This window comes from Schistocerca gregaria, chromosome 8 (genome assembly GCF_023897955.1).
Source record: "Schistocerca gregaria isolate iqSchGreg1 chromosome 8, iqSchGreg1.2, whole genome shotgun sequence".
Classification (NCBI taxonomy): Eukaryota; Metazoa; Arthropoda; class Insecta; order Orthoptera; family Acrididae; genus Schistocerca; species Schistocerca gregaria.
In genome coordinates this window covers 300,345,092-300,417,180 of record NC_064927.1, presented here as the reverse complement: position 1 = coordinate 300,417,180, position 72,089 = coordinate 300,345,092, and positions in this window count along the sequence as shown.

The following is a 72,089-nucleotide window of genomic DNA, read 5'->3' as shown; positions in this document are numbered from 1 at the left end:
TGGTCCCGGCGGAGGTTCGAGTCCTCCCTCGGGCATGGGTGTGTGTGTGTTTGTCCTTAGGATACTTTAGCTTAAGTAGTGTGCAAGATTAGGGACTTAGGGACTTAGCAGTTAAGCCCCAAAAGATTTCATACACATTTGAACTAGAATTCCACGAACTCCATGTTCATAGGGGACAACATAAGTATTCTGATGTTGCTGTCATCGGTAAAGTCTGGAGGTCGTAGTAGACGACCTTAAAGGCACGTGGACGTCAAGGTCGCTTTTTTAACTACTGTTTTGAAATTCAATAGCTCAAAAACCTTTATGGATTACGAAGTGCCGTCTGTTTTTCTGTGTTTGACAGCATAAGGTAGTCTGATGGTAAACTAGTGGTCCTAATTTGTTTCTCTGGTTGAAAATCGGCAAAAAATGACAGTAATATCCTTAATCTCTTATTTCTGTTGTTCCAATAACGCATTCACTGCTGCCGGTGTAGTACACCGTAAGTGCAATGGCCACACTGTGGTTAATTGAAATAGGACGAATTTCTGCGCTAAAAAAAGGACACAATTTCTTTAACCCGTCGCAACGGGAAGATGCAGCACAGTATGTTCTTACGGAGATAAACACATTGTTTAGCCGTACCTCATATATTTCTTAATCTATTTCCCGATAAATCTGAAAAACACGTGGTGGTCTGGAAGTGAAAGATTGGATTCACACCTTTGGATTTATTAACACTTTTACATGAAGAAAATTTGAACTGCGGAATGACCAGTTTCCTTAAATGCTGGTGTCCCTTTTGGAATGCCTATGTGACATAACGATCTGCACGAGGGGTGTCTCTACGGGAACTAGGGAATAAATTTCATAAACTTGTACATGATCTAACATGATCAACAGAGATAATCCTTAGCTGAAGGCAAAGAAAGAGGGAATGTTGCTATTACTCTTTCACAGCGATTCGCGGGGCTGACAGATTTATAATTTCGTTAACCATTCATCACAGGGTAAAAGCAGAGCAAATGGACTGATGAAGCTGAAACAGAGCGGTGTAAAGAAATTGCCTTACGACACATATGGCAAAATGTAAGCAATTCGAAATGTTTTGGCACAGATAATTGTGACTATGAACAAGCTGTGATCTCGACCTAATCAGCAATACGCCAGCATGCCGTTGTATTGCGTCTCGCGATCATTGTCTCGCGGAGCAGGCGAACAGGTGTAACCTCCCCACAAAATAAAATAATATGAATAATACTCTCATTTAGCGTAACTACCCAACAGTGAAAATATAATACAAAGTGACAAACCTATAACCTTTCAATAATTGACAGTCAAGTTAACCTGGTAAATTTTGGACGTCAGCAATGCTGCGTCATGGCCCTGATACATTATTCTGAATAAGCTGAAAAATCTTACCTTAACTAGGTCGCCGGATAACGCGTATATATCTGCTCCTATAAGAAATTTTTCCTGGCGCAGCTAAGTGCAATGCTGGCCGGTAGATTTGTCTTATAAAAAAGGAAAGAACTGACTTTTCTTTTCAATAATCGGGATTGCCAAGGATTGGAGAAATTAGTGATTTCTTTAAACTGCGATAAATGTCAAAAGTTACTTTTTATGAGAAAGATTATTATTAACAGATTTTTTTAAAAAAAACATTTACATGGGACTTGATGTAACAATACTACATATGCTCGAGGCTGCTTTTACCTTATCCTATAACGCTCAGGCTCTGCCATCGCTGCACACGACCGGCCCAGCAAATACGATACACCAGACCAGACTGCTCGCTACCAACAACTAACTGCTACTGCTACACAGTTCCTACTGCAGTCAATACTGCTCTTTGGTCTCAGATTCTCTTCTAGCTTACATATCGCAGGCAGCGCGTGAGCAATACATCGAAATTACATCAGCTCGAGTGCGCTAGCAACAGGTTCTCTAATTTTTGACCTCTTACATAACCCTCCACTGGGGGGCAAAAATTTGGCAGCGATGGTTAGTCAATTGGACTTGCCATGAGCAACAAATTTTTCTATAATCTATTTAGTTTACTAAGGCTACAATCACAGAGTATATACCTCATTGATAAGTGCAGAACATATTAAGAAATTAAATAGAGTTCACATGCACTGAGTACATAACTTATGATTTTACAAGAATTTAAATGTTCTGTATAAGCCTTTACTATTTTACAGGAACTAGGAAAGGAATGGGAGGGATTGCATCATGGTTGTAGCACAGTAGGTTGCACGTAGCTGCACTGGAAGTCCATATCTTTCTACAGAAGCACAACACCAAGTGAGACAATCTGAAGTTCTCTTCCCTGAAGTATTTATCAGTGTAGCCAAGACACTGAAATGTTGTATTAATATTCAATGTTATCATTTTGGTAGTACATTAGGTACACCAAACAGTAGGACCATAATAACATCTCCATCGTTCAAGGTGCTGGACATCTCGATATGTCAACACCATATTCTTGTAGAATCTATACTCTTACAGCAACGCAGAATTAGTGCAAAAACCAATATAGTGCTCCATGATCATGAGGATGGACAGGATAAACGGATATTGCAGTAATTAGGTCAGAAGGCGAAGGACATTAACTCTTATGCTAGTCATCATAGAATTACACTAGTGTATCAACCGGTATTAACAATTGAGTGTTACGAAACACTATTCATAACTCATCTGACTGAATCAGTGGCATTTATTGGCCAGTTACAAAGTATTCATATAGTGTTACAAAAAAATATTCAGTGTTATTCACAAGTCATCATTTAAAACAGGAGCTAATGAGTTACTGACATTCATTGGCTAGTTACAAAGTATTCATATAGTGCTACAAAACACTATTCAGTGTTATTCACTAGTCATCATTTAAAACAGGAGCTATTGAGTTACTGACATTCATTGGCTAGTTACAAAGTATTCATATAGTGTTACAAAACACTATTCAGTGTTATTCACAATTCATCATTTAAAACAGGAGTTATTGAGTAGCATCAAGTTACTGGTGTTTATATACGATATCATGTAAGTGACATAAGACATATTTAAAATGTAAGGCATTGGAACTATTACTCAAGGTCGGTAGTCCAATAATACATAGACATAATGGAATCAATACACAGAAAATTTGCATTATCTTTAGGACTAAAAATATATCTTAACCTGGTAGCACTATTTAGTTGTATACTGGTAATAGTTGCGACTCGTAATATTTTTTTGTAGCAATGCATTGTACTGGGATCGATAATTAATTGCTGGGGCATGAAAATATTTGCTTTTGACTTATTGCTGGAAATAAGGATTATTAACGTCATTCGTCATGAGTCAGCTGTAGCAAGGTTATGAAGCAAGTACAGTATATGTGATCACATTCATAAATGATAGACACAACTGCATAAAAAAATGCAAGTACTAGAACAGGTTTAATAAGTAACAGGTTTAGTAAGTATCATGAAAAGCTTCTCCTGAAAAAAATACAAAGTGGATTATTGAGCTGAAAGAAGAAATGCATGTTATGCTGAAAAGTAGTGAACTTCAAATTAACAGGTAATTAAACGTGTACTTAATATGTATGTACTCTAGCTGCCTTTCCCAAAACATTCAGTCATTATACTATGCGACATAAGACATACTGTCAAACGGAACTGCAACAAATACTTAAATAACTACACAGCATTTTTTAACTAACAGCAAATATTATCATCATCTGTAAAGAAAAACTTCATTATTCATATTACCATATTCTTCATATAACTATTCATCATCATTTATTACCATCTGCAAAAAATTAGACACTTCATTATGCGTATTTATATTACCATTTATTTATTACCATATTCTTCATATAACTATTCATCATCATTTATCATCATCACTAAAATTAACATCTGTAGTTCGGTCTGCCAGTCTGATCCAATCGCCTTGTATTCTGAAAGAAAAATAATTAGTCAAGACTGCTGTCATACGATGTGTATAGTATATTCTGGTTAATGCTTGTTAATTCTGATCCATTTACTCTTCATGACATAGTATTTCATTTTCTTTCGTTCATTTCCATTTCATAGTAATCCACTGTGGTTGTTTAATTCATTTCTTTTACACGGTATTGCTCTCTGAAAAATGATGAATATGGATTAATATCTTGCATTTAATTCATATACCCATTAAATAAAAACTTGTTTCTAGTAATATAATTAAGCATACAGCATAGAATGACAGAAAACGTATTAGGTCAAAAACATAGTCAGTTGCCAAGTGCAAAAAAATGTACACACAGTATCATAATGTAGTAGCAAAAATTTTGAAAACAAATAGGTTTCGGAAAATAATTCACTCTTTCCAAGGTTGTTTACTGATTTAGGTACGTTGATAATTTGTTGTGCCTATGGACAGGAGCTACCAGACATCTTCAAAAATTCCTTAAGCTACTAAATTCTAGATACAACTCCATAAAATTCACGAAGGAGTTTGGGGGGTAACTGTATAAATTATTTACATCTTATTATAGACATTGACGACATATTAATACTTTCAAGATTTGGAGAAAACTTACCATCACAGATGTAATACATGGCAAGCCTCGACATGCAGTGACCAACAATCATGCTGTCTTTCATTCAATGCTACATTGCCTAATATCCATCCCCATGAGTGAAGTGAACTTCAAAAGTGAGTTAAGTGCACTCGGATAAATACACTCCTGGAAATTGAAATAAGAACACCGTGAATTCATTGTCCCAGTAAGAGGAAACATTATTGACACATTCCTGGGGTCAGATACATCACATGATCACACTGACCGAACCACAGGCACATAGACACAGGCAACAGAGCATGCACAATGTCGGCACTAGTACAGTGTATATCCACCTTTCGCAGCAATGCAGGCTGCTATTCTCCCATGGAGACGATCGTAGAGATAGTGGATGTAGTCCTGTGGAACGGCTTGCCATGCCATTTCCACCTGGCGCCTCAGTTGGACCAGCGTTCGTGCTGGACGTGCAGACCGCGTGAGACGACGCTTCATCCAGTCCCAAACATGCTCAATGGGGGACAGATCCGGAGATCTTGCTGGCCAGGGTAGTTGACTTACACCTTCTAGAGCACGTTGGCTGACACGGGATAGATGCGGACGTGCATTGTCCTGTTGGAACAGCAAGTTCCCTTGCCCGTCTAGGAATGGTAGAACGATGGGTTTGGATGTACCGTGCACTATCCAGTGTCCCCCCGACGATCACCAAAGGTGTACGGCCAGTGTAGGAGATCGCTCCCCACACCATGATGTCGGGTGTTGGCCCTGTGTGCCTCGGTCGTATGCAGTCCTGATTGTGGCGCTCACCTGCACGGCGCCAAACACGCATACGACCATCATTGGCACCAAGACAGAAACGACACTCATCGCTGAAGACGACAAGTCTCCATTCGTCCCTCCATCAAGCCTGTCGCGACACCACTGGAGGGGGGCTGCACGATGTTGGGGCGTGAGCGTAAGACGGCCTAACGGTGTGCGGGACCGTAGCCCAGCTTCATGGAGACGGTTGCGAATGGTCCTCGCCGATACCCCAGGAGCAAAAGTGTCCCTAATTTGCTGGGAAGTGGCGGTGCGGTCCCCTACGGCACTGCGTAGGATCCTACGGTCTTGGCGTGCATCCGTGCGTCGCTGCGGTCAGGTCCCAGGTCGACGGGCACGTGCACCTTCCGCCGATCACTGGCGACAACATCGATGTACTGTGGAGACCTCACGCCCCACGTGTTGAGCAATTCGGCGGTACGTCCACCCGGCCTCCCGGATGCCCACTTTACGCCCTCGCTCAAAGTCCGTCAACTGCACATACGGTTCACGTCCACGTTGTCGCGGCATGCTGCCAGTGTTAAAGACTGCGATGGAGCTCCGTATGCCACGGCAAACTGGCTGACACTGACGGCGGCGGTGCACAAATGCTGCGCAGCTAGCACCATTCGACGGCCAACACCGCGGTTCCTGGTGTGTCCGCTGTGCCGTGCGTGTGATCATTGCTTGTATAGCCCTCTCGCAGTGTCCGGAGCAAGTATGATGGGTCTGACACACCGGTGTCAATGTGTTCTTTTTTCATTTTTCAGGAGTGTAGCATCAAACGATGGCTGACTTCCTACCTTGGTGGATTCAATATTGCACAAAAATCAGAAACAACTGGAGTACCCTCTTCTTTACTCGGTTCTCAACCCGCCATCTGACGAACGGAATAAATGGTGCCCAATTCCATATTAATGGAACTCTCACTGTGTGTAAGAAGAACGTTTAAATCCGTTATGTGCGCAACACCGTGGACACTTTGTGTGCGAAACTGAAAAGAATGCAGCATATATAATTACTTGTATCTATGCAATTTATGTATTGATCAAACTGACACGGCAATATGCACCCACTTGAGATAACAACACACAAGCTGGAAACTAAGAAATGGAGTCTACTTTTGTAGACCATCTGTTGAAATCTGTTACAAAGGTAAACATAAATGGAGGAAAAAGAAATTATGGAAATTAATAAACATACACTGTATGATCAAAAGTATCCAGGAATCTGGCTGAAAATGACTTACAAGTCCGTGGCGTCCTCCATCGTTAATGCTGGAATTCAGTATGGTGTTGTCCCACAGTTAGCCCTGATGGCAGCTTCCACTCTCACAGACATACGTTTAATCAGATGCTGGGAGGTTTCTTGGGAATGGCAGCCATTTCTTCGCGGATTGCTGCACTGAGGAGAGGTATCGATGGCGGTCGGTGAAGCCAGGCAAGACGTCGGCGTTCCATAACGTTCCAGACATGTTCTGTAAGATGCTGGCCAGGACTCTGTGCAGTGCAGTCCATTACAGGGATATTATTGTCGTGTAACCAGTCGCCACAGGCCGTTTATTATGAACAGGTGCTCGATACACTAGAAAGATGCAATCGCCAGCCCCAAATTTCTCTTTAATAGTGGGAAGCAAGAAGGTGCTTAAAACATCAGTGTAGGCCTGCGGTGTGGTAGTACCACGCAACACAACAAGGGATGCAAGCCACAGTTATAAAAACACGGCCACACCATAACACCACCACCTCCGAATTTTACTGTTGACACTACACACTCTGGAAGATGACGTCCACCGGACATTCGCTATAACCATACCCTGCCATCGGATGGCCACATTGTGTACCGTGATTCGCCACTCGACACAACGTTTTTCTACTGATCAGTCATCCAATGTTTACGCTCCTTACATCAAGTGAGGCGTCGTTTGGCATTTACCGGCATAATGTGTGGCTTATGAGCAGCCGCTCCATCCTAAAATCCAAGTTTTCTCACATCCCGCGTAACTGTCATAGTACTTGCAGTGGATCCTGATGCAGTGTGGAATTCATGTGTGACGGTCTGGACAGATGTCTGCCTATTACACATTAGGACCCTCTTCAACTGTCGGCGGTTTCTGTCAGTCAATAGACGAGTTCGGCCTCTACGGTTTTGTGCTGTACGTGTCGCTTCATGTTTCCACTTCACTATCTCATCAGAAACAGTGTATATAGGGATATTTAGGAGTGTGTAAATCTCGCGTACAGACGTATGACACAAGTGACACTCAATCACCTGACCACGTTCGAAGGCCGTGAGTTCCGCGAAGCACCCCATTCTTCTCTCTCACAAAGTCTAATAACTACTGAGGTCGCTGATAAAGAGTACCTGGCAGTAGGTGGCAGCGCAATGTACCTAATATTAAAACGTATGTTCTTTGGGGTTGTCCGGATACTTTTGACCACATAGTGTATGTCCATCAGACCAAGCTTAGTACTGAATGACCAGACACAATTCTCTTATCTGCCACTTCTAACTGCGGATTCCACTTATAATCCCATCAAAGGCTACCTTGTAAATTACCCCTCTTACAGTACTCACAAGCCTCATTTTCCTTTACTTCAGTTACTAGAATTTCTGTCGTTGTATTAAAAATTTTAGGTTGTGTAGTCACAGCTCCTTCACTTACCAGCTTAACCTCAGCAGTCTTTCTTATCTGCTTATAATTTAGGACTTATTATGAGAAGATAATTTTGTTCAGGCGCACCTTTGGAACATTTTATCAAAATTTATTTTTTTCTCCTATGGACTACTTTGTAATTTGTATATGATTCATTAGTTAATTCGACACATATCTGATGTTAAATAAATAATCTTACATAGTATTTAAACTGAACTATTCACTCCTGTTTTATTCCTAAATCTAACATTAACATTTTCCATCTCTGATAATGGATACTCTATGTAGAGGCACTAGTTTAAAATCTTTGCTTATCAATAAAGTCTGTGTTTTTGTCGTGCTAAGCGTTAATCTGTCCTGTGTGCACTTTATGGCGTTACTTCAAGCATTGCTTTGTTCCGTTTCTGACTATTTCTTGTCCAAAACAGTAAAGTGTGGCACTGAAACAATGGGAAACACATAGAGCAAGTGTTACCTTGAGGAAGTGAATTATCATAGACTATCAATTACCATAGACCATATTTATTGTTTAATAGTTATTGTGCTTGGAGTAGTCTACATGGTTCACTCTAGTGGAAGTTTAAAAGGGAAATTATTAATATATTACTGCATCACATTGATCATACAGTACAAAAAAGCAATGATAAATGCATTAACTGTCCTAATAGGACATGCGGCCGTTTTCAAGACTATCGGAAATTAAGTAAACAATACGTTTGCTGTGAATTAAGTCACAGTGTACTAGTACCCTTTAGTAGCTATATGGTATTACATCTTCAAAAACCATTGAATGTGAGATCGTATCGCTATCTAACTGATTCTTTGTCACTGATTCAGTAATACAATTGTATTCAATTTTTTTGCTGTCCAAAATGAAGGAAATACGCGCATGTTCCTAAATAACTTTATATTTTATAGAATCGATAAATATAGTCATAAAACTATACATTACCATCACACATCAGGCTCTCTTTCCCGCTATAGTTTTCGTACAAAATCTTCACCGATAGACGTAATAGAAAGAGGCACTTATTATAAGAGAGTACCGCATACTGACTGAGGCTCTCTTAGCCATGCGTCTACAGTTTGACTAATAGAGCATTCATAGGTTGTCATTTCTTACCAAGTATCACTTTATCTCTCACTTCTAATATTGTAACTCAGAAACATAATCCTTCTAAATAGAGTGATCGCTTGTAAATAAATGAAACCCAAATTTTATTCCATATGTGGTATCTAATTCTTTTGTATGGATGAGATTCAGATGTTCCACATAGTCTCCACATCCCCCCCCCCCCCCCGCCACACGCACACACACACACACACACACACACACACACACACACACACACACACATAATTAAGTCGCACACAGCGTCCATACACCCATGAGAACATACCAGAAACGTTCTTCTTCGGGATTTTGTTCAAGCCATGCATCACGTTCGCAACTTCTTTACCCTTCTTTATCCTTAGCAAACCATCATAAACCCATTCTCCACATTATCGTTTTGTAATAGATTCATACTGCTAACACCAAATCTCGTCACCAGCAATTATTTTTCCACCCGTGGCAGGTGTCGGCAAGTCGTTTTCTTTTTTCCTTTGTTCGCGAGTCAAGATGTGCTTTACGGGGAAAACTTGGCACTCACTATTCTCTTGTGCACATCATTTTGGAGAATTTCATGAAAACCTGGTTTAGAGAAGTTCAGTTCGTTTGTTCATTGCGATATTTGACACAACACTAACACCCTACGTCCGCATGTCCGCTACTAAACACTGCCTGCTATCAACTGAGTGTCTGAATGCACTTCTGTTGTTTACGATTAGTGTTTCAAGATTCCACTGCGCTGAGGTCACTTTTTTTGCCAGGAATGAAATGAGTGTCGGAACACGGGGATGGAAGTTGTAGACAGTACGTCATTCTCCTTTTCACTTACTACGTCCTCTATCTGCCATATCTTCTATTAGTCTTTATGATTTTGCCACAACTAGGCTACAATATTAATCATTCATTCCTTCTCAAATTAAAAAGCAAAGAAATAAATTAATAAAATCTGCATGCATACAAAAACTTTTCACCACCTTCATAAATAGTATAACAGTAACTACCTCTGAAGTTAACATTCCACTCAGCCTTAAATTGTGCTTCTCTACCGGCCAATAGGAAATCATTCCTTATCTCAAAAGTATCTCTCTTCATTAAAGATCACAGACTAAGTATTTTCCCCTAAGACCTTGTCATCCCTCCCAGTTACCTCAGCACCGTTTAATTTTTTGCGATTTCTTTATAAACTGGTATTGAGATTTGAACCATTACTTGTTACCATATAGAGGCAACAACAAGAAAGAGCTAAACTGTACTTTCCCCACTCCAATGTAACAAATTTTGTAGATGTTTAGTTTTTCAAAACAACCAAAATCCTATACATCTGTGTCAAATGATGACATCGTAAAGTTCCATCACACTCTTGCAGCGAACATTCCATTGATGTCACCTCTGTTTCGGCATCTCATACTTCTAAAATGGTTATCGCCAATGATTTAAGTTCACAACAATTAGAGAGCGAAAGCACTGCGTCTGGTGCACTTCATTAAATTAAAAAACACAGAAGAAAAACCAAGCCTCGCTGTCTACATTCCAATTTTAAGTAATAAACATCACATTTGTGACCTACACGATTAATACATCTGCCCAGGGCATTGTAAAAATAAGCAAAATAACAGCAAACTAAATTACCAAATAGTCTCCAAATGCCGGTCCTATGCGAAAAAGAAACACACTTCACAACCGCTGCAGTTAGGGATGAATGATGAGTGATTCATGAATGTTACATTAACTGACGTGTCTTTCTGACATATGATGTATGCTATGTAGTTAAGCAACTTGCGAAGTTAAAAGGAAGAATGGAAAAAAGATTATGTTTTACCGTCCAGTCGTCGATGAGGCTGAAACAGGGCGCTTACTAATGTTGGAGGAGGATGGGCACGATAATCGTACAGGCCCTATCAAACAAACCATTCTTCCGTGCGGCGTATGCGCTGTGGGAAATATTGGGAACTATCTGGGTGGAGGGAAGGCATTTTACAACTCCTCCACCTTGCAAAAATCTGCCAGTAACTGTTTCTTATGGCGATACAATACGCAAATTTTTTACACCCCCCTCTTTCATACCAAGAATAGTGTCTGACTGGATTGAGAAAGGAAGTAATACATACGTGGACAGGTGCCAATCCGCATAGAACTGTTAATGGTCAAGAGTTATCTTGCAGGAGTCTCAATAAAATATTTACTGCTGGAATGCATTGACAAAGCCATCGCCCAAGAAATGTTTGTATGTTTTTGAAAATGACTTGACAGTAGAAACCGGTATAGTCACTTGAGCACTGACTGAAAAAAAAACTTCATACTGAAAAGTAACTAACTCACTAATTCTCCCAGCCAATAACATGGAATTTGGGAAATAGTCAAGAATGATTTGGATTCAACGCCTTAAGTATTGTTATCCATGATCAATGGAATAGTGAAAGCACATTCCCTATTTATTGGATGAGCGTTTTGTTTGACTTCATTGATGAACACGCTGCATATAGTACTGGTAAATATGCCTGTAGCTGTACGTTGTCTTATTTCGTTTGATTCCAGTTTGTGTGTGGCTGCATCACGTTGGAATTGCGGCTGCTCGAGGAGTCTGCTAACCATATATCTCCAGAGACGAATGCTTAGTTTACTTCCACGACAAGAGCGCTGTAGCCTGTAACAGAATACTTGCACTGTCAGAGGTCAAATTTACACCAGTACCAGGAAGAAGTCTCTATGAAGCACACTCCAGTGCTGCCAAACTTGAAGCTTTTGTTCCACCGACTAAACACCTCATGAAAACGATGACTGAGTTGGGAAAAGTTGAGGCATGTGATTGATCCCGCCATGGTAACAGTTCGAAAGCAGCAGAACGCACCGATTGGAAGGATCATTTTCATCCCAAAGTATGACAGCCGACATGCAGTTATATGAGGCAGATATGGTGCCCACCACGTGCTCACACGAGATTCAGCAGCAGGAAACAAAAAGACATTCAGCTGGGTGACTGTTGACACACCTACGTCAGAGTGCACTCTGATCTTTCGATAGTTGTTGATAATGCAACAACTACAATGCGCAACAGAATTGAACTATCACTTTTTCGAAAACTGTAATTATCACTCACTGAGACGCTTGAGTTCGAAATTTGGCTGAAAGCTGTGTACACTTGTTCTCTATAATACTACAAAAGCGTGGCGCCCTCCGACGGCACCCTCGGGCACGACGGCTATTCAGACAGCATAGTGTCGACACATGCGGGAAAAAGGCTACAGCTCAGAAGGTGATGTACCGTATAAGGTTAGTTAATGACGCCACTTCACACCAAATTTCACAACAATAATGCCCAACATCAGCGTGAACATGTCATAGGATGTGAAGGTCGTCACAACCCCCCTCATTCACATTTACTCACTCCTTTTGATGTCCAGTACTGAAATCACACAGTCTTCTTATGAGTGTCCGAGAAAATATTCCAGACGCATCCCCGCTCGGAATCGGCAGGAAAAGGAAGCAGGGATGGCATAAATGGAGTGTATGAAACCACACCTCTCTCTGGGGGTAGATTCCCACACGTTTCGCTATCGAAAACGGCAGTTCGCAGTGCGATGAGCAACAGGAAGACGTTCTTCACGACCTCTTACACTGTCGACACTTTTGGGCGTTACAACCCTTCTCTACAGTCATCATGGGGCAACATCCCCATCGAACGTGGTCATATCCGTTTGGAGCGCAGAGGCATTGCAATTTTTGCTCTCCTATAGAGAGTGGAATCACTAAGGACCATTCACAGCCATTCGAGGTGATCTGAACGTATCCAAAGCAGCGAAGGGTGCTTGTGCTTTTTCAGCACTCCTGCTTTGTGATCTGAAAAGGCGTGATCAAGGGGAATGAAAGACTAAAACATTCTTGAATAAAACACCAAAAGATCGCTCTGAGACCCCCCGCCCAGTTCTCCAAAACGCTCGGTGGCACTCGCCCACATTTATTGAGAATTTTACACAGTACCTGTACAGACAGAATCCGTTACGATGCCCAAGGCTCTTTCAGACCGGCAATCCCTTCAGCACTCACCGAAGCCGGATTGCCGACTATCAGGCGCAAGTGCAAGCAGTGTAGCGGCGAAAGAGCAGCAGGTAGTCTGCCTGCAGGCGCCTGTCTGCACAGCTACATTTTTAAGGTGCTCAACAAAGGCGGGTGCGTCGCACCGAGGGATGAAAAAGTATAAAAAAACCTATGCTGCTTGAAATCACTTTTCAAATTTCGGTGAATGGCACTGAACAGACCCGACTGGTTCCAAATTGTACACGATATGAAAAACCGCAGTCCCAATGTGCTCCAAAGGGGTTATATCACATTTAATGGGGACGCAGCCTCACAGTATCGGTAGTGAAGAGCTGAAACATCCGAGGGTGTCATCACTCTCAAAAGATGTCAAGAATGTCTTCCTGCCGATTATCGGACTGCTAACTATCGTTTCCGACCAAGAAACGTGTGGGAATGAACGCCCCAGAAAAATACGGTGGTCTGATTAAAGTGCATTGTGCCATCCCCTGAGGCCTTCCCATGCCGATTCTAGGCAGCGGTGTGTCTGCCACTGATAAGGAAACCATGTGTTTTCAATGCTTTGCGTCGTGGTTCTGACCATGGCAGAGACTTTAAAAGAAGGGGTGAAATGTGGGTAAGAGAGGGTGTAACGACCTCTATCGTGTGACAAGTCAACGTTGGCGTTGGACAGTATTGTGGTGAAATTTGGTATTAATATGACGTGATTAACCCATCTAACAACTCACGTACAGATCTGAGCTCTGGTCTGTTTCTTCGCATGTGTCGACATTCTGCTTTTTAAAACGTCGCCGAGCCCGAGGGCGATGTCACAAGATCCCATGTTTTTGCACCATGAAAGAGGAAGGTTGTAGCCACCTTTGAGCCTAATTTGAAACTTAAGTGTGACAGTAGGTGAGAATTCCACTGTATCGAAAAAGTGCTGCCTTAATTCTGTTGCGTTGTATATAAGAAACGCCTTACTAGTTGACGTGTCGTCTTAGATGTCAACAGGAGAAGAACATTGTTAAAAGTGAAGAATATAATTTAGAATGATGAGTCTACAAATCAGTAAATTACCGAACGCTTCTCAAATTAGTAGCTTTTAGGGTGAATTTCAGTCAGTTAAATTAAAGATCTCAGGGGATCTCATCGTACCACAGTCCAATAAATTTGAATACAATATCCTTTCACCTGAAGAAAGTTAAATACTTTGACCCATTTAATGAAACAAACCTCAAGCATATGAATGTAAAGCAACGTAAATGTAATCTCGAACTGTCTGTTGTTATATTTCCCGTAGTCGTAACGGACAAGGCTTGATTTATCACTGTCAGCTATACGAAGGACCGAGTCGCCAGTGGCAACACAATAAACACCGTAACTCTCTCTCTCTCTCTCTCTCTCTCTCTCTCCCTCTCTCTCTCTTCTCCTGTAACATTTTGCCCTTTTATGTTTTAATCAACTTTTGTCTTGACCCATATCCTTTGCCATTTAGAACTGAACGGTAATATTTTATGACATTTAACACAAGGGACTTCAAAGGTTCACATCAACAAAACAAGGCGAAGACAACTATTCATCTTTGTCAAAGATATTATTCTTGCATCTATTTTTTCTTTTTTTCTTTTTTTTAATGTTCCTTCTGTAAATATCATTGTAACTTTTCTTTCTTTTACGAATAAATGTCAGATTAGTAGACACTTTTGATCTTTACATACCTTCGACGTTGTTACTTAATAAGTAACAACTACAAATTCAAAATATTTTTTATTCACTGATTGCTTTCCTGTTCACCGTCCATGTACCTTAACAGATACATGGGATAACTTCACAAAAACATAGAGTCTCAGTACTCTTCAAGAAGTGTTACAGAAATGAACATATTTTATTTACAACATTATTTCGTTTCGGTATAATAATGTTCATAGAAATTCTTGACAATACGGCTCCGGACCTCTCACCGAATGAGGTTCCGCAGAGGTTAACACACTGGACTCGCACTGGAGAGGACGCTGGTTCAAACTCACGTACGGCCTTCCTGAGTTAAGTTTTCCGTAATTTCCCGCAGTCGCTTCAGGAAAATGAAGGGATCGTGCCTGTGAAAGGGCACAGCCTATTTCCTTCCCCAACCTTCCCTAATCCGAGGTTGTGCTCCGCACTAATGATCTAGTTGTCGACGGGACGTTAAACACTAATGTCCTCCTCCCCTTCCTCCTCTTCCTCCTCCTCCTGTTCCTTCTCCTCCCCACCTCTCCTAAGCCCTGGCTCTTTCCCTCCAGCGACCTGCACTGCTGCACGATGCATCGATGGACGACCAAAGGAACACGTAGTCACGAACCGTGCGCTGGACATGTAACATGCACAAAATACACACTTCTATCATACATCTGTAAACGCTTCAGAGTATCTCGTACATTAAAATGAAACATTGCTGTTTCCTTGAAGTCGCTCAAGCGGGAAAAAAAACGGCTATATTTCACATAATACACTGTAAGATGTATCCATTACAAGTACTGGTAAGTGTACACATTAATTGTTTCATACATTTTTGTTAGGCTACTTATAAATTTTAGTGATCAAGAGGAGAAAAATTCTTGTCATTCAGGTTTGTTTCATGCTACATTAATACTAATTAAACTAGCGAAATGAGGAGAAATTTTCTGAAAGACAGAAGGGTCATAACACCCGTAAATGTACGCTGAAGCGCCAAAGGAACTGGTATAGGCAAGCGTATTGTAATACAGAGGTATGTAAACAGGCAGAATACGGCGCTGCGGTCGACAACGCCTATTTCAGACAACAAGTGACCGGCGAAGTTTTTACATCGGTTACTGCTGCCACAACGGTAGGTTACCACTATTTAAATGAGTCTGAACGTGGTGAACGAGCGATGCGATACAGCATCTTCGAGGTAGCGATGAGTGGGGATCTTCCCATACGACCATTTCACGAGTGTACCGTGAATATCAGGAATCCGGTAAAACATCAAATCACCGACATCGCTGCGGTCGGAAAAGGATCCTTCAAGAACGGGACCAACGACGACTGACGAGAATCGTTCAAAGTGACAGAAGTGCAATCTTTCCACAAACTGCTACAGATTTGAATGCTGAGCCATCAACAAGAGCCAGCATGCGAACCACTTAAAGAAATATAATCGATATGGGCTTTCGGATCCGGAGGCCCACTCCTGTACCCTTGATGAATGCACGATACAAAACCTTATGTATCGTCTGGGCCCGTCAAAACTGACGGTTGATGACTAGAAACATGTTGCCTGGTCGAACGAGTCCCGTTTCAAATTGTATCGAGCGGATACACGTGCACGGGTACTGAGACAACTACACAAATCCATCGAACCTGCATGTCAGCAAGGGACTGTTCAAGCTGGCTGAGACTCTGTAATGGAGTGCGGCGATTGCAGTTGGAGTGATATGGTACCCTTGATACGCCTAGATACGACCCAGACAGGTGACATGTACGTAAGCATCCTGTTTGATCAACTGTATACATTCATGTCCATTGTGCATTTAAAACGGACTTGGGCAATTCCAGCAGGACAATGCGACACCCCATGAATCCAGAATTGCTGCAGAGTGGCTCCTGGAAAACCCTCCTGAGTTTACATTCTTCCGCTGGCCACCAAAGTCCCTAGACATGAACATTACTGAGTATATCTTGGATGCCTTGCAAGACATCTCCATACCCTCGTACTCTTACGGACTTACGGACAGCGCTGCATGATTCATGGTGACAATTCCCTACAGCATTACTTCATACGTTAGTCGAGTCCATGCCACGTCGTGTTGCGGCACTTTTGTGTGCTGGCAGGGACCCTACACGATATTAGGCAGGTGTGCTAATTTCTTTTGCTCTTCAGTGTGTATCTAATAGATCTCTTAAGTAATTTGAGATAATAAAGCAATCGTTCCAATCGTTACCTTAAGATTGTTTATGGATAATTATGTTATTTGCTGTCATATTAATTGCAGGAAAAATTCCCTTCTTATGGTTTAGAATTTTGTGTATTTTTATTATCACACACAACCATGCCCGAGGCAAAATTCGAACCTGCGACCGTAGCGGTCGCGATATTCCACACTGTAGAGCCTAGATCCACTCGCCCACTTCAGCCGGCTCTTCGTATCACCGTGGCTAAATAAGAGGTTGGCTACAGCATTCCCCTGAGATGGCAGACCACCAAGCTAGGCACAACCTAGGTGGGCGGGAGGGGGGGAGGGGTGGGGGAGGGCACCATGAAACCGTGAGCAGTGTGAAAACACAGTAGTGTACTGCAACAGTCAGCACAATGCATAGACAGTTGTAATGTGGGCGTTGTCAGGGTTGGATAGCGAAAAGTATCTTCTTTCCAGTGTCTAGGAGATGACAGCAGATAGTAGGCAGTGCGGAGGAAAGTCACGAAGCTTGTTATGGCAAGACAGAGCAGAACCCAAAGTGATGTGTGCTTTGTAGGTCATATTTACTACTGACGAGCGGAAGTAATTGTTAGAGTGTCGTCGGGTAGATTACAGTGCAGTAGTGTTCACCGGGATACGTGAATTCTACTAGTTCAGCTTGTTGCTGTAGGCCATGAGGATTATGATTATCCGAAAGATATGACGCTGTCAAGTGGCTATGGCTGAGTAAGTTGTAACATTATATTTTCTTTAATTTTTAGATGTGGTGAACTCAATGGTTGTTAACAAACTAACAGCAATAAGCTGTTGTGTCTTTCACTTGCCTGTTGTTTCTGTTATTGTGTCTCTTGTTTGTCTACAATTTTTTTGTCGATATACATAGAGCTGAAAAAACTCATGGAGTACCTCTTAATATAGTGTCTGACCTTCTCCTCTTCAGTATAGTGCATTAACTCGACATGACATGGACTCCCCTGCAGAAATACTGAGCCACGCTGCCTCTTTAGCCTTCCATAACTACGAAAGTGTTACCAGTGTAGCGTTTTGTTCATGACTGACCTCTCCATTATGTAGTGTAAATATTCTATACGACTCACGTCGGGGGATCAGGAAGGCCGGATCATTCGTTCGAACTGTCCAGAATGTTCCTCAAACCAACTGCGACCAGTTGTTGCCCGCTGACAATTCCATCGTTGTTGGGGAACATTAAGTCACTGAATGCCTGCAAATAGCCTCCTAGTAGCCAAACATAACCATGTCCAGTCAATGATCCATTCAGTTGGCCAGAGAACACAGTCCATCCAATGGAAACATAGGCCACACCATTTAAGGAGCCACCATCAGCTTACGCACTCCCTTGTTGACAGCTTGTGTCCGTCGCTTGGTGGGGTCTGGGCCACACTTGAAGCCCATAGTTAGCTCATACCAACAGAAAGCTGGACTTGTCCGTCTACATCAGTAAACTGGACTTGTCCGTCTACATCAAGGGTTTCTCAGTCGTCGAAGGTCCAGCCGACGTGATCACCAGACCAGGAGATGTCGTGTCGCTAGCAAAGGCACTCGTATCGGTAATCTGCTGTCATATCCCATTAACGCCATATGTTGCCGCACTGTCCTAACGGACGCGTTCATCGTACGTCCCACGCTGATTTCTACGGCTATTCCAAACAATGTTGCTTCTGTGTTAGCACTGACAAATATGCAAATACCGCTACACTCGGTCGTTAAGGGAGGGCTATCTGCCACTGCATTCTCTGTGGTGAAAGGTAATGCCTGAAATTTTGTATTCTCGTCATACTCTCGACACTATGAGTCTTGGAATATTAAATTTCCTAACGATATTCGAAATGGAATGTCCCATGTGTCCACCTGTTACAACAATTCCACGCCCAAAGTCGGTCAATTCCCGTCGTGCGACTATAATTACGTCGCAAACCATTTCACATGAATCACCTCTGTAGAAATGACGGCTCCGCCAATGCATTGCCCTTTCTTACTTTTTGTAGGTAATGCTACCACCATCTGATGCTACCGTCATCTGATTAAGTGCATATCTTTGTCCCATAACTTTTATCACCTCATTTTATTACTTCTTGTTGTGGGGATGTATTTTATATAGGGTCCAGGAGTTGGTGGTTGTAGTAGGTTGTAGATAACTATAGCGAGTCAGCTGCGTGTTCAGGTTTACTTTAATGTAACCTTGTAAAGTTATTAACGAGTAGAAGCTAGTTTATTTTTCGTTTAGTGACCGCTTATAAAGTAGTTATTTTATTGGAGCCTGCATGTAGACTCATTCTGATGCATTGCAATATTTTTTCTATTTATATAATTTATAAATGTTTTTTAACATAAGTTCGTTGTATGTTATTCGTGCTCATTATTAGCTAAGAATCTTGTATTTTTGTTGGTATTGCACATTATTTTTCTTTTGTATCATAAAATAACTTATTTCACTTGAAAGTGAAACTGATTGCAAACGTTTATAATTTGCATGCACTCTGGTGTCGTAATACACAGTTTAGTAAAAGAAATATGAGCTATAAGTCCATGCTTCCACAACCACCAGCCAGACTCCATTCCTACCAAATCCTGTGCTCCAGTTGTATATCTTCCATACTTCACTTTTTGTTCACTGAATGATGTGGAATACTTCGCTGCTAGTGAAGAACGACTTGATGTGCTAAGGGAAGGTGCGAACGACTTTTGTCTTAACAATAATTACTATTCTGCGTTGACGACTTTTGTCTTAACGCTATTTACTTGGCATCTGTTAACTTCTTTGTTAATAGAGACAGTGAAAACTTTTGGTCTCGTTGCGGCATGAGTTTCAGGTAGGCCTTTTCAACCAACTAAGGAATGTGCGGTCAGCTGTCGGCGTAGATCTGCATGTGGGAGATGTCCGTGCACACCACTGGGTCGTCACCCGATGCCTACTAGGCTCTGATGGCTCGTGGACTGCTGAAATCGAAGTAGTGTACAGAAACCATCAAGCATAAGAATAATGGCCCTGCTGAGTAAGCATTCCTGACTCATATATAATATCTTCCAAGAGGTTATACAAATTTTCTATGTTTTCATTGCTGAACATAATAGCATTTCTGTGCATGCTCCTGTCTTTCTTACTGACAGGATTTGTGGCCCTCTAGAAAAAAGAAAGCCAGTTCTTCCCAGCTGTTCTGTCTCATAAATAGTGTTCAGTGTTATTTGACTCGGCCAACTGTGTGGACATTCTTCACAAGTCATTACATGTAGGTCCCAAGAAAGAAGTTTCCTTTGAAAGATAACAGTAAACGAAGTCTTCTTCAAGACCTTTATCCACAATTGTATACCAGCCTCCTTTTATGATTTGTGCTTCTTCAGGTGTACTGTGCATCATTTCGTACAAACTCATAAGTGTTTTTCCCAGAACATTGAACTGCCTACTGGCCTTCTTCTAAACGTATTCTTTTTCTGAACTGCAGGAATAATTTTAGTCACTTAAAATGGAATCCGTTATCTTTGATTAAGCATCCCCAGTGGAATCTGCAGAAGAATTTCGGCAGAATAAAAATGTGTACTAATGCAGGCACAATTTGAACACGGAAATGTAGGGGTTCCTGTTTACACAACTGAAGGGGTTCCACTATACATGACTATAATTTATATTTTTAACCAAACATGTGAATTAAAACGTGTAATCATTAACGTTAACTATAAAACTTTCTATTCAAGAAAATCTATGGATTGAAAGGCTTACCTACTAATAGGTACGATAAATAACGAAAAATGTAGCGCTATGTAAAACTTTTTCCATCTTCATAACATTATGTATGGCGAACTGATAAGCAACAACTAATGCAACGACTTAAGCACTCCGCTACAGTGTGCTAAAGCCTAAGCTACTATTTGCACTTCAGAAAAATGCAGAGCCTAGAGACCAGCGAGTTCACATCAGGGCACTTTTCTCTCTATTACTCTCAAAAAACAAAGGTATACTAGTCCAGATATAAAACCACTTAAGTTGCTTTATATATACTAGATGAAACGCTTCTAGAGGTGAAAGAAATATCATTTTGCAACAAGAAATTGGCATTTAATGTGCAAAACGAATATTTATGTTGGGTGATCCGACTGTTCCTATCTGTGGGTTTTATCAACCCACTCCTTCAGATATCAAACTGGGATTACCATGTTCTCTCGCTTGCTACGTGCAAACATGATTACGTATTATTTTATCTACCTTCTACGCAGAGAACTGATAAATATTTTTATTTATTTTATAATTAATTACTTTGTTAGCATTTTAGATGTAAGCCTCAAAATTTATGTCTCCTGGGTGGCAATACAGGCGTGACATGCTAAACACCCTCTCGGAATGCTGAAAGTCGTATGCCTCACTGTATGATTTATCTGTTGTAAGAAGAACATGTGTCCTTCCACGACGTTCGATACGCTGGGAACTAGAATAAAGAGCGTTCCTTACACCTTCAGCTAATCAGTAGAGAGTATAAAAAACAAATAGTTCGAAACATAAAGAAGTATAATTTTAGAAAATGTAAAATCTCAAGTTTGTAGAAGAAAGAATTTCACTCTTTAAAGAGGGAAGAATTTAATCTAGAAGACGGAGGAGATTTAGCTTATTAAAACAAAAGTAGGAGTTTACTCTTCTAGAAATAAAATATTAGGTCTTCATCATGGAAGTATTTATGGTTTTGAAGAGGAAAGCAAATTTTGAAAATCGTAGTTTGGACACAATAGATCTGTGGCTATTATCTACTGTATTCTTCATGTGGTCCAGCTTAATAATGAACTGACATGTTAGGTTACGATAGCATGCTTGATAGTAATGATGGATTGACATATATACCTAACGATGGTCTGTTTATCATTGAAATTGATGGTATAATAAAGTGACAATGCAGGTTTCCATCTAGAAGCTGTAAATCATCGCCTCCTCAGGGTAAGAGAAAATTAGTTTTGCAACAGTGTAAAATCAAGATAAAGGAAAATAAATAATACAGAGAAGACTGTTTCCTGGATTCCTGAAGTTTTGGATGAAGAGTGGCAAAAATTATTTCCCGAGAAAAAATGGTTTTCAGGATTAAAAAGTAATATTCTGTGGTTCGATTTCCAGTGATTGCTAGGATTTATTTTGTCACTAATCGCTTCTTTCTTCTCTGTAAATTATTTGTTAATGTGACAAATACCAAGTTGCAACGTGGTTCAAAGTCGACGCTAGAACGTAGCTCTCCTTTTGACTGAAGCAGTCAGTCAGCACAGTTATAGGGCGAATGATAGGGGTATACCACTTCCTGTACGCCCATATCTTGGAAAAGGCCTGTGGTAATATGACCAACTTTCGTGTTGTTGACTTAATAATTGCTTTATTACAATATGTGCTCTGTTTCCCTAATAGTTTTTAACAGGATATTCCGCCGTGTGCTCGACGACTCACTTATTTCTGTTATGACTCTGTCATGCTTTACTTTATGTAGCAGTCGATAGGCGAGGCGGTTACATCCCCATCTGCTGCAGGGTATCCCCGGTGTTGCGGCCCGCGGCGCCCGCCCAGGACGTCAGCACATGCAGAGGCGACCGGCTCGCTGATTGCATTACGCAGCCTCGCTCGCTGATTGGTCGTTGCGGAGGCGGTCGTCCGGCTAACGGCCTCAGCTTCCGAGCGCCAACCTGCGCTGCGTGCATCCAGCTCATCATCGCCGGAGACGGCCATCTCCATGGGTCAGTGGCGAGCAGACAGCCCCATAAGTGTCGTGGTGAAATGTGAGTGAGAGTAACGTACAAAGATTTCCTTCATAGACGAGTATATAGGGTAATTCAGCTGCCCCCCACCGATGAGTGTTATGTAACCCGTAGCACCTTCAAATATCACGCACAAGTGTTTCATATTCTCTCACTCGCAACTTGCTTACTATTAGTCCCCCCAAAAAGTGAGAAGGACCTTTTTGTAGGAAATTTAAGAAAGTTTCAATTTTGTACTGGGGTATGTTTCCGCTTAGAGGTTGTATTTTTCGAATTATTCAAATAAGTCACCATCAGTTCAGCGCTTCATGAATAACACAAAAACAGTGCCCTTCATCGAAACATTATCTTGGAAGGGTCGGAAGTTGCATGCGGCTTTTCGCGGATGATGCTGCAGTATACAGAGAAGTTACAATATTAGAAAATTGCAGCGACATGCAGCAAGACCTGCTGCGGATAGGCACTTGGTGCAGGTAGTGGCAACTGACCCTTCACGTAGACAAATGTAATGTATTGAAAATACATTGAAGGAAGTGGATTGATCATATAAAATTAATTGTTGTTAAGGCTGGTGCCAGGTTGAGATACATTGGGAGAGTCCTTAGAAAATGTATTCCATCAACATTGGAGGTGGCTTACAAAACACTCGTTCTACCTATACTTGAGTATTGCTCACCAGTGTGGGATCCATACCAGGTCGAGTTAACGGAGGAGATATAGAAGATCCAAAGAAGAGCTGTGCGTTTCGTCACAGGGTTATTTGGTAAGCGTGATAGCGTTACGGAGATGTTTAGCAAATTCAAGTGGATGAGTGTGCAAGAGAGGCGCTCTGTATCGCGGTGAAGCTTGCCGTCCACGTTTCGAAAGGGTGCGTTTCTGGATGAGGTACCTACTATATTGCTTCCCCTAGTTATAACTCCCGAGGAGATCACGAGTGTAGAATTAGAGAGATTCGAGCGTGCAAGGAGGCTTTCCGGCAGTCGTTCTTCCAGAGAACCATAAGCGACTGGAACAGGAAAGGGAGGTAATGACAGTGGCAGGTAAAGTGCCCACCGCCACACACCGATGCGTGGCATGCGGAGTATAAATGTAGATCTCAGTGCGTCATTTCTATTGATACTTGTAGTTAAAAGTATTTCACAGGGCTTTAATACTAGCACTGACTGACAAATCAATTGCCATCAGAATCAAAGATTTCTACTTCAGGGACCAATGCTGAACTTTCTTTCTTTCGTTATTAAAAGTATTCAGGACTGCACAGTGTTGTCTCACTGGTGGGTATGAAGAAAAATGTGGCACATCTGTATTGGCTGCTATTAATAAAACTCTAATAAAATTTAATGGTAGCCACTCAAAGCTGTTATGGTTTTCTACTGGGAACAATCATCAGTTTGGGTTTAGAATATCGGTAAATTAAGTAGTATGTGACGGGGCATCAATTTTTTTTCTAGTCCAAATCCATATTAAAACTTCGTCTATCAGTGATTGCAAAGCGGACTTGTTGCATAATTTATCATACATCTCTATTCTTGAACGGAGGTGGTTTCTGAAGTGGTAAGGAGCAGATGGGGAGAGTAATAATGTCCTGGGGCAGTGAAATCTTGATTATGTTCAACAATCTTTATTTACAAAAACCTAAAAGCAACTTGTAAGTAGGCTGTTTAGGTTTTTTTAATGGTAACACCACGTAGCGCTCAGTATGAAAATCACTGGCTGTGCTGTGTGCAGTCTGTGGCTGGTTTGCATTGTTGTCTGCTATTGTAGTGTTGGGCAGCGGGAGCTGAATGTGAACAGCGCGTAGCGTTGCGCAGTTGGAGGTGAGCCGCCTGCGGTGGTGGATGTGGGGAGAGAGATGGCGGAGTTTTGAAATTTGTAAGACTGGATGTCATGATCTGCTATATATATTATGACTTTTGATGACTATTAAGGTAAATACATTGTTTGTTCTCTAGGAAAAATCTTTCATTTGCTAACTATGCCTATCAGTAGTTAGTGCCTTCCGTAGTTTGAATCTTTTATTTATCTGGCAGTAGTGGTACTCGCTCTATTGCAGTACTTCAAGTAACCAAGATTTTTGTGAGGTAAGTGATTTGTGAAACGTATGGGTTAATTTTAGTCAGGACCATTCTTTTGTAGGGATTATTAAAAGTCAGATTGCGTTGCGCTAAAAAATACTGTGTGTCAGTTTAAGCACAGTCTTGTATAGTTTTTTCTAAGGGGACGTTTCAAACTTTACACAAGGCATCATACCAAAATGTTGCGGAAGCTTTTACCAAAATGAAAGTGCAATTTAATCGACCAAAACTCTGGCCAAATAGACGTTACCAGATATAGACAATTGTTTGAATCAATGCATAATGTGTTACAACAGTTAACTGCCAACACAGACATTTTAAGGGGGTCATTAAAAAAAGATTTTAAATGATCACATAAAATTTTCAAGTGAATGAAATTAATTAAATTTTTTTTAATAATTCACGAATTTAAATTTTGAGGCAGACCGCAAGCAGCTAACTTGGAATATCTTGAAACGCCCCCTTAGAAATATTATACATGATTATGTTTAAACTGACACACAGTATTTTTAGCGCACCGCAATCTGACTTTCAAAAATCCGTACAAAAGAACGACCCAGACTAATATTAACCTATACCTTTCACAAATCACTTCACTCACAAAAATCTTCGTTACTCAAACTACAGCAATACAGCGAGCGCCACTACTGTCAGCTAAATAAAAGATTCAAACTACCGAAGGCACTAACTACTGATATGCATAGTTAGCAAATGAAAGATATTAATAGAGAACAAACAATGTATTTACCTTAATATTCATAATATATATAGCGGTTCACGACATCCATTCTCACAAATGTACTCTTTCTGATGGACAAACCTCCAGATCATCTGCTCTCAAAAATCCGCCATCTCACTTCCCCACATCCACCACTGCTGGCGGCTCGCCTCCAACTGCGCAACGCTACGCGCTGTTAACATCCAGCTGCCCAACACTACAGTAGCAACTATTGCAACAATGCCGACCAGCCTCAGACTGCACACAGCACAGTCAATGATTTTCATATAGAGCGCTACGTGGCGTTACCAATAAAAAAAACCTAAACAGCCTACTTACATAGCCCCCATGCTCCCCACAAAAAATTTTACAAATTGTTTTGGGCAGTGGCTAATACAGATTTGAAAAAAAAATTTTCTTAGTCACAATAACAAACATATCAAATGCACACACTTATCGATACAATGTTGGTCAAAAGCTAAAGTTTTCTCATAGTCCATAAAGTCAGTCCTGATCATTCATCACAGTATTAATTACAATTTTATGCACAAAGTCTGAGCAGCAAAAGAAAATGCACATGGAAGTGGTGGATTTCCATGCAGTCTTGATGAAGTAGTGTTGTCCTTCTAACAGAAAGATCGTTCTGACTCTTGACATGCAGACAGGTAATGGTCCACAACAGAGCAAATCCACCACAGAGTCAGTCGAAGTTTTGAAGAATATTAGTAGGTAGGTCTTCACAGAGTGGACCCACTGTAGTGCTAGTAGAGAGCATGGTATTGGTGAGCCACCAGAGGTGCAGTCACACTGTAGTCCTTGTGGAAATAATGGTAATCGTGGGCCATCAAAGATGCAGACCCACTGTAGTCCTTGTAAAGACGGCCAGCAGCCATTTGTTGCAACTGTGCAGGTGCACAATCACCATCGAAGAGTCTTGCGGAGAATATAGCAAGTCTATAAACCACCACTTGTACACCCACAAAAATTTCTTTTTAAATGTCCTTAGAACCAGCAATGCTGTTATCCAGTCCCTTGCTGAATTCTTAACACACGTGCAAAGAACTAACAGTCCCTACTTCTCACATATTGTCCATATACTATGACCAACAGAAACGTGTGCATTGAAATGTAACTTACAAGGTATTTAATTTGGTGATCTGGTGTCAATTACAATTTTATAACATAAGAATAAGATAACAAAGGCACGAAATACATCATTAAAGAGCATAACAATATAGATAACATTTTTAGTGAGACAGGCTTTACAAAAGAAAAGAAATAAACATATACATCAGTGTTACAGGAATTATTACACATCGTCGTCGTAATAATATCATAACATCTCAATCAATTTTCAAAATCGTCGTAGCTTCCTCGAATAATTTCAAATCCTAAAAAAATTCTCTGCTCGTTTCAATAGTGTCATCTACCTTAAACGTACTTTAAAATCATAATCTCATACCAAATACATCATTCATAGATCTCATAGTATCACAATGCTTCCCAAAAAAATATGAACATTTCACAAAGTACAGACAAAATACAATTTCATAAGTGTGAAGTTATCCAACTATGTAATTGCGTAAACATGTGTCACTGATGTAGTAAAACAAAATTTTGGTTTCTCTGTTAAATAATCAGATAACTGTGTAATTCTGTGTTAGAGAAATATGGTATCGATATGTAAAGTTGTATAAACAAATACCATATTACCTAGGGCTCCTTGTGTTTGCCAGACACATAGTACACAATGCTGGCGTGTACCCCTTGAAGATTAATGTAATTATACCCTCAGGTGTTACAGATTACAGCAATGGAATGAAATGTATCACGGAAAACCTTTGTATCATTTTACTTCAAATATATTTAACAATAAATAATTTAAGTACAAAATTAATCACTCAAATACTTGTACTGTAGCGCTAAACTGTGCGTCTTGTTGTAAAATAATCTCTGTGGAAGTGTCGTAGTTATCGTCCTCCGAAAGCTAAGTCCTGCAGAAGTCAATGTACTTACCTCATGATAAACAAAAGTGAAATGCTTTGAGTATATATATCTTAGTTATTACGCTTATTGCCATGATGAAGAAAGTAGTGTGCTGTAACTTATTGCTCTGCTACGGAAAAGGCTGTCTCATTGTAGCTATACCACAGAAGTTACTACTAAAACATGTTTTACTTTCCAGAATAATTCAGAAAAACTGTGCAGATATAAAACAGAAACACCGCAAAAGCAACATTGTAAATTGTCACTCATTAGTAGCGTCGTGATAAAATCGTGTAGCTGTCACATAAACTAACCACTGTGTTATCTGGTATCTCACAGAAAGTACTTTAAATCCAGACTGTATTTTCAAGTAAACCAAAATTTTACATTAAAATCTCATTAGCAGTACTGGTAAATGTTCTAATTATGTGAGCCTTATAGTCGTTAAGTAATCGTGCAACTAACAAGCAATAATGTACACACACAATAACACTGTGTCGTCTGTTCACAATAACAATGCATTCGTAATTTCTGTTTAAATAAGTTCTCTTGGTGCTTGACTGGATATTTAACTTCCAACATTATTGTTTGTTAACAGATTTTAGGTCTGACAAAGCATACTAGTAATGAAAGTGAAAAGTTATATGGCAAAGAGAAAGTTAAAAATAAATAAACGGTTTTACACTTGAAATGTGGTGTAATCCTCTACTCTTCCTAGTACGCAGAGTTTCAACTTCAACGCAATTATCATGTGGTAGTTGTTGTTGTGGTCTTCAGTCCTGAGACCGGTTTAATGCAGCTCTCCATGCTACTCTATCCTGTGCAAGCTTCTATCATGTGGTATACGTCGGATTCTGTAAGGTCCATTGTAAACTAAAAAGAATTTGTGACTCAAGTATTTCTTCTTATGTGACAATGAATGAGCTTTAATGAGAACTTTCTGACCAAAATATAATTTCTTTGCAATTGCTTTACCGTATAGTTTTCTCCTTTCTTCTGCTGCAGACTTTATATTTTTAATAGCCAAATCAATTATGATTTTGTGTCGAAGTTTACGTGTATTCGGAAAAGGTACAAGCTCTCTGATTCTGTTCGGTGGTTCTTCATTCTTCAGTACAAGAATAGGTGGTAAAGCAGTGGAGTCATGAGGCATTTCATTCAGCACGTTTTGAAATAAGTGTAAATATCTGTCCCAATGCTGATGCTTTCTGTGACAATAAAGTCTGCAAAGCTTATTGATTTCTTTCATAATCCATTCAGACGGGTTACAATGTGGTGAGTAAAATGAAATAAAAACAGATTTGATTTTATAGTTCCGATGCATGCGTGACCAAACAGCAGATCTGAATTGTGGTCCGTTATCTGAAATGACTTTCCTAACGTGTCCAACTTCACGTAAGAAATTTTTAGCAAAGGCGTTGGATACAGACCGTCCAGTGGTTTTACGTAACGGAGTGAAAGAAACAAATTTTGGAGTAAGTTCTACAGCGACTAGAACGTACGAAAATCCATTAGATGTTCAGACAAGCGGTCCCAAGAGATCAACAGCAGCAAATTCTTTTAATTTAGAAGGAATGATAGGAAACAACGGAGCACGCTGTGAGATAGTAGATGGTTTCGCCTTTTGACAAAGTTTACAAATAGACAAGACTCTTCGAATTCTCTTTTCCATTTTGTTAAAATAACAAGTCGTTCGAAGAATATGATAACATTTTCGTGGACCAAAATGCGCGTAGCTGAAATGAATGTACCAAATGAGCTAATTAACTAAATTGTCTGGAATGCAAAGTACCCATATCTTGTCATCAACAGTGCACCGTTTGAAGAGTATGTTATTTCTAACCAGATAATAATGCCGAAACTGAGTATGCGCCTTTTCATGTCATTTGCTTTTGATGTCATTCCAAATCGGATCTTTATCTTGCTCATGAGCAATGTTCTTTATAGATGTGGTGATGAAGTTTTCAAAGGCGACTTTCTGAACGTAAAGAAACTGAAATTTTTCTCGAGGTAGCCAGTGCGCGTGACAGTGCGTCCGCAACAATGTTCTCTTTGCAGGGAATGTAGAGTGTTGTGAAGTGGAATTCTTGCAGAAACAATGCCCAACGTTTTAGCATGTCATGATTTAATTTTGAAGACATAAGAAACTGTAATGCACGATGTTCACTGTATACTTTTACGTGCTTACCAGAAAGAAATAAACGGAATTTGTTAAATGCCCAAACGATAGCTAAAGCTTCTAATTAAGTAACGGAATATTTTTTTCAGATTTTGTTAGCACTCGGCTAGCAAAAGCAATGGTTTTCTAAACAGTAGTGTCATTTTCTGTGGCTTCTTGAAATAAATTGGCACCAAGACCGGCTTTAGAAGAATCCGTGCTAAGGCAGAAATCTTGTGACAGATCTGGATGAGCTAGTATTGGCGCGTTAAGTAGCGATTCTTTCAAAGATTTGAATTCCAACTGTGCTTGTTCGTCTCATTTCCAAATAGTATTTTTTCTAGTGAGAGAACAAAGTTTGGGTGTATCTATAATTTGCATATTCAGAAAACGACGGTAAAAATTTACGAGACCTAGAAAACTGCGGACTTGTCTTTTTGTGGATGGAACTGGAATGGCTCTGATTGCTTCTAACTTTTCATGACCCGGCTGAATGTCTTCAGAAGAAATAATATGTCACAAAAACTTCACCTTTGTCCTACCGAATTCAGACTTTTCCAAGTTAACTGTAATTCCAGATTCTGCAAAAATATGTAACACGCTGTTGAGGATGCGATTGTGTTGTTCCCATGAGGCTTCTGTTACCAGAATATCGTCCACATATAAGGTGATGTGACGTTTTAAGAACTCAGGCAATATGGAATTTAGCCCGCGAATGAATGCTGCTGCAGAAATGTTCAAACCAAAAGGAAGTTTCCTAAACTGATAACAAACGCCGAAACAAAGGGAAGCTGTGTATTTTCTACATTCTAGATGAAGTTCGATCTGATAAAAGCTGGATCAATAGAATACAACTGTTTTACATGATTAAAATTTTGAAGAAGTTCTTAGTTCTTCTAACGTTTGCGGCCAGTCTGTTTCAGGAATAATTATAGTATTGATTTGTCTCGAATCTAAGACAAGCCTGATCGATCCATTTTTCTTCTCAACAACATGTAATGGATTGTTGTATGAGCTTACTGCAGGCTCAATAATGCCGTCGTCATGCATAGATTGTATTTCTAACAGGGTCCCTATAATGCGCCGGAATTACGTATGGTCTAACACAAAATTTAGTATGCTCACGAACACGAAATTGGTATTGAAATCCCTTGATTGTTCCTGTTTTGTGAGTAAAAACTGTGGAATGTGCTTGTAAAGTCTCAAAAAGATCTTGCCTATTAGTGTGATTACAATTCTCAATTGTTTGAATTTTATTCTGAATTAACTCGTTCGTATCAAATGTGCCGTCGATATTATCCCTGTCAGTACTTGCAGAGTGATTGTTAGTGTCAAGTTCTGTCGAAAATTCCGATCTGTTGTCTAACAGAAGGTAAAGCCGATTAATTTCTTCGTCACGGTTTGAGAGCCAATCTTCAAATTTCAAAGCTATTGACTTACCTTCCTTATGTAAACTTATTTCAGCATCGTGAAAGTTCTAGATACCTTTGTATACATTCAAAAAGCTTACTCCCAATATAATTTCCGTCGACAGTAATGGAACAATAAGAAAGCTCATAGGGAAACTGTGGCTTAGACAAAAGAATTCTGGGGTAATTCATCGTTGAGTAGAAAAGTATTCATTGCACAAAAACGTGTAATCAGAATAATTGCTGGAGCCTACCCACGGTCATCCTGCAGACATCTATTTAAGGATCTAGGGATCCTCACAGTAACCTCACAGTATATATATTCCCTTATGAAATTTGTTGATAATAATCCAACCCAATTCAAAAGTAATAGCAGTGTGCATACCTATAACACCAGGAGAAAGGATGATCTTCACTATGCAGGGTTAAATCTGACTTTGGCACAGAAAGGGGTAAATTATGCTGCCACAAAAGTCTTTGGGCACCTACCAAACAGCATCAAAAGCCTGACAGATAGCCAACTAACATTTAAAAATAAATTAAAAGAATTTCTAGATGACAACTCCTTCTACTCATTGGCTGAATTTTTAGATATAAAGTAAGTAAAAAAAAAAACTTAATCATTAGTGTCATGCAATATTTTGTGTAATGTAATTTCTTGTACAGACATCTTTTATTAACCTGACACGTTCCACATCATTACGAAGTGTCGTATTCATGATCTATGGAACAAGTATTAATCTAATCTAATCTAATCTAAGTTGGTTTGTTGCCGCACATCTACACTTTTTCCAAAGATTGCACCTTGTAATTTAATCTTACGTAACGGAAGTGTGGGTCAATCGTTCGATTTGTTGCATTTGCTAAAGGCTGTTTCAATAATTACTGAAATAGGGCTGCCAGAGTCAAGTACTGCCGTCAATTTTACGTCATTTACAGTAATGTGAATCACAGGATATGCAATGTTGTTATGTTTTACGTCGTGCTCCAGGAGTAAGATGTCCCTAATGTCTTCCATTTTTACGTAATTACTAGCTACGGCAGCTGCGTCGTCAGTTTCATAAGTAAATTTTGTGGCTTCCAGCGGTATGAGTCATTGTCTATTGTGTCTTTGTTGTCGCACGTCGTTTTGGGGATTTGGAGACCTTACTTCTACAAATTCACTTTGTCCAGAGGGCCGTGCCCTGTTTGAATCCCGCCAGTTCTGATGCAATTCAGGTCTGTCGTTACGATCATATCGACTGTCGTCATGTCGGTAGATTCCATAGTTTCTTTCTTGTCGGTCATGTGGTGGAGACTTTCTTCCTGAATCGTAACTGCGCGATGGACCGTTGTGTCTAAAGATATTCTGTCTCCCTTGATAATAATTATTTTGGTCCCCATATTGTCTGTTTCTGTGATTATCTCTGTGATAGTCACTAAGGTGGAGAGGTGATCTTTCCCTGTAATTATTACTACTCTGCCAACGGTTATCATACGGGTGATGTCTGTTTTGGTCACGATTTGTGTTGTGAGTTGTCTGTTTCTGTGATTGTCTCTGTGATAGTCACTAAGGTGGAGAGGTGATCTTTCCCTGTAATTATTACTACTCTGCCAACGGTTATCATACGGGTGATGTCTGTTTTGGTCATGATTTGTGTTGTGAGAATAGCCTTGTCGTGTCCATTTATTATTTCTTTCATCCCGGAATTAAGACGGATGTGACCTGTAATTGTTGGTTTCCTGTTTTCGCTTTCCGCGATTGTTACTGTCAATTTCCAATTCTTGTAATAGTCCCTGAAAAGCTTCAATGTCGTCTTTGCAACGTCCTGCCAAAATAATATGTCGTAAATGTTCAGGTAATTTGATTTAGCAAATGCGGATGAGTTTTGAGGGGCTGTATTGGTTTGACAGGTACTGATTCTTGTGCAACACGTCTTCAAAATATTTCACAAGACTGGAAAATTCAGATTGTTCGAAATGTTTCATCACTATGATGCTATGTTTTACTCGGTCTTGTGTAGCTTGAGACCAACATGCTGAGAGGAAGGATGGTAAAATTCTCCTTCACTGTGACAATTGTGAATGACCGATCACATTCTTACAGCTGGTTCATTCTCTAAATAGCACACATAAATTCTAATGTGTGATCTGATGACCAGTTGAGAGGAAAACAATGAGAGAATTGATGAAGCCACGCTTGTGGATGAATGTCGTTGCCAGAATTCTTAAATGTTTTGAATTTACATGTAGTAATGAACAGCTTATAGACAAAATCATCATGTCGGCGAGTCGCACATCGGTCATTGTTACGTCGTTTCGGCGGTTCCATTTCAAAATTCGGTGCACCTTGCCAATTTCTTTCATAATTTCTGAAATGTGCTGTGTTATTTTTTTGTGGCTGTTCCGTATTTCCATGTCCCTCTTCCCATATTGGGGCGCGAGTGTCGTCTGAAATACGTAATTCTTGTATTACCTGTGTCAGCTGATCTTGTACTTCCCGGATTTCTCTTTGGTGTTGCGTATTAATTTGTTTTGATTTTGTTTGAATATACTAATTTGTTCGCACTCTTCTGTGTCATTAAAGACTACCGGTGTTGTGTCATTCACATTATCATCTACCTTCATAGATAAATTATTTAGCTGATCCGAAAGTTCAACTACTCTCTCTGATAATGAACTAATTTCCTCCATGAGTCTTTCTGAACCAATTTTCAGAGTACCTACTGTCTCCCATAAGTTTTTGAAAGTTGCGTAACTGAATAGGTAGATGCAACTGAGTCAACTTTAGCTTGCAAGGTCTCATGATTTTCATGCACAATAGTTTGCAGTTCTGTTATGGCTGCTTCGTGATTCTGTAATGCATTTTCATGCTTCGAAAAAATAGGTTGAAAATGCTCACAAATTTCTGTTTTTACATCATTACAGACTTTTTGACATTTCGATTCAATGTTATGTAACTCAGTAGTTAAATCTTCACGTGTTTGTTCAAGCGTGGTGTCCAACTTCCGAAGATTTTGTTCCATTGTGTCTAAACTTTGAAGCTTTTGCTGTGATTGTCTCAGATTTTGTTCCATCGTCTCTAATGTTTGAAGATTCTGTTCCATTGTGTCTAACTTTCGAAGATTTTGTTCCATTGTGTCTAACTCTTGAAGCTTTTGCCGTGTTTGTCCCATTTGCTGTATTAATTGTAATAACAATGCACTGGTGTCTGAAACATGTTCGTCAGTGCTTTTCGGCATTGAATTTGCACCGGCAACATTTACATTTTAACTAGCAGAAAATGTGTCTTGACTTATTCGAGAAAACGGTGAGAACCCAAATCTGAATCTGCAGTATTTGCAAGATTATGTCCTGTCATTCCCGATTCCCGAGGCAAGCTGTTTCCGACCGATCGATCGATAATGCTTCCCTGTTCACTAATTGTTCACTGCCTACACCATTATATGCAGCCCGCCCCATTTCCCTATGCACAATTACCAAATTACTACTTTGAACATTAGTTAATTCATTGCTCGGCGGCGCTAACACACTGCTTTCGTCTTCACTGTCATTTCTCAGTTTACTTTGGAGACTAGTATTACGTTTTTCACACGCCATTATTGTCAGAATATTTCACACGACAACACAGAAAAACACAATTTGAAGAGCAAAATAAAAAAAAACATATTAACATAGCACTGAAAATAATATCTCGTTAATTGCAAGCGCAGCTGCGAAATACTTGGTGCAAATCCACATGCATGACACAACTGTTTTGCTATACAAGAATGAAAAACTACAACTACAAAGGAAATTAACTCTACAATTACGCGCTAGAAATAAACAAAGGCTGCACTAATTGCACAAACTATAACAAAAATCAGAAGATTCCAGCAAGGTATCCTCGGCTAAGGGTCGACAATTGAACCGTCCCCTTAGAATATTATACATGACTGTGTTTAAACTGACACACAATATTTTTAGCGCAACGAAATCTGACTTTCAAAGATCCCTACAAAAGAATGGCCCTGACTAACATTAACCTATACCTTTCACAAATCACTTACCTCACAAAAATCTTCTTTACTCAAACTACTGCAATACAGCGAGCGCCACTACTGGCAGCTAAATAAAAGATTCAAACTCCTGAAGGCACTAACTACTGATAGGCATAGCAAATGGAAGATTTTAATAGAGAACAAACAATGTATTTACCTTAATATTCATAATATATATATATAGCAGTTCACGACATCCATTCATACAAATGTACTCTTTCTGATCAGCGCCCGTTGAAAGTCCCAATCTTCATGCAGTCCAATCTACGTACATTCACGAATGATGATGAAATGATGAGAACAACGCAATCACCCAGTCCGACGGCAGAGAAAATCCCCAACTCTGCCGGGAATCGAACCCGGGACACCGCGATCCAGAGGCAGCAAACCCTAGCCACTAGACCACGAGCTGCGCAAAAAAAATCTGACAAACAAAATTTTAGCAATACCCAAATATTAGGAAATGATGAAATTAGCCCTTTAAAATAAATAGTGACACTCTTATTTCTTTTCACTGCGTTAAGGCTAAGGTATAGTTAATGATGGAAGTACTGACACGAGAAAAAAAAATTCTCTAGTGAAAGTGGTATTAATCCCAACAGTTGCACAATATTACTCGGCCTTAAACAAGAACATTTACGTGAGAACACAAACCCCAGGCTGTTAACCGCTTTAGAGAATACACAAACCAGTATTGTAAGTCCAAACTGTACTGTCACATACGTCAATATTCACAGAAACCTTGCATAACAGTACAAGAAGCAACTAATACTTATGCTTCTTGACCAAAAGACAGATATGATAATATCTCAGTTTTAGCAAAAGTAGCTAAAGGAATGACCGGTTAGTAAGGACGCCTCAGTTAGAATGAACTGCAATAGATGGCACGAATCGATCGTTAACTAAAAGCTCTTAGTCCATTAACATCTGAACACAAACTGATAAACATAGGGTGAGAAAGATTCACAGAAGACATTTTCTTAATTGAGACAAGTAATATACAAAACAATTAATTGATCTCAATGGGACTCATGTATAACTCTGATGGTAAACCAATACTATAAAGCAGTGGCACCCTCAAGCTTACTAATCAACCGTGAAGACGAGAATTTTAAGGCTTATAGGTCCAACGGTTACACGCACACGCCTGTTGTATGTTATCAACGAAGGCCACATTTAATTCCACTTTCCTTCACACAACTGGAATGAGCTTAGTGATGGTTTGAAATTCACAGTGTGTAATTAGATGATTTGTACATGAAGTAACATTTACGTGCTGGTAATAAAATGCATCAGTACAAAATTTCAAATAAAAGAAGGCACGATATGTAATGCAAGGAAACAGGTGATTCACACGCGAAAATAAATAAATTTTTGGCCGCTTTTCAGTTAACATAGAATGGAACAATGAATAACATATACTGACATCTGTAATAAGCCAGGCGCACTATACAGTTGCTAATATAGTCACTGTGTCACAGTTCGGCACTAAGTAACCTGAGTGATGAGTTACTACCGACACAGATGCTTTAAGTTGAACAGGAGAGTTGCTCACTGTTAATTTCAAGCGCTCACACTTGACTAAGTGTTCAGACCCTTTCATATACGAGTAGTAACTGCAGTAATGACACAAGTTGGCGTTGGTCGCAATTCCGTTAAGTTAAGCCATGGTCCAAAATAAACGCATCCAATACAGTCATGGACACCACTTCTTACATCAGGTAGCACACTCCATTTGATGTGGAGCCGTAATTGGCTCCCATATGGCTCATGCGTACCTCTATATTCGTGTTCCAAGCTGCATTACTGCCACAAGACAACGTCTCCTCGAGTTGCCAAGTGACCTGCCACAAATGTTCCTGCCAAAGGGACACTATCGATAGCGAAGCAAGTCATAAAATCAGTCTATGCATGGTGCGGTTTCCCTTACCATTCAGGCACACTCCCCTAGCTGCAGTACAACTTGCAACCCTGTTCTACACTTACACAACTACAATCTCTGGCAAGCTGATTTGCCACTACATTAGAGCAAAGGAAAGAAAGAATCATATGAAATTATTGGCTGGGAAGTCGTGATGGTATTTTCAGAAACCTAATCAAAATGCCATTTCCTCTACCCACACAGCACGTATTTTTAGAGAGAAACTGGGTGCCAACACGTAGGCTACTCCTAACGAATACCACAAAGGAGTCTGTTGGAATAACTACTGGACGCATCATAATCGACAGTTTAACATGTCTTCACTCCATGAGACACTGCAGGGAGATTTCAAATTTAATTCAGGGCACCGCTGTTACTTGTGGCGATCCAATTCTCTTCCCTCCACTGGCAGTGAAATATTCTCCGCCACCAAATTTAGAACAGGTTACCGCCGAGGTAGGCGTCACAGTACAGGCATGAGTTGCGACTACTGCAAATAAAAGTTGGTAATACTGCAGTAATGGACCTGCCATTAATGGAAACAGCGCTAGTGGTACGTCAGCGCAACAGTTTCCTATCCTGACTCATGACGTAATAGAAGAAGAACTTGCTCACTTGTACAAGAAGCCTTCGATCACCATTCACCTAATTGATCAAGTGGATGTTGCGAAAACTGCTGAATTGAAAGTGATCTAGGAACAGTACTGCCATCCGGATGTTCGCATAAAATGCAAATTTTAACTTCAGCTGCCACAAAAAATTGGTACTACATCACAGTATAGTCAAACCTCACTTTTCTGGGTATATATGTTTCTCGCTGAAGCACATTCCCCCACATCTCCTTCCTGTCAGCCTAATTGCACTAATGTACACTGTCTTACTCCTCAAGCTGTGGGAAAGTACCCTTCATCAGCTTCTTGCTCGTATGTGGTTCCTGCATTGGTGTGCGTGTCAACTTCACACACCTAGGCTACTTGTAGACTTTATTTCTTCTTGTGGGACCATGACGAATGTTTTGTGGACGAGACGCTAGTCGAAGTGAAGAGAAACCCCAAGCAAGAATTCTTGCAGCCTGTGACTGTTGCATCAAGGCCTGGTATGTTAAAACGGCACAATTTATCTTTGTATGATGATATCATCGGTATATTTCATCTGGGGGACACACCTTTCAACAACTGTCGTAAATGTTCAAATGGTAAGGCTAAATTAAATTTTTATTTTTATTTAGTTTAGTTTTCATGGGTTTATATCAGTGTCAGTAGATCAACGATAATTTAGAAATTTTCTCATTTCCAGTTATAACTTGCCAGCCAGGTGTTTCCGGAAAATGGTTAGCTATCTCAAACTGCCCTTTCCCTCACGGTAACGTATTTTGTAAGTCAACAAACTTTTGCAAAATTTCACTCGGATGTGGTATGAGCGTTTCATACCACAGTCCACCACCTAGGTTGGGATTAACTGCTTTTTTTATTTTCCTAAGTCGTTATGAAAATTGACTGGCTGGTTCTTCGGCAGAAGGCAAGGTCCATTCTAGTCTACAACAATCACAGGTCCCCTCTTGTGCTGCAATATTAAAGTCATCAATGTTACGTAAAACACAATAGAATTTACTTTACTACAGTAGTCTCGCTTGGCTTACTTTCGATTCTCGTAATGATGTGTGCTCTGCTCGAGGATTTGAGGATTTGTTCTATGAGCGATGATGCCATCTTCATTATTTTGTTATTGTCGTTTAGTCCCTTCTTGCAGTGTCTCTCCTGGCAAGACTGGTTCATTCTTGTATTTTTCTGTGGCTTTAAAATTTGCGTTAATAAACGGGTAACCGAGAGTAACTTGAACTTGGTGATGAGAGTTTTTGAGATTTCATATAGGTGTTCTCCACTTCCATCGTGGTTACAGCCATTTAGTAACTGACAGATGACACCAACAATCGATAGATGCTGAATGGTACGCAACAGAGGTGCAGCTGGCAGTCTGTACATCAGGATGTCAAAATTTATATCGTCGAACTAAAGAAAATCATAGTTTCAATTCTGGCAGCCTTGCAGACATGAGACAGTTGTCGTTTATTAGGAGCGGCAGACAGTAATTTAATTGACCATGTTAATAATTTTAGAAAATTTTCATGAAATAATATTTATATTTTCTGCATTCTGAACATATTCTGAAACCGTTTCCGTTACTAAGGATACTTACATTCGTCAAAGGTATATCAGTTCAAATGGCTCTGAGCACTAAGGGACTCAACTGCTGAGGTCATAAGTCCCCTAGAACTTAGAACTACTTAAACCTAACTAACCTAAGGACAACACACACATCCATGCCCAAGGCAGGATTCGAACCTGCGACCGTAGCGGTCGCGCGGTTCCAGACTGTAGCGCCAGAACAGCTCGGCCACCAGCGGCCGGCAAAGGTATATCAGTACCGTATTCCAGTATACCTACTAATTTCTGAAATAGTTCATGTGTAATTAAATTTTCCTAGACATGTATTTTACTTCACTGTGTTCAGTAACTTGAATTTAATCCAAATATGTGAACAATGGACATGAAGCGTGTCCTCGTAAAATAATATCTATGAAAGAGGAAGGAAAAATCTGAGAGTATTGTGATAATGGAATGTGTACAGCATGCTGCTCATGATAACTTCTGTAAGTATTTTTATCACATTTTACTGCCTTTCACCAGGAACACTTGTAGAATATGTAACATTCCATGCCATTTAAGTTACAAAAAAAGAGAACATTACTTTATAGAAGTAATAAATGAAAGGTTTTCTTACTGCCATAGTCTGACTTCAACACAGTTAGTTACATGTTCTGCAATGGGTCGTTTCAGATAGCTGATATATGAGACTTGTATTGGGTCAATGTAATTCTGGACGACAGTAGCCATTTCCTTTATTCAGACAATACGGCTACTGAATAAAAGAAGGAAATCAATTTTTTAGAGTGAAACATTATCATATTGAAAGGTACCTTTACAATTAATCTGAATATGGAGGGTAAAGTATAGCCTCAGTACAATAGCCGCTCAAACGGAATGCAGTAGAATGCGCCATACACCAGAGCTGGATGAAGCGTGGAGTGGAATTTTAGTAGTGAGAGCGTAAACAAGAATTATGGCAAAGGAAATTTATTAGATCAGTAAATTTAATTGCACACATGAATATGTATAGTGAGTAATATGATAGTTGCTGTGGCCTGCAGTCTATTACGTCGCCTATTAATTAAACCTAGAACTTTATGAATGAAATTTCAGTTAAAGTGAATTGCTATAAAAATGAAGCATAAACAAGAACCACAATTAATTTCGTTATTCTACAACGGAAGATCACTGTGGCCTTGACTTTGTAGACTTTCTCGTTAGATCGCGACCACGTGGTCCTCACAAACAAAAGCGTGAACAAGGAAAGTTATAAAGTGAAACGAATTGCACAAAATTTAGTCATAAAATCACGGAAATCATACCCAAGAGATATGCGAAACTGAATCGCAATAAACTCAACACGGCTTCACGTGTTTCATTAACAGTTCAACTATACAACAGCCTAAACCGTTCCTGGATTTTAACGCATTTAACACTCGAACTAGCAAGTAAAATTTGTCACACACGATAATAAACTATGAACAATGAAAGGAAACATTTACTTTGAGTAGCTTTGAAATACTTAGATAAAACACAACTTTCTCATCGAAAAGGCACACTTATCGCCAATAGGTATCACCCGTATCGCGTGCCACGCAACACTCCACGAGCATTTGCTCTCCAGAGGAAACCGCTCTCAGTACCTACGGAAGTGTCCAGAGGAACCCCTGTGGTGGTGCCAACCTATATAAAAGGTTCATCCAAGGCCAACAGAAACCTCTTTGTTACCTGGTACTTGTTTCCTCTAGTTCGTTGCTCTGACACAGTGGCAAACTGCTTCACTCCCACAGATCTCCACACTGAAATCCTCGCACTCTCTCATTTCGGAGAAGAAGAAGAGGAAGAAGTAGATACATTGAGATATGGCACTTAAATGTATCAAACATGCGTGTGGGGCTCCGACTAGTACCCATAATCTAAAGAAATGTTGAAACGAAATATGGATAGTGTACCATGGCCACCACAAACACACTCAGCTTGTCAGTCTTTTCCCTTTTCTTCTTTACACCTTGGGTAACAGAGCATTTGCACCAACAGTTGAGCTGCAGGAGGATAACTAATGAAGCTGTGTGGCATGGCAAAATCATGAAGAGGCTCATGCAGAGACCCTTCAATATTCAGGAACTACTTTCGTATTACACTGTGTGCTTTCTAAAGAAACTTTAAAGTTTCCTAGCAAATTTTTCCTTAGGGGTTTATCTACAGGGAATTCCTCTTTGTAATATGCCATAGTAATCTCATTAGACTACATTATTGCTTAATCAGTTAACGGGATGCACTCCATACTATATACAAAATCATATTCACAACAGAGTGTCGTTTTCAGTAAAATGACGTAAGTACATGCGAATAAAAATAATGAACTGAATCAGGGCGAAAATAGATTTATGTTACAACTTGACTACAATAAGAGATAAGTATATAAAAGACAATCATAAACCTAAAACGAATATAAATTTGAAACTTAACAACTAATTCCAAGTACTGACTCAAGAGTGTAAATGTGTACTCTGTGGACAAGAATGGAAAACAAAAATTGCGGTGAGAACATTTGTAAACGATATATATCAAAGATTAAAACTTCTAAGACTTCTAGATCAAAGCTCTGTCTGAGGCAGTTTTCTCAGTGATGAAAAAATAAGTTCGTAATTAGATAGAAACAGGGAGAGCGTGGGGTAGTGGTAGAGGGAGACCACAAGTTGAGTATAATTGAGTACAGCGACTGGGTATAGACTGCAATATCGGTGCAATGGTAACATAACTTTTAGATGAGAGAGTGTTGTAGAGAGCTGCATCGCCAATCATTTGTCTCAGGTTTTCATAAATAACAAATGAAATTCTATTTCATAGACGACACGAATAAATAGTTGATAATGGTCATGATACAAACGTTCAGAAAATACCAGAAAGCACACAGAAGTCTAGGAACTGCGAATCACGTATTAACATGCATTATTGAGTTGTAACCGATGAAAAGCCTCCCTCTAAGTTTTAAGAATGAAAAATTTTGAATTTGCATGAAATGGTACAACAGCAATGTTAAATATATTTAGGTACAGCCAATCAGACTCATAAATTAATCAGAAGTATGAGTGTACACTTGATGTAAAATTCTAATCAGAGACCGTGATGGATTTTAAATAATATTAACAGAATGGGATTTTCATTCTACAGAGTAGTGTCCTCTCATATGTAACCTCCTGATAGATTAAAACTGTGTGCCGAAACAAGACTCGAACTCGGGACATTCCCTTTCGCGGCAAAGTCTGTACCAACCTTGCTATCCAAGCACGACACAGGATCCGTCCTCACAGCTGGAATTCTGCCAGTAACTCGTCTCCTACCTTCCAAATTTCACAGAATTTCTCCTGCGAACCTTGAAGAACTAGCACTCCTGGATGAAAAAATACTGTGGAGACATAGGTTAGCCAGAGCTTGGGCGATATTTCCAGAATTGAATTTTTACTCTACAGGGGATTGTGCGCTGATATGAAACTTCCTGGGAGATTAAAACAGTGTGCTTGATGGAGACTCGAACTCAGGACTTTGGCTTTTCGCGGGCAAGCACTCTAAACTTTTTTTTTTTTGAGGGAAAAAATGAAGGGCTCATCCGGGACATGAACCCAGGTCCTCTCGCTCCCTAAGTGAAAATCACACTTTTCTTTTTTTTACACGAATGGATAAAGGAATGGCGTTCCTCTTCGGCGACATAAGCAGAATAATAAAAGATGTCCCATTACGACATAAGGATGCTCCCTGCTGTAGGACGCTGCCGATTTTCCGATGATTATCATCTCGTCGCTGTGTTGTTTCCATTGTTTTTCAATATCATTAATTTTTATTTATTTATTTTTTGGTCATCAGTCTACTGACTGGTTTGATGCGGCCCGCCACGAATTCCTTTCCTGTGTTAACCTCTTCATCTCAGAGTAACATTTGCAACCTACGTCCTCAATTATTTGCTTGACGTATTCCAATCTCTGTCTTCCTCTACAGTTTTTGACCTCTGCAGCTCCCTCTAGTACCATGGAAGTCATTCCCTCGTGTGTTAGAAGATGTCCTATCATCCTGTCACTTCTCCTTATCAGTGTTTCCACATATTCCATTCCTCTCCGATTCTGCGTAGAACCTCCTCATTCCTTACCTTATCAGTCCATCTAATTTTCAACAATCGTCTGTAGCACCACATCTCAAATGCTTCGATTCTCTACTGTTCCGGTTTTCCCACAGTCCATGTTTCACTACCATACAATGCTGTACTCCAGACGTACATCCTCAGAAATTTCTTCCTCAAATTAAGCCGGTATTTGATATTAGTAGACTTCTCTTGGCCAGAAATGCCTTTTTTGTCATTACGAGTCTGCTTTTGATGTCCTCCTTGCTCAGTCCGTCATTGGTTATTTTACTGCCTAGGTAGCAGAATTCCTTAACTTCATTGACCTTGTGACCATCAATCCTGATGTTAAGTTTCTCGCTGTTCTCATTTCTACTACTTCTCATTCCCTTGTCTTTCTCCGATTTATTCTCAAACCATACTGTGTACTCATTAGACTGTTCATTCCGTTCAGCAGATCATTTAATTCTTCTTCACTTTCACTCAGGATAGCAATGTCATCAGCGAATCGTATCATTATTATCCTTTCACCTTGTATTTTAATTCCACTCCTGAACCTTTCTTTTTTTTCCATCATTGCTTCCACGATGTACAGATTGACGAGTAGGGGCGAAAGGCTACAGCCTTGTCTTACTCCCTTCTTAATACGAGCACTTCGTTCTTGATCGTCCACTCTCATTATTCCCTCATACATATTGTACGTATTGTATATGACCCGTCTCTCCCTATAGCTTACCCCTACTTTTTTCAGAATCTTTAATAGCTTGCACCATTTTATATTGTCGAATGCTTTTTCCAGGTCGACAAATCCTATGAACGTGTCTTGATTTTTTTTTAGCCTTGCTTCCATTATTAGGCGTAACGCCAGAATTGCCTCTCTCATGCCTTTACTTTTCCTAAAGCCAAACTGATCGTCACCTAGCGCATTCTCAATTTTCTTTTCCATTCTTCTGCATATTATTCTTGTAAGCAGCTTCGATGCATGAGCTGTTAAGCTGATTGTGCGATAATTCTCGCGCTTGTCAGCTCTTGCCGTCTTCGGAATTGTGTGGATGATGCTTTTCCGAAAGTCAGATGGTATGTCGCCAGACTCATGTATTCTACACACCAACGTGAATAGTCGTTTTGTTGCCACTTCCCCTAATGATTTTAGAAATTCTGATGGAATGTTATCTATCCCTTCTGGCTTACTTGACCGTAAGTCCTCCAAAGCTCTTTTAAATACCGATTCTAATACTGGATCCCCTATCTCTTATAAATCGACTCCTGTTGCTTCTTCTAGCACATCAAACAAATCTTCCTCCTCATAGAGGCTTTCAATGTATTCTTTGCACCTATCTGCTCTCACCTCTGCATTTAACAGTGGAATTCCCGTTGCACTCTTAATGTTACCACCGTTGCTTTTAATGTCACCAAAGGTTGTTTTGACTTTCCTGTATGCTCCGTCTGTCCTTCCGACAATCACATCTTTTTCGATGTCTTCACATTTTTCTTGCAGCCATTTCGTCTTATTTTCCCTGCACTTCCTATTTATTTCATTCCTCAGCGACTTCTATTTCTGTGTTCCTGATTTTCCCGGAACATGTTTGTACTTCCTCCTTTCATCAGTCAACTGAAGTATTTCTTCTGTTACTCATGGTTTCTTCGCAGCTACCTTCTTTGTACCTATGTCTTCCTTCCCAGCTTCTGTAATGGCCCTTTTTAGAGATGTGCATTCCTCTTCAACTGTGTTGCCTACTGCGCTATTCCTTATTGCTGTATCTATAGCATTAGAGAACTTCAAACGTATCTCCTCATTCCTTAGAACTTCCGTATCCCACTTCTTAGCGTATTGATTCTCCCGGCCTTTTCCAAGTATACCTCCTCCTCTTGTGATTCTTGAACAGGGTATTCGCTATTACTAGCTGAAACTTGTTACAGAACTCAATTAGTCTTTCTCCTCTTTCATTCCTTGTCCCAAGCCCATACTCTCCTGTAAAGTTTTCTTCTACTCCTTCCCCTACAACTGAATTCCAGTCGCCCATGACTATTAGATTTTCGTCCCCTTTTACATACTGCATTACCCTTTCAATATCCTCATACACTTTCTCTATCTGTTCATCTTCAGCTTGCGATGTCGGCATGTAAACTTGAACTATCGTTGTCGGTGTTGGTCCGCTGACGATTCTGATTGGAACAACCCGGTTACAGTAACACACCCTCTGCCCTACCTTCCTATTCAGAACGAATCCTACACCTGTTAGATTATTTTCTGCTGCTGCTGATATTACCCGATACTCATCTGACCAGAAATCCTTGTCTTCCTTCCACTTCACTTCACTGACCCCTACTATATCTAGATTGAGCCTTTGCATTTCCCTTTTCAGATTTTCTAGTTTCCCTACCACGTTGAAGCTTCTGACATTCCACGCTCCGACTCGTAGAACATTTTCCTTTCGTTGATTATTAAATTTTTTTTCTCATTATAACCTCCCTCTTGGCAGTCCCCTCCCGGAGATCCGAATGGGGGACTATTCAGGAATCTTTTGCCAATGGAGAGATCATCATGACACTTCTTCAACTACAGGCCACATGTCCTGTGGATACACGTTACGTGTCTTTAATGTAGTGGTTTCCATTGCCTTCTGCATCCTCATGTCGTTGATCATTGCTGATTCTTCGACCTTTAGGGGCAAATTCCCACCCCTAGGACAAGAGAGTGCCCTGAACATGTATCCACTCCTCCGTCCTCTTTGACAAGGCCGTTGGCAGGAATGAGGCTGACATATCATTAATAATCGGAACTAAGTAGAATTACGAAGGTTATCTTCTCATGTCATGGATAATCCCGCTGAGAGGCGGGTTAGGGAATGCGCTGAAAAGAAAATTAGAAAAATATTGTCTTTATTTAAGGTTTTTGACGATCGCACAATGTCGTTCGTTGAGATAATACCAAAACTCGGGTACTGTCTTTTCGCCTTGCCGAATAGGTAGTGAACAGCGTGGCCGCTAATTTACGTCACAGAGTTTATTTTTGCTCTTGGGAGGTACAACCCATCTGGGAAAAGAAGTAATCGTTTAGTAATCCTGTCGAGAGTCATGCATGTGAGAAAAGCCCTAATACCAACAGTCCTTTGCTAACCCGCATTCGGAACGATGTTCGTCCGTGTCAGTCACTTGGCATGTTGCACACGAGGGTGAGTCGGCGAGGTGGATGTGATGTAGGCGGGATTGGCGCAAATTGTTTCCCATTAACACTTATATACTACGCAGATTGCACGTCAGTATCAAGGGTGATAGCATGCACTGCCTGCCACACATCACTCCACTATGTAGTGCGGTGTTTGCTTTCAATCACATTCGGGGTCCTGTTCATTTGCATGGCAGTATATATCACCCTCGGCATCATCAAGCGTGTGGGTAGTAGTGCGGAGGAAACGTAGATTAATTCTAGAAAGAATTGGTTAATGTAGAAGAAAGGTGCTGGGATATCCGATTTCATAACAGGGGGTGTGAATGAGGTGGGTCGTAAGGCCTCCACTGTGAGGCAAGTCGGGCTTCGTCGCCACAGATGCAGGTGACAGCTGACGAACAGGTCCTTAGTTCTGTTTTGAACATAACAAAGGCCTAAACTACCTCTGCTGCTCGGGAGGGCCAGCGACTCGTAACGAATCTTAAATACCGCGCGGGATTAGCCGAGCTGTCTGGGGCGCTGCAGTTATGGACTGTGCGGCTGGTCCCGATGGATGTTTGAGTCCTCCCTCGGGCATGGATGTGTGTGTCTGTCCTTAGGACAATTTAGGTTAAGTAGTGGGTAAGCTTAGGGACTGATGGCCTTAGCAGTAGAGTCCCATAAAATTTCACACACTTTTGAACATTTTTTGAATCTTAAATAACATGCCTGTACTAACAAAAGATCCCAAAACCGCCACCATGGGGTGACCCAGAGTAGGTGGTACCGGGGTATCTGTACAAAATGGGGGATGCGCGACGCCAAATAGACGTTAGCATATCGCGTCCGTTGCAGAAAGGTCTAGATTTCTAAGACGGTGGTCACTTATTCCTGCTCTCATCTGATTCAATAAACGCCTGTACTTAGGGGCTGTAGAGCGCTTCATATCAGACGTGAAATCAATGCCAAGACAGCGGATTGTGTCACTGATTCGTAGCGGTGTGACGCATTCATCGGATGGACCTCTGCCTATAGAAAGGGTGTGGGATTTGTGTACACTGAGACTGCATCCCGATGCCGTGCCGCCATGCATGCCAGTACTGCATGAACATCGTCATTACTGTGAAGAAGGAGTACCAGGTCATCAGCATAGGCATTGCAGCAAAAAGTGTGTTCACCAAGGGACATCCCTGTTAGGCGTTGTCGGAGGCCACACAGTAGTGGTTCCAGGACGAGGGAGTACAACATCGTCGAAACACGGCAATCTTGTCGCACCGAGCGCAGGATTCGTATCAGCGGCGTGAGACGGCTGTTATATAACACCGTGGACGGCGCACCGAGTCGAACACGCATCACTACCTCAACTATGATGTCCGGATAGAATGTGTAGTACATCCACCAAAAATGTGTGGTCGATTCTATCAAAGGCCTGGATAAAGTCGAGTGAGGCCAAAACGTCTGGCATTTGGCAAGTATTGGCTAGCGCGATCATATCTCGATGTCGGCACAGTGCAGTGCGAATATTGTCTTCACCTCCTAACGATGCCTGGCCCTGCGACACAACACAATGGACCGATCGCTTATGGCCTGCTGCCAGAAGCCGGGTGAAAATCTTCATGTCACTGTTGAGTAAGGTCAAGTGCAGATAATCACTGATCCTGGATCCTCCTCGCGGTTTGTGTATGGTCGCAATCAGTCCTTCTAGGAACGACACAGGGTTCTGCGTCTTGGGAGACATAGGATCGCGGCAAATATCAGTCTAGACTGGTGCCAGCAATTTCTGATATGTTCGATACAATTCCAGGGGAAGGCGATGAGGTCACGGCGACTTATGAGCAACCCCCGCCTGTATTGCTGCCATGATTTCCTCCTCCGTTACATCTGCAGTCAAATGCGCTGCCGCTGTCCTAGAGATCGTGCCGTGAGTGAGTCGAGAGACTGCGGCGTTCGCCTCTGAGGGATGTCGGTGTTCCCAGTACAGTCTAGTGTAGTGAGCACGAAGGGCGTTTCCGATATCACGCAGTGTATCAAGACTTCGTCTGGCTTCCGTCTTGATAGCTTGGATCAGTGTCTTGCGTCGGCGCCGTCGTTCTGGAACTACGTGGTACATGGACGTTTCCTCCTGGGCCACTCTGTCTTGAGCGCTCCCTCTTACGATCCCACTCTCTAGGTTGCAACGTGTAAACCTGAGGATCTGTGCCTTTTCGCGGTTCACCGTCACCTGCCTGGCAGATGATTACGGCAATGGTTTACATTCCCTTAAGATGCTTTAATAATAGTCCATGCTGCTACATCTCGATCGTAGCCTATCAAGGTCTTCTGGAGGGCTGGTTTGACGCGGAGTAACCACCATGACAGAGTGGACCGGTAGGTGACACGCTGGCGACTACAGGAATCCCACGTGTTCTTTATAAGGCGCCAACATTCCTGAGAGGCTAGGTGGGCGACGTTCAACTTCCAAGGACCTCGGCTGTGCCATACCTTCTGGCGGCCGAGGGTAACGGCGCAGATGCAGGCCTCGTAGTCAGAAAAAACTGGTGGCCAAACTTCGGCAACTCTCGTACCCGCGGCTATGGAGCGCCAGATGTAAATCCGGTCGATGCGGCTAGAAGAATGGTTGGTGTCGTGCGTAAATCCGGGCCGATCGCCACAAACATGTTCCCACGAGTCCACCATTCGAAGATTATTTATAACTGTCACACGTTCTGTGCAGGGAGATTAAAGTGGTAATTGATCCTTAGCTGCTTGGCTACAGTTGAAGTCCCCTCCTAATATCATGGATCCTAACGTCCCAGAAATATGGGCGTGATTATATTGATTATATGAGCTAAAAAGGTGGAACGTTCGCGACGCCGACCAGAAACCGACGGAGCATAGATGTTAACAAGTTTGACCCCTTGGATAGTAAGACACATGCATCTGGTGTCAGGGAGATACACGACGTCTTCTGCACGTTTACCTTCCCGGAGGAGGATCTCCACACCACTGCCATTGGCCGACCCATGTGAGACACAAGTCTTGTAGCCATAAGGTTCCCTGAAGTCCTCGACATGCACCTCTTGAAGGAGCGCGATGTCGATGTCTGCTGAATTGAACAGATCCTGTACCATGGCTAGTTTATGTCGGACTCGTACAATACTGATGTTAATCGTTGCTGGACGGTATGTTTGGTCAGCCAGGTCGGCCACTAGATTGTTTAGGAGGCCAGATGTGGGCAGTAGAGGTGGCCCAACAGAGACTGACGATATAGCCGCAGTCACTGTGGCTGGTCGGTGCTGGGTACAGCTGAGGGAGCATCTCTGCCCTCGGCATCCTCCAGGCACTGTGGCTCATCCTCGATATCATCCACCCAAGAATCAGATGTAGCAATTGGTAACTGTTGATTAGTGCAGTCATTAGAGCGCTCGCGAGCTTGTTCAGTAGCAGAAGAGGCGTTGAAAACCTGAGGCTCAGGAACTGTATTCGTCGTAGCTTCTTGACGGGACGGGTGGGATTTGGTGGTACAGTCCTGTGTCATCCGACGCCGGATCTTCGTCTGGGTCATACATCCGAAGCAGGCAATCATCGGATGGCGTATGGGGCCGTTTCTTGCGCATTCGTGAGGACCGTTGTTTTCGGACGTGTTGTTCTGTGTCAGAGTGCGGAGGGGGGGGGGGGGGCAAATCGTCTGATGCGGTCTTCTTCCAACTTCTCTTTAGGCTCATCGTGGTGGCACAACTGATTACCCTGATTACCGTCTCGAGGTAATCAGCCGATGACGTCGTGGAGAGAGATATGGTGTCCGCCACACTCTCATCGACCATTCACTGCAATATGGTGTTTCGATTCTGAGCAGAAACAGCTGTTGCGGTTGCGGCCGTTGCGTACGTGATGGGAAATGGTGTCGCTGGGGATAGGAACTTAACCAACCGGTGTCTGAGTCAGTCGGCGTTGAATACAGGCCGATCGGACATGTCCTTCCTGGCCACAGCCTGCGCAAGAAGGCGGTTGTCCTTCGTACATGACAATGGCTCTGCAGCCTCCCGTTACAAGATAGGATGGCACATGCTTCGTCAGTGCAATCTTAATTTTTCGCACTCCGTTTAAGGCGCGTACGTCTCAAACGTTTTCCATTTCTCAGTCAGGTGGCTTAGCACGTTGCCGTGCGGTTTGAAAGCTGTCAGCACAACATCTGGCGGTACTTCGAATGGCAGCTCGAAGACCCTCAGAGTGCGAAGGCCTAATCCAGCGTGGTCGATCATTACTGTTCCTATGTGGCAATCAGGATGCTTAAATTTAAGCCCATGAGTGTGTCTGCACACAACATCAGTGTACGCCTCTTCATTGATCAGTTTTATGTATACGACACTATTTTTTATAGAAACGTGGATCCCTATGATGTCCTGAGGTGCAATAGGAAGTACTTCTCGGATGAACGTTCAATTTCAAGTGCTCGAGGTCTTGCTTAGTCCGCTTGAAATGTGATTTTAATTGTGGAATTGCGGTACGAGTGTGCCATGGTACTACCGGGAGACGTACGCGTTACCTTCGCCGCAGCAAAAGGTAAACAGGAAAACACTTGCGCGCGTGGTAAGCTAATAGGTGGGGGATTTGCCCCACCGCTGCTGATAGCCGACTGCCAACTGAGCTACCCAAGCACGACTCCCGACCCGTCCTCACACATTCAGTTCTGGCAGTACCTCGTGTCCTACCTTCCAAACTTCACAGAAGCTCTTCTGCCAACCTTGCAGTACTAGCACTCCTCACAGATGTGAGGAAGGGTCGTGAGTCGTGCTTGGGTAGCTCAGTTGGTAGAGCACTTAGCCAAGAAAGGTGAGGGTCCCGAGGTCAAGTGTCGGTTCGGCACTCAATATTAATAGATGCAATTCTATGGAAAAACTGAGTTTGGTAAAATGTAACTTACAGCGTGGTGAACCAGAGTATCTCTTTTTTTAAAAAATAATAATAGCTCAACTTCATTTGCACGCACTATCATTTCAGTGACGTCTGTCCACTTTTTTGTCTTCTTATTTACTTTATGAACTGTGCCAAACATAATGCAATTTGATAAATAGTGTGTGATTTTAATACAAAATGTTTAGTGTCCATTTGCGATTACTTCTACACATTAATGTTTCTATTCTTGACTTGTTATTTGAACTAAACGAACAAGCAACCGCTCTGCAAAAAATTAAGTTTTAGGGCGATTGCAATCTATAAAATATATTTTATTGTTTTGTCTTTTTAAGTTAGGTGATAGTGTGTTCTTGGTGTGGCATCGTAATTGCAACACAGTAAAATGCTTAGCACAATTGGCATAATCGTATTAAGAGATTAAGAAACTGTTCAGATAATTAATATAAGTCTCATTTATTTTTCAGTCTCAGTTGCAAATTGCTCTGATATGTGGTTCTGAGTAGACAAGACGAGTTGCTGACGCAACTACTTAGACCCGAAGCTGACCCAGTTTGAATGAAACATGAAATCTATTTAAAAATGTGCAACTGCGATAAAACTATAAATAAGAATTATCTTAAGAGTAAAATACTTTTTTGCCTAAATTCTAAAACTTTTTCTTTGTTTTGCTGTACTATAAATAGGAAATGGACATGGATCCCGTCGTCTTGATAGTGTAAAATGTAATTTTGTGAAAGACAGGTTAGAAATATCGTTTTTTCTTGTGTAATACTATTGCCATTGGCAAAAAGATAAGGTACTTGGTAAGGTAGAAAAGTCATTTTAAAGTATTTAGTCTTGTTTTTTATATACAAATATGTATATTTTTTCAAAGAGTTATAGAACAATGTAAGTTAAAACTAGCAATACCAACTAATTTTCCATAAAGTAGACTATCCCATGGGTGGGATGAGCTTTATGCACAATATAAAAATAGAAAATGAAAACAAAAATGGAAAAAAATAATTTTGATAATTGTTTTTAACTTTCATTAACGACATATATTTTAAATATTTACTGATTTATGAGTAGTATCCAGAAACTGAAAATATCCTTTAATACAGTCTTATTGATACCAACACATTTTCTGTAATGTATATACGAAGGACAGGATTTCTTGATGACTACCACATAATTGTGGTTTCAAAAAGAATTTCTTTAATTGTCGTTTACCTGTATTCAAGACATACTAATCAAAGTATGTAGGTGTGTATGTTGATTCCGGAACCTGAAAATATGACAATAACATTTGTTGTAAAATGTCACATTCATTGATAAGAATTAAATTTTTGAGTTAATTTAAAACAATTACGAAAACTTGTAAGAAAATAATTAAAAACAAATATTACATCTACATCTACATACATACTCCGCAATCCACCATACGGTGCGTGGCGGAGGGTACCTCGTACCACAAATAGCATGTTCTCTCTCTGTTCCACTCCCAAGCAGAACGAGGGGAAAACGACCGCCTATATGCCTGTGTACGAGCCCTAATCTCTCTTATCTTATCTTTGTGGTCTTTCCGCGAAATGTAAGTTGGCGGCAGTAAAATCGTACTGCAGTTAGCCTCAAATGCTGGTTCTCTAAATTTCCTCAGTAGCAATTCACGAAAAGAACGTCTCCTTTCCTCTAGAGACTCCCACCCGAGTTCCTGAAGCATTTCCGTAATACTCGCGTGATGATCAAGCCTACCAGTAACAAATCTAGCAGCCCGCCTCTGAATTGCTTCTATGTTGTCCCTCAATCCGACCTCGTAGGGATCCCAAACGCTCGAGCAGGTCGTATTAGTGTTTTATAAGAGGTCTCCTTTACCTCATTACAGGATTCTTTTTCCTATTCATCTGCATTAATTTACATTTATCTATATTTAGAGCTAGCTGCCATTCTTTACACCAATCACAAATCCTGTCCTAGTCATCTTGTATCCTCCTACAGTCACTCAACGACGACACCTTCCCGTACACCACAGCATCATCAGCAAACAGCCGCACATTGCTATCCACCGTATTCAAAAGATCATTTATGTAGATAGAAAACAACAGCAGACTTAGCACACTTTCCTCGGGCACTCCATATGATACCCATACCTCCGATGAACACTCACCATCGTGGACAACGTACTGGGTTCTATTATTTAAGAAGTCTTCGAGCCACTCACATACTTGGAAACTAATCGTATGCGCTCGTACCTTAGTTAGGAGTCTGCAGTGGGGCACCGAGTCAAACGCTTTCCCGAAGTCAAGGAATATGGCATCCGTCTGATACCCTTCACCATGGTTCTCAAGATATCATGTGAAAAAAGGGCGAGTTGCGTTTCGCAGGAGCGATGCTTTCTAAAGCCGTGCTTCTGTCTCAAGGAAATTCATTATATCCCAACTGAGAATGTGTTCGAAAATCCTGCAACAAATCGATGTTGAGGATATTGGTCTGTAATTTTGAGGATCTGTCCTTCTATTCTTCTTATATACAGGCGTCACCTGCGCTTTTCTCCAGTCGTTCGGGACTTTACGTTGGGCAAGGGATTCACAGTATATGCAAGCTAAGTAATGAGTACTCTCTTTGAAACCGAATTGGAATCCGATCAGGACCTGGCGATTTATTTATTTTCAACCAACTGAGCTGCTTGACAACCCCAGGGATGTCTGTCACTATGCCCTCCATACGGGAACTGAAACTTTGAAAATATAAACTATGTGTCTGGATGACGATATTATCGAAAGGTTAGCATATATACTCATAAATACTCCCCCTCCATCACCCATCACACTTTGGTCTTATGAGGCTTAATTTTTTATTTGTGTATAAGAAAAAGGCGATACTGAAGGCTAAAACCATTGGCATGTTTCACATTTTTCCCGCAATTTTTCTAATGTCTCTGCACTAAACTCCTAGGAAAGGTTAGCCTTCTAAAGAACTTATTTCCTACCTTTTGCACCCGTAACTTAAATTCACCTGAAAGGATGATGCTGTTCCTCTAGTTTTGTTGATGGCAGCAGGTGGCGCAGCACTAGGAAGAAGGGTGTAATTATTTCCCTAAAAGCAGTGAGCACCGTCTCAGCGGGTGGATTGGGGTTAGCAGTTTGGGGCGGCGCGGAGTGGCCTGCGGTCCTGGTGGGAAGTGGTTGCACGGTGCGGCCGGCGGCCGGCAGCGGTGGGCGGCCCATTCCGATAACGGCGGCGCCAAAGTGCTTGCTGGTCGGCCGATAGCCGCGGCGGACACACGCAGCCCCGCCCAGCCCGGGCCGGCGCGCCGTCATTTCCTGCCAGCAGGCGCGGAGATTGGCCGGGCCTCCGCATAAACAGGTCATCACCTGCCGCTGTCTGCCGCTGCAGGGCCATTCATATACATGCCGGCGCTGCCACGTTACAGTGTGGCACTCTGTTGTTCTCAGTCAGCGCCGCCAATATAAAAAGGGACGCTACGAAATATTCAGGGTGACACAGAAGGACTGTCACGTAATTTTTGGCATGATTCTACACATGTAAATAAAGTAAAAACGTACTATGAACATATGTCTGACTTTCAACCGCTACCCAGCTACAGGTGGTTGAATCATTCATGAATGGTTATCTAGCCAAGTGTGAATACTTCTTACCGAAATGTTGTGTAGGCACTGTGATGGACGAAATAATTATGTGACAGAGAACTGATCCATCCCACGGGAGCTGTTCAGAAAGTCCTCCACCTACCTGAATGCACTTGTCAACGCGTCGGAAGATGTCTTTGCTGCACATCGGACGTAATCTCGGTGGGCTATACTGCAAGCAACTACGTCGTTGATGCGAGTGACAATTTCTTCCCGTGTGTCCATCTTCGTGGCGCACACATACCCCTTCAACCAGCCGCAAAACAGAAGTATAGTAGGTTGGGTCGGGCGATATGGCACGCCAGTTAATTTGCCGGCCACTGACAATCTACCGTTGAGGAAATGTGTTATTCAGATATTGGGATACTTGACTAGTACTGTGAATCGGTGATCAGTCATGTTGCAGGTATGTTTGTCATAGAAGTTAAAATCTTCTGGGATATTAGGCCGCGCCATGTTTCTTCCAAAATGTTCGACGTTTCGACCCCTCTGCTGGGATCTTCCTAAGGTTCTTTTGGTGTCCACTACTGCTAGAACACTGTAGTGGACACCAAAAGATCCTGAGGAGGATCCCAGCAGAGGGGTCGAAACGTCGAACATTTCAGAAGAAACCTGACACGGCATAATAACCCAAAAGATTTTAACTTCAGTGACAACGGCCACGAAAGCCTGTAGACTTACATATTTTTCATAGTTTCCCTCATGTCACGTATCCCAAAAGTGCAAGTAGATCTTCTATCAGGAAGTGTATGTTTGCTGAGGCTGTCACTTGATTTTAACAGGACATCCGTCGTGTCATACCAGACGTATACTGAGAACCTAGCTTGCAATCTTGTTTCCCGAGTGTCATGTGGGTACTCCATCGAGTAAGTATGAGAATTGTGGGTGATCATGATAACATTACGTCTAGCATCATCTGTAAATAAAGTTTATTGCATGACGTCTCTGTGTAGAGCCAACGATTCACAACATTTTTGCCGGCTTACTGAGTCACCTGGATGCAGATATTGCACGGGCTGCACTTGCAAAGGGTAGAGGCCCTTTGAATTTAATGTCCGCCTCACTCGCTTTTGTGTAACATCGAGCTGACGGCTAATGCGCCTTCTACTGGTCGTGGGACTCCGTTGAACCATTGAAATAATGTCGTCCCTTTCCTCAACTGACTGGACAGCCTCAAGGTCTGATATTACATGTACACTGAGTAGTGTTCTGGATTCACGTTCTGTTTCAAGAAACCTGTTTAATACCTTAGCACAAGGGAAACGTTCTGATTATCTGCCACAGCCACACGTGCACCGTCATTATTGTACCTGTACACAAACTTCTGTCTGCATATTCTGCGTGGGTGGATGTCTGCGGCATGTTGGCATTTGTGGACACAATGGATTTGCACCATTAAAGGACGACACATGCATGGCCTCTAGACTGCTCAGTGGTCCTACCCCCAACTGCACACTGGGTACACTTGCAGCTCTTGCCTCAGAGCGACGTCACGTTGCTGCGATCTGTTTGAATACCTCCACATCTCTTGTAGGACGAATCAGTCGTCTTCCCCATCATTATTCTGTGCACCACGGCTCCTACACAGTATCTCGATAAGTAATATTCACACTTATCTTCATATCCATTCGTGGATGTGTGTAGTCTTCAAGACTAGCCACTGCAGATCCGTCAAAATCTGACACATGTTCATAAGACTTTTTCATCTTCACATTAGAATCTACTCACAAGTTATACGACGTTTCTTCTGAATCAGCCTGTACAAAATGGTGCAAATGGCTCTGAGTACTATGGGACTTAACATCGGAGGTCATCAGTCTCCTAGAAGTTAGAACTACTTAAACCTAACTAACACAACATGCATCCATTCCCGAGGCAGGATTCGAACCTGCTACCGTAGCAGTCACGCGGTTCCGGTCTGAAACGCCTAGAACCGCTCGGCCACCGCTGCCTGCCAGCCTGTACAGACATTAAGTGAAACAGTAGTGGGTTCCCACAATGGTGTTGTCTTTCCCCTACTGCACACTTTAGAGACACTTACTAGTGACCACATGATTATGAGGTGAAGTCTTAAGATTTTAATCGTTATTTCGAAAAAATAAATTTTCCTAATTAGTGTTTTGTTTGTTACGAGATACAGGTGTAGACTTACACTTCCAATCGTTATCTTGAAAAAATAAATTTTCATATTCAGCTTTTTTTTTTTTTGTTACCAGATACAAGCCTAAGGTCGTAGTAGACACTGGAATTTGCGGGGAACAATACAGTAGGGTAGGGCGCATCCCTTCTTCGCTTTATCAATGCTCTGCGCGATTTTTTTTGTCTTCGTTAGGTGCCGTTATGCAGGAACTTCATGGTGTACTAGGATTGCACACATGTAACTGCAAGCGAACAAAATATTAAACATTAATTTTTCTACTACACAATTAAAATATCGTGTGTATAAAAGGGCTGAGTGGGACATCTTAGACCAGCTAGAGTTACACGTTTAGAGTGTGCATTAGGATTCGTACAGATTATTTCATAATTGCTTTTAATTCCTTTTTTACAGGGTCATTAAGCTATTCCTGCCAGTGTCGTTTCACGCAATCCGCAATGTCATAGCCGGCGTGCATAAACCACTAACGAGAGTTTCATATTCTCTCGCCCAGTACGCACGAACTGTTAGCCCTATAGGCAAAACGATAGGGACGTTTCTGTAGAAAATACAATGTAGCTAAATTTTGTACTGGGTACTTTTTCGCTGGGCGTCACGGCTTGTTATTTATTCAAGAAAAACTTACAAAATGACCTTCAACCGTACCTAAGCCCCCACGCGCACCCATCACCAGTTAGGATTTCCAGTATGTTGTTCACGAAACTTCTTCCTACCACTGTACAAAATTTTCCAACTACATGAACTATTTCCGATATTCCATATTTTTGGTTTCTCTTGATTGGGCTATTATGATACCAGCATAGTCGGCTATTGTCTTAACATTATTAACTTAAAGGTGACAATGAGGGTAACGAACGAAATTTGTAAACGTTACGCCAAAACTAATGACGTTGACAGTTCGGTCCAAACTTAACCTACGAGAGCACTTTACTGCCATATCGAGAAGGCCTGACGAATACACCGATGCAACTGTTTTTTTTAAGCTGTTAAAATTAACAAAATTGCTAGGTAAAATTTACTCAAACGTCAGTTTTACATCTTATACATACTAGGCTAAGACGTTGGAGTAAATACACTCCTGGAAATTGAAATAAGAACACAGTGAATTCATTGTCCCAGGAAGAGGAAACTTTATTGACACATTCCTGGGGTCAGACACATCACATGATCACACTGACAGAACCACAGGCACATAGACACAGGCAACAGAGCATGCACAATGTCGGCACTAGTATAGTGTATATCCACCTTTCGCAGCAATGCAGGTTGCTATTCTCCCATGGAGACAATCGTAGAGATACTGGATGTAGTCCTGTGGAACGGCTTGCCATGCTATTTCCACCTGGCGCCTCAGTTGGACCAGCGTTCGTGCTAGACGTGCATACCGCGTGAGACGACGCTTCATCCAGTCCCAAACATGCTCAATGGGGGACAGATCCGGAGATCTTGCTGGCCACGGTAGTTGACTTACACCTTCTAAAGCACGTTGGGTGGCACGGGATACATGCGGACGTGCATTGTCCTGTTGGAACAGCAAGTTCCCTTGCCGGTCTAGGAATGGTATAACGATGGGTTCGATGACGGTTTGGATGTATCGTGCCCTATTCAGTGTCCCCTCGACGATCACCAGAGGTGTACGGCCAGTGTAGGAGATCGCTCCCCACATCATGATGCCGGGTGTTGGCCCTGTGTGCCTCGGTCGTATGCAGTCCTGATTGTGGCGCTCACCTGCACGGCGCCAAACACGCATACGACCATCATTGGCACCAAGGCAGAAGCGACTCTCATCGCTGAAAACGACAAATCTCCATTCGTCCCTCCATTCACGCCTGTCGCGACACCACTGGAGGCGGGCTGCACGATGTTGGGGCGTGAGCGGAAGACGGCCTAACGGTGTGCGGGACCGTAGCCCAGCTTCATGGAGACGGTTGCGAAGGGTCCTCACCGATACCCCAGGAGCAACAGTGCCCCTAATTTGCTGGGAAATGGCGGTGCGGTCCCCTACTGCACTGCGTAGGATCCTACGGTCATGGCGTGCATCCGTGCGTCGCTGCGGTCCGGTCCCAGGTCGACGGGCACGTGCACCTTCCGCTGACCACTGGCGACAACATCGATATACTGTGGAGACCTCACGCCCCACGTGTTGAGCAATTCGGCGGTACGTCCACCCGGCCTCCCGCATGCCCACTACACGCCCTCGCTCAAAGTCCGTCAACTGCACATACGGTTCACATCCACGCTGTCGCGGCATGCTACAAATGTTAAAGACTGCGATGGAGCTCCGAATGCCACGGCAAACTGGCTGACACTGACGGCGGCGGTGCAAAAATGCTGCGCAGCTAGCGCCATTCGACGGCCAACGCCGCTGTAGATCAGTCAGTGAAGACAAAGCAAGGGCCATAGTGGGAAATAATCGATGCAGTCGCAAATACACTCCTGGAAATGGAAAAAAGAACACATTGACACCGGTGTGTCAGACCCACCATACTTGCTCCGGACACTGCGAGAGGGCTGTACAAGCAATTATCACACGCACGGCACAGCGGACACACCAGGAACCGCGGTGTTGGCCGTCTAATGGCGCTAGCTGCGCAGCTTTTGTGCACCGCCGCCGTCAGTGTCAGCCAGTTTGCCGTGGCATACGGAGCTCCATCGCAGTCTTTAACACTGGTAGCAAGCCGCGACAGCGTGGACGTGAACCGTATGTGCAGTTGACGGACTTTGAGCGAGGGCGTATAGTGCGCACGCGGGAGGCCGGGTGGACGTACCGCCGAATTGCTCAACACGTGGGGCGTGAGGTCTCCACTGTTTATCGATGTTGTCGCCAGTGGTCGGCGGAAGGTGCACGTGCCCGTCGACCTGGGACCGGACCGCAGCGACGCACGGATGCACGCCAAGACCATAGGATCTTACGCAGTGCCATAGGGGATCGCACCGCCACTTCCCAGCAAATTAGAGACACTGTTGCTCCTGGGGTATCGGCGAGGACCATTCGCAACCGTCTCCATGAAGCTGGGCTACAGTCCCGCACACCGTTAGGCCGTCTTCCGCTCACGCCCCAACATCGTGCAGCCCGCCTCCGGTGGTGTTGCGACAGACGTGAATGGAGGGACGAATGGAGACTTGTCGCCTTCAGCGATGAGAGTCGCTTCTGCCTTGGTGCCAATGATGGTCGTATGCGTGTTTGGCGCCGTGCAGGTGAGCGCCACAATCAGGACTGCATACGACCGAGGCACACAGGGCCAACACCCGGCATCATGATGTGGGAAGCGATCTCCTACACTGGCCGTACACCTCTGGTGATCGTCGAGGGGATACTGAATAGTGCAAGGTACATCCAAACCGTCATCGAACCCATCGTTCTACCATTCCTAGACCGGCAAGGGAACTTGCTATTCCAACAGGACAATGCACGTCCGCATGTATCCCGTGCCACCCAACGTGCTCTAGAAGGTGTAAGTCAACTACCCTGGCCAGCAAGATCTCCGGATCTGTCCCCCATTGAGCATGTTTGGGACTGGATGAAGCGTCGTCTCACGCGGTCTGCACGTCCAGCACGAATGCTTGTCCAACTGAGGCGCCTGGTGGAAATGGCATGGAAAGCCGTTCCACAGGACTACGTCCAGCATCTCTACGATCGTCTCCATGGGAGAATAGCAGCCTGCATTGCTGCGAAAGGTGGATATACACTGTACTAGTGCCGACAATGTGCATGCTCTGTTGCCTGTGTCTATGTGCCTGTGGTTCTGTCTGTGTGATCATGTGATGTATCTGACCCCAGGAATGTGTCAATAAAGTTGCCCCTTCCTGGGACAATGAATTCACGGTGTTCTTATTTCAATTTCCAGGAGTGTATTTGTAAGGAGGGAGTACCGTGAACAAAAAACCAGTAATCGGAGGGGCTGAGTGTTGGTGTATTTGAACGTCACTTTTTTACGTTTTTCTTGAACAGATCGAAAACAGCCTCTTGCGAAAACGTATCCCATTACAAAATTTAACTGCGATCAATTTCCTGCAAATAGTTCCTGTTCTTTTTTCTGTCGGAATAATAATTTTGAGTAGTGAACGAGATAATATTAAAATTTCGCACGTGGTTTCTGAAGGCTAGGTAGAACATCGAGGGTTGTCACTGAATCATCCTGTATAGCAAGGATTTTAAGAAAATGAATAATTTAAATATGGTATTATTTCTGGAAATTCCTACAGATTGGTTCATGGTGTGGGTTTTTGTAGTCATGTCCACGGGCAACGTATGAGTGATCAAGGAAGTGGTCCCGACAGTCGGGATACCAGTTACTTTGCAATAAGGCTGGGCATCTCGGACATATTCTGAGTCGTGGTCACCTTTGTGCTCATATGGCAAAGACTACCAAACCCACCGGTTAGTCCCTCAACCGTTAGAAGTGAAACCCAATGGGACTCGGTGCAAGTAAGGCTAGCAACCTGCTTGCCCCGTACTTTAAATATGATGCTGGCAACAATCAGAACAAAATGCCTCGGACCTTTGGAGGTGACGGAGTCCCACCTCTAACAGACAAAGCAAGGACACCTAAGATACGGCTTGGCCAACAAATGGTAATGAGATGGGGAGCTATTAATAACAATGGGGGATACTCTGGGAAGAAGGTAGAGCTGGTAGAGGCTGCAAGTAAGATGTGGCTGGACATTTTAGCTGTTAGTGACATTCGGGTAAGAGGTGAGAAAGAAGAGGAAGTGGGAGAATACAAGGTCTACCTGTCAGGAGTCAAAGCAGAAATAGCACAATGGGGTGTAGGCCTTAAAACATCAGGAAAGAAATGGAATCCAGCGTAGTTGCAGTAAGGTATGTAAACGAACTACTGATGTGGATAGATTTGACAGTGTCTAGCAAGAAAATTAGGATTGTGTTAGTATATTCGCATTGTGAAGGGACAGATCAGGATAAGATGGATAATTTTTGTGAGGCACTCAGTGATGTAGTTGTTAGAGTAAAGGACATGGACAGTGTTCTGCTCATGGGTGATTTTAATGCCAGGATTGGAAATCGAACAGAAGGGTATGAAAAGGTTATGGGTAAATTTGGGGAGTATATGGAGGCCAACAGGAACGGGAAACAACTCTTGTATTTCTGTGCCAGTATGAGCTTAGTAATCACAAACTCCTTTTTTAAACATAAGAGCATTCACCGGTATACTTGGGAAGGCAGGGGAACCACATCTGTCATTGACTATATAATAACAGATCAGGAATTTAGGAAGGCTGTGAGGGACACACGTGTATTCAGGGGATTCTTTGATTATATTGATCATTATTTAATCTGCAGTGAAATTGGGATTGTGAGGCCGAAAGTGCAGGAGGTCCGGTCCATATGTAGGATTATAAGAGTGGAGAAACTTCAGGATAAGGAAATCAGGCACAAGTACATAACAGTGATCTCAGAAAGGCACCGGTTAGTTAAATGTAGTCAATTACAGTCATTGGAAAAGGAATGGACAAGGTACAGGGACACAGTACTAGAAGTGGCTAAAGAATGTCTTGGAACAGTAGTGTGTAAAAGTAGGATGAAGCAAACAGCTTGGTGGAATGACACAGTCAAGGCAGCCTGTAAAAGGAAAAAGAAGGCGTATCAAAAATGGCTACATACTAGAACTCAGGTAGACAGACAAAGTTATGTTGAAGAAAGAAACAAAGCCAAACAGATAATTGCAGCATCCAAGAAGAAATCTCGGTAAGACTTTGGAAACAGGCTGGACACTATGGGTCAAGGTGTTGCAAAACCATTCTGGAGTGAAATTAGCAGTCTTCGAAAGGGAGGTAAGAAGGAAATCACAAGTATTTTGGATTAGTTCACTGCTGGTGAATCCTGTGGATGCCTTGGGCAGATGGAGTGAATATTTTGAAGAGTTCCTCACTGTAGGTGAAAATACGATGAGTAATGTTTCAGATCTCGAAGTAGAATCGGATAGGAATGATGATGGAAACAGGATCACATTTGAGGAAGTGGAGAAAATGGTCAATAGATTGCAGCTGGGGTGGATGAAATTAAGTCGGAACTCATCAAATATAATGCAATGTCAGGTCATAAATGGCTACACAGGATAATTGAAATGGCCTGGGAGTCAGGACAGGTTCCATCAGACTGGACAAACGTAGTAATCACACCAATCTTTAAACATGGAAACAGGAAAGATTGTAACAACTACCGAGGTATATCTCTTTAATCAGCGTTGTGGGTAAAATCTTCTCAGGTATTGTTGAAAGAAAAGTGCGAGTATTAGTTGAGGACCAATTGGATGAAAATCAGTGTGGGTTTAGGCCTCTTAGAGGTTGTTAGGACCAGATCTTTAGCTTACGGCAAATAATGGAGAAGTGTTATTAGTGGAACAGGGAATTGTATCTATGCTTTATAGACCTAGAAAAGGCATATTATCGGGTTCCTAGGAGGAAGTTATTGTCTGTTATACGAGATTATGGAATAGGAGGCAAACTTTTGCAAGCAATTAAAGGTCTTTACATGGATAGTCAGGAAGCAGTTAGAGTTGATGGTAAATTAAGTTCATGGTTCAGAGTAGCTTCAGGAGTAAGACAAGGTTGCAACCTGTCTCCACTGTTGTTTATATTATTTATGGATCATTTGCTGAAAACAATAGACTGGCTGGGTGAGCTTAAGATATGTGAAGACAAAAAAAGCAGTCTTGGATATGCGGATGACTTAGTTGTGAATGCAGATTCGATTGAAAGTTTGCAAAGAAATATTTCAGAGCTAGGTCAGAAATGTAAGAACTATGGTATGAAGATTAGCATCTCCAAAACAAAAGTAATGTCAGTGGGAAAGAAATATAAACGGATTGAGTGCCAAACAGGAGGAACAAAGTTAGAACAGGTCGACGGTTTCAAGTACTTAGGATGCATATTCTCACAGGATGGCAACATAGTGAAAGAACTGGAAGCGAGGTGTAGCAAATCTAATGCAGTGAGCGCTCAGCTACGATCTACTCTCTTCTGCAAGAAGGAAGTCAGCACCAAGACTAAGTTATCTGTGCACCGTTCAATCTTTCGACCAACTTTGTTGTATTTGAGCGAAAGCTGGGTGGATTCAGGTTACCTTATCAACAAGGTTGAGATTACGGATATGAAAGTAGCTAGGATGATTGCAGGTACTAGCAGATGGGAACAATGGCAGGAGGGTGTCCACAATGAGGAAATCAAAGAAAAACTGGGAATGAACTCTATAGATGTAGGAGTCAGGGCGAATAGGCTTAGATCGTAGGGTCATGTTACACGCATGGGAGAAGCAAGGTTACCCAAGACACTCATGGGTTCAGCAGTAGAGGGTAGGAGGAGTTGGGGCAGACCAAGGAGAATGTACCTGGATTCGGTTAAGAACGATTTTGAAGTGACAGGTTTAACATCAGAAGAGGCACCAATGTTAGCACTGAATAGGGGATCGTGGAGGAATTTTATAAGGGGGCTACGCTCCAGACTGAACTCTGAAAGGCATAATCAGTCTTAAATGATAATGATGATGATTCCTACAGAGACGTCGATCGAAGATAGATATTTTCAAAAATATATGATCCAATGTGTCGTAATTTTCGTCCATTGTAATTACATTATGTGTATTACCTCAGAAAAAGCAACTAAATATTTTATTATTATTTTGTAACTGTAAACAGTCTCCCTGGAAAGTTCAAGAATTTTACTTAGTACGGAAATGTTAGACATGCTTAAAAAAACTGAATGTTCAAGAACGTGCCAGGATCAGTTAATAGCGGCAGGGATAGTGGTATTTAATAGAGAGTGAAGACAGTGGTGCAAACAGTTCCCACAAGGACAAGGATTTTAGAAACGGAGTACTAGCTCTTATTGGAAAACTTTGCGAGAAGAAATTCGTTGTTGCCTTTCCAAGTAAGGCCACCTCCAGAGGTGAATGGTCAGCGTAGCTGACTGAGCTGCACAGGATTCGGCTTCCATTCCCTTTACTGTAAAACACCCGACAACGACTGGAAGAGCTGTGTGCTGAGAACAAGCTACTCGAGACTGCATCAAATGACGCCAATGTCAGAGGAAGAAGCGGCGGTTGGTAGTGTTCCATTGGCCCGTCTAACGCCAGAATGCTTTTTCAACTTTTCAACCTAGCCATCTGGTATTTATTTTCACAGTTCAGAGAAGCAACGAAAATACTATTATGAGAGGAATGGACAGAGGATTAATGTTACATTATGTCTGTGGATTATGCAGGAATATATTACCGGAGCCAGTAGTGACTCATGTATCAATGTGAGGTTTTTTGAAGGTTCTGAAATCGTACAGTCTGCAGCACTTCCCTAGTTACTAAGAGATATGGAGTAAATATTGAAACAGTGAACAAAGTCTTCAGTTTTCTCCCACATATGTGGAACTGGTAAGAAGTTAAGGACTAGAGAAAGGTCTTCGAAGGCCTTATCCGTTCTTACACCCACTTGGCAATATATTTACCCATATGGGAAAGTGCATTATGCTCCTGAAGCTCCCTTTACTTTCATGAAGATTTGTCACTTCGTATTATCTAAAACGATCTTGGAGCAAACACATTTACCCAAAGCAGTGAAGACCAACTACCATGGATAAAAATTGATGTACGTACGTCACAGAAATATAACACGCTTTTTGCCGTCTTACGTTAATCCAACAGTTGCCTAAACCAGTTCCGAGACGTTCATTGTAGTCACAAAACAATTAGTGCAAAATGGTGGCCCTATTGGAACGCATAAGCTGTTAAGTGAGGCCTGCTTACAGTAACTGACACCCACAGTTAACTTGTCTAAAAGGCATCCAGAACATCACAACCAATGTTCCATGCTCGACATTCACCGAGTCCCAAAAACCTTCTCACGCCGTGCTTCCTCCCTACATGACGCGAGTCAAACAGGGTCGCCACTGTCGCATACCTTCCTAATTTGAATGGAAGGATGCTGTATGCAGTGGGGACCATGATAATGGCACGATTTAGGTATAGACAGCCTGCATCACAGTGGCACTGCATGTCCCAATTATCGGCAGCTACTTGTAAACGTGCCGTTGCAGACCCAGACCGGTAGTTCGTGTCTGCACGACATACCATCGCCTAATCTACTGCCGCGATCACGGCCGACATTTGGTCTGCTTGCGGGTTTCCGATTCTGCCTGAAATATTTACCTTTTTCTGCCAACAGTTACCTATGCTGCACGTTTTGTACATTCACTACAAGTCAGCGCAACATTAGGATCTTTAGCGAGATCTTTTCTTTGTAGCCGGCTGGAGTGGCCGAGCGGTTCTAGGCGTTACAGTATGGAAACGCAGGTTCGAATCCTGCCGTGCGCATGGATGTGTGTGATGTCCTTAGGTTAGTTAGGTTTAATTAGTTCTAAGTTCTAGGGAACTGATGACCTCAGAAGTGAAGTCCCATAGTGCTCAGAGCCATTTTAACCATTTGTTTTTACAAGTTTACCTGTCTTTTCAAAGAACAGCTTGGAGGAATGTTTTCGTGGACACAGTTTTTCTTAGAAAACTGGAGGGTTCATGGCAAATCAAAACATATTCATCTCTGGTACGTAGCTGTTCGGTGTTAAACTAGTTCTCTTCTCCCATTATGGGGGCGGAATTGCGACAGCCAGAAGCCTTTCCACGTGGAGTGAAGATATCTCTCTTTTTCGCAGTGTGGCGAAGTAACGCACTGCGTCAACTAACAATTTTGTCTGTAGGTTTGTGTTTATGTCGACATACATAAGACAAACTATCTGAAGTAATGCGTCGATCTCAAGTAATGTATTAAGATATAAGAAACTAAGACAAGCGCAACTGTAGTGCTTTTGGAACTATTAAGTATGATTTTCTTTTGGTAACAAGGTTTCTACAAAAAATTAAGGAGCAGTGATGGGCTATTGCCCAGCAGGCACCCTGGCCAACAGTTTTAGATCATTTAGAAAATACGTTTTCCAGTGAACAATCAAAACTTAGCAAAACGGTACGGAAGTTATGTAGATGACACCACAATTCTCGTGAGGTTACGATAGGAATCGAAGAAAATTGCGGAATAAACTGTTTACATACAAGAATAGCATGTATTAGTGGAAAACATGAATTTACTATTTTCGAAGAAGAAATCAACAAAATAATGGAACGACTTATTAAGCTTCCATTTTTCTGGCGAAAACTAGCTAAATGAATAAAGTACACTACCCTATGTAGCAATATTTAATGGGTATCACTCTGAAGCGCTAGATAGACTGTACTATAAAAAGCCGAAGACAAATGAATACAGAAAACAAAAAGAACTTACGATACAAAATATAAAGAAAGGTATAGGTGTGCATAGTTTCAAGTTATCGATGGAGATAGCGACAGATGTTGCCTTGCCGTTCCTTGATGTCCTCGTCCGACCCAAAGCAAATGGATGTCTCAGCCAAAGCGTTTACTGGAAACCCACCCACAGAGAACGATATCTGCACGCTAACAGCTTTCGCCATCCGTCGCAGAAACGTTCTGTGCCGAGGACTTTAGTACATCGAGCCGAAATCGTCTCAGATTCTGAGAACCTGCCGAAGGAATTGAGCCAGTTACGGAAAGTATTCATGGAAACCGCCACAACAACCGCCAGATTTAACAAGCTATCTTTCCGAACATACGTTAGCCGAAAGACTCCGAGGAGGACTGGAAGAAGTTTGCGTTCTTGCCGTTCTGTGGCTCAGTAACAGGTAAGATAAGCCAGCTCCTAAAGAGGCATGAAATCGTATCGGTCTTCAGGGCTCCAGCAAAAATTCAACAACTCTTGAGGCCTGTGAAGTACGACGTGGCCTCAGTATGCCAGGCGTAAATAAAACTGCATGTGGGTGTGGGCAGTTCTATATCAGACAGTCTTTGCGTACCATTGAAAAACGCTGTGTAGAACACGAGAGATATTTTCGTCTACAGTACCCAGAGAAATCAGCGGTAGTAGAGCATGCATTAGAAAACGCTCATCGTATTGCATTCGACGAGATATCTATTATCATACGGACTAACAGTTTTTGGGATAGCATAATAAAAGAAGCGATCGAAATAAACATTTGTGACAACACGCTCAATAAAGACGGGGGCCTGCAGCCTAGCACAGCGTGGGTCCCGACCGTCGGAAGGTTGAAGCGGGAGCGGTGGCCGCACAACGCAATCATAACCGTATATGCTGTCGGAGCGGGTACCAGTGACGTCACGGAGCCGGCCGCGGTGGTCTCGCGGTTCTAGGCGCGCAGTCCGGAACCGTGCGACTGCTACGGTCGCAGGTTCGAATCCTGCCTCGGGCATGTATGTGTGTGATGTCCTTAGGTTAGTTAGGTTTAAGTAGTTCTAAGTTCTATGGGACTGAGGACCACAGCAGTTGAGTCCCATAGTGCTCAGAGCCATTTGAACCATTTTTGACGTCACGGAACGCAGCGCGGCTATATAAGGACGGCAACTGCAACCAGTACAGTCACACCTTGACAATGTCCGACGAGTACTCGGCAAAAAGCTCGTGGATTTTAAACCGCTTCACGCGGCTAGAAGCCCGATAAACTTTTATTATAAAGAAAGGTGTTCGTATCAGTTTGACCACTCAGTAATATATAAGATTAGGTATGCCGATAGTGAGAAATTATATACACGGCAAACTGGGTGAAAAATCTGTAAAATGTAAAGAACTTATTTTGCAAAAGCGATTACAATCAGTTCATATTCTCTCTACATCTTAAGAAAGATAATCATTCTGTTTCAAATAAAGAACAACATAAAACTATTACATTGAATTAATGGAGGCCCCCATATGGATACACTAGAAGAATGGGAGATTCGCATACTTTTACTGAAAAATCGTACTATTCTTTTAAACGGTAAAAATAGGTTTACAAAACAGGAATTGATCGGAAACTTTGGGCGCATATTAAAAGCCAGACACTATTTCAAAGGGAGTTACCTGTACTAACGTTCATAATTAATGCCTGTATTCCATTATCTCAATTGTTGCTAGTACATATCACATATACTGAATGACATGTAAAAGTAAGAAGTAGTTTTCTTTTATACGTTGCAAAATGATTCTTAAAATTACTAGAGTATGTATATATCCATGTTACTTAATGTTTAAAAATGTTAAACATAATCAGGCACGTCTGTTCTTAGAACCAGACTTTTAATTAGAGTAGCACATTATAGTTCTCTGTTTTCCTATACATGTAAGCGAATAGTATCTGTTACCAGAATGAGATTTTCACTCTGCAGCGGAGTGTGCGCTGATATGAAACTTGCTGGCAGATTAAAACTGTGTGCCCGACCGAGACTCGAACTCGGGACCTTTGTCTTTCGCGGGCAAGTGCTCTACCATCTGAGCTACCGAAGCACGACTCACGGCCGGTACTCACAGCTTTACTTTTGCCAGTACCTCGTCTCCTACCTTCCAAACTTTGCAGAAGCTCTCCTGCGAACCTTGCAGAACTAGCGCTCCTGAAAGAAAGGATATTGCGGAGACATGGCTTAGCCACAGCCTGGGGGATGTTTCCAGAATGAGATTTTCACTGCGCAGCGGAGTGTGCGCTGATATGAAACTTCCTGGCAGATTATAACTGTGTGCCGACCGAGACTCGAACTCGGGACCTTTGCCTTTCGCGGGCAAGTGCTCTACCATCTGAGCTACCGAAGCACGACTCACGCCCGGTACTCACAGCTTTACTTCTGCCAGTACCTCGTCTCCTACCTTCCAAACTTTGCAGAAGCTCTCCTGCGAAGAAGGCTTCTGTCTCGGAGCTGTCCTTGAAGTGACATTTCAGCAGTTCTTTGTGTCACTGTGGTTCCAGCTGCTGCTAAGTTGCTGCTGCAGATGCAGTGCTATGCGGCGGAACCATACGCCAAACAAGATGGTCTTCTATCTCGGTAGTCCCATGTGGCCATCCAGAGATCGGTTTCCTTGCGACTCTGTACTAACGTGACCACCACTGCCAGCAGTCATGTACGATGGCTGCATTCCAGCCAGGTCTTGGTGCAGCATCACAGAAGGAGCATCTAGCTTCTGGTACCCCTATTAAACAACCTCATTCAAACTCACTGAGGTGTTCACAGTGGCGTTTCTGTCGCGTTAAAGACATTCCTGACTGAAAGCAACTAACCACGTCCAACCTCAATGTTAACTAACATTCAGTCCATATTAGAGTGCATTTAAAGCAAAACTAATTTGCTTCCTCAAATGCGACTGGTGCGAAATATGAATAGATATCACCTTTCAGATGTGAAAACACGCCTGCCAACTTTCGTTTACGCTGCACTACTATTTGGTGTTACGTTGTTTTTTTATTTTTCTTCCTGTCGCTGTATTGTTATTACGATTGTTATTATTATAATTTTTACAATCAGGCGACAAATGTCTCCTGACAGCGATATTCACTTATACAGATGGCGCTAGTAATGCCTGCATATGAATCCAACATGCAGTTCTATGGCAGAGCTGTCGTCTGTACTCGGATGATTCATGTGAAATGGTTTTCGAAGTGATTATGGTCGCACGGCGGTCATTACACAATCTTGAACGTGGGTTGATAATTCTAGCTAGTAGCATGGAACATTTCGTTTCGGAAATCGTTAGCGCATTCAGTATACTGAGATTCATGGTACCGTGAGTGTGCCGAGAATACCAAATCTCAGACATTAGCTCTCAATGTAGACGACGCAGTGGCTGACGAACATCACTTGAAGACCGAGTGCAGATGCATATGTGTATAGTTGCCAGTGCTGACAGACAAGCAACACTTCGTGAAATAAATGCAAAAATCAATATGGGACGCAGGATGAAAGTATTCGTTAGGACATTGCAGCGAAATATGGCGTTAACCCATTACTGACCATGGTCCCTTTTTTAGGACGCGTATATTTTACTTATTTCTACGTAAGCTATGGAGCTTTTAGCCTTTATTGTTGCACCTGCAGGGTCAACTAACTGCTATAATGCCTGTAAATGTAAAATAAATAACTTTTTTCTAAGTACTTCATGTCAGAAAAATTATAAACTTGCCGTTTTTTTGTTCTCGCGCTTGGCAGCACTGTATGTTTGCTGGTAGTTCCTGGACGACAATGAGCTGTGATTTAGTTGTCTGGGCGTGTTTGTTATGAACATATGGATGACCGCGGAAGATTACTTATACTTAAGATTTGTTCAAGTAACTGCAATATCGATATATTTTATACGTCCCAATAATGGGACAATGGCATGTGACATTATCATTTATTCTTGGTATGTCCATATGGGTGGCGTAGAGCTACTGGACAAGCAGATATCACTTTATAGGAGGAGGATAAGGTCAAAGAAATGGTGGTGGCCATTATTCACACAGATTATAGATATCTGCGTAGTAAACACATGGCGTTCATACCAAATTGCTAATTCTAATGAGAAGCTCTCACTTTCGGATGTCTGAGGTTTTGCCTATCAAAAAAACAGGATCAGTACCAAAATGCAGAGGACCACAAGAAAGCAAATTGATGGGATTACGGGTGAGCACAGATGCACGACTAGATCTTGGAAACCATTTCATTGTGCCAAGTAAAACACAGAAGATATGTGCTTACTGCAAGAAAAAAACAACAAAAATTTGTGATAGGTGCTATGTTGGTGTACTCAACAAGTGTTTTGCTTCATTTCATACTGAATAGACGTTCAATAATATTAAAATATTCTTTATTTATTATTTGTGTTGTTTCTTACAATATTATGCATGGAGAATAAGGTTGTGAATTTGGATAGCGCATTTGGCCAATGTCCCAAAAATGGGATAGTCTATAGTTTTTGTTCTAATAAACTGAAAATTTTCAAAACAAATTTTTATTCAATTAATCACTCAATGTAACATATTTATGTATAAAAGTTTGCAAAAAATGATCCGATAGAGTTTTGGCCAGTAATGGGTTAAGGGGCTATGGCAGCAGATGACAGGCGAGG